Here is a 72089-nt window from a genome sequence, read left to right as displayed (position 1 = left end):
TGGAGATGGTTTTCGGGCAATTTTCGATCCTCTGGCCCTCTGAAACCTTCGGTTGGAGATGGCCTCCAAAAGGAAAGAGACCAAGAATGGATTGAACGATTTAAAGTAGTGACTTGAAACAGCAAAATTGTTTTCTTGAATTGCATAACCATTTTTTTTTCGGGTTGTACTAATGTCATAAGGTATTTTAACGTTGAACTTTGAGTTTGTTTCAATGTTGAATACTTGTATTAATGCCAATTTTTTAATGGCCCTACAAGTGAGACACAAACATAAGCTAAAACCGTTTGAAATCGAATCGAACCAAAACCGTATGGTTTGGCTTCATTTTGGTTCTTACTCCAGAATCGCACTAAACCAAATTGTACCCACCCATAAAAGAGAGGCCTCCTAATTTTATTCAGAACACTTTATGCATTTTCTAATTGAGCATATCTTTACCGTTAGAATGAAACTACTTTGTTCATTCGTAAATCAAAGTTTTACATGTGTATTTAAATTTTATTTATGTTAATTACAACGACAAGAAATCACTTGTTGCATACCAAGAACCAAACAATACTACTTGTATAAAGTTAGGAGAGCGTTTCCGTACTCCCCTCTTCATCTTTAGCACTGTTGTCCTTAATTATGTTTGTTAATTTTCCTTATTTATTCAATTAAATGACTAGAATAAAATAAAGCAGTTCAAAAATCATTCCGTAAAGTTATAAGTGTTTGAATACATGTGATATTATTTACACTAAAGGGTGAAGGAGAGTGCTCAAAATCAATGAGTTAATATTAGTTGATTATCCAACACACATTTAATTATTAATCTAGTGCTAAGCAGCCATGTGCAGTCCTCATCCAGTAGGATAATATTTAGGAGGGTTACAGTATTATTTATACAAAATTAGGACATCATGTGGGGGTGGTGGGTGGGGGAGGAGGGTTCTTGTCTCGGCGCTAAATTCTTTCAACTTTTCATGCTTGCTGGATCCACAATCTCTGTTGCATCCCAATATAGAATGAACCAAAAAAAACCATAAGAACTTTCTCTCTATCCTTTTATTTTATTTTATTGTTACTTTTTGTTAACAAACGATATATCCGCATTATGGGAGTGGGAGACTAAGCTAAGTCTCACCATGAACTAGCAATAATAAGGTTCAACTTCGTCTTTAGCAAGAATTGAATCTAAAACTTCTCACTTACAAGTAAAGAATAATACAAACTCATAAATTTTAAAAGTCAGATTTCTTTGGACTGTCGTAAAAAAATTATAATCACCTATCGTTTAATATTACCAAACTGGTAGATGAAAAAGTAAAATAACAAAAGCTGAATTATCCTCTCCCCAGATTCAAATATCTTTCTAGGGTAATATAGTATGTGTCTTTTCTTTACTTTCGTTATCTTAGTTCACAAGGGTAATAATATTAATACTCCTCCCCAGATTCAAATATCTTTCTAGGTTAATTTTGCTAACAACTCCCACATGCATGTCGGAAAAGAGCGTCCCAACAAGCTAAAAAGGCACCGTTTGCTAACATTTTTAGGGTTTTAAATTTTTATAATCCTTGACCAATCTTTTTACGTTGTTTAGGTTAAAAAAATGAAAAACCCAGTGGATGGGGAGGGACTGCATCAGCCCTGACCTAACAAATATGCTGCTACTCTGGTTTCATTAATGGTGGGGATTTGGGGAAGAGATGATTGAGGTAGAGTTTTTTTTTCGGGAAAATGATAGAGGTAGAGCTAATAAGAGAGTTTATGCTTACTTCATTATTTTGTTGTTTATTTATGTCTTGGAGTAGGTTATGTCCCTATCACTACAATATTAATATTAATTAAATTTGCTAATTTTCTTCTCTTGGTTTCCTTTTTGGGGGGGCTCAATTTCTGACCCACTGTTGGAAGAGATTGAAATATTATATGCATATATATTATTATCTCTAGGTTTTTGTTCTTTCTTAATTTGACCACTAAAATCTAGACTTCTAGTTTCCAGTCAAATTTTCTTTGGATGAATCCCAATGAATTTTTTTTTTTGTTCAAGACTGAAGTACTGCCTGCGTAGTGGAGGGGTTCGAGCCCGTAAACATCTCATAGCAAGTCCATCCCTAAGGACTTTGTGCCAGCACTTAGCGTATTTATTCACTCAAGTGAATAGTAATAGACTCCATTAAATAGTAATAAGCCAAAACATCTCCACCCCTAACAAAAAATAGCCTAGTCCATTTTATTAAAATATTATTTTTTTAATTATAAAATAATAATTTTATTTTTAATTTCTGAATTTATAAAAAAAAAATAATAATAATAATAATATCTCAAATTTATTCAAAAGTTTATGTATTTTTTAAAAGTGAATTCTTAATTTATTGTGGGAAAAAGCGTGGACCTTTGATCTGTGATCGGACGGTCCAGTTTAAAAGTGAAATTCAATTTTTTTTACCGTTGAAAATCCAACGGTCTAGAATAACTAGCCGTTGGAAATCCAACGGCTGCAAGTGGGCCACGTCGCCAAGCCCGGGTTGAGGTCTGAGTGCGCCTGCGCGCGGGCCCCGCCGCCTGATTTCTTGTCTCCTACTCGCGCCCACGCGAGCGTGAAGGCCAAGCGCCAGTGCAAAAAAACAAACAGGCCAGTCCCTTGGTCAGTCAAAAATGGGCTGGGCTAGAGACTGGCATGGGCTGGGTGCCAGTCAATTGGGTCGGCTGGAGCAAATTCACTGGGTCCTGGCCTATTTTTTCGGCTGGGTGCTGGGCAAAAAGTCCTCCAGTGGACTTGCTCTCATAGAAAATAAGTGAAACTTCTCAAAATTTTGAATGCATCATCTAAGCATCAATTGAAGGCAATAGTTCATCTACCATGGTATACGCCCGCTTGGTAGATTGTTATTCACTATACAGAAGTTGTTCCCGTTAAATTGAGTAATAATAAACAGATTTAAGCGTAATTAAGTTGGTTAAAGTTAATACTTAACAATGTGCTACATTTTTTTTTATTCAAGTTTAAATCTCACTTTTAGCTGTTTATAGTAGATTAGAATACTATTTTGTAAAAAAATAGTAATAGTGGATAAAAATTAACTTAAATCAATAAGTTTTTCTGTACTATTATCTCCAGCTCATTTGTTGATCTTGAAAGTTTAAATAGTAAAGATGCATGCGGATCCATTGTTAATCTCTCTATTATATTATAAATATAATCTTTTTTAATCTAATAAGGCATAGGTCAAGAATCTTAAATTGTGTTCTAACAAAAGGGTTATTTACTGCTCAGATCTCCTTCTATAATAATTGGCTTTAAAATGCTAGATTAATTGGAAAAGTTATAGAGGAAGGAAAAAAGAAGGGTTGTGCTATCCACACACTCATTTTTACTTCTTCCACACTCTTTGTTAATTTTTGTCCTTTGATCTTCTTCAATTCATCACATCCGAGAGCCGAAAATTAAAATAGTATGAGAGAAGTAAAAAGGGGTGTGTGGATATCACATCCCAAAAAGAATTGAAGAAAATTATAAGAAATTAGAAGGGAGAGGAACCTTTAAGCATGGAGTAGTAAGGTACGATGTTCGTGGCAATATTATTTCCTCTAGAAATCTGTATATATAAAATTTGAAGCATTCAGTAATTTTCCAGCAGATTTCGTATTTAAAAAATGGACAAGATATGAGAGGCATGTCTGGTTCATGCATTGATTATCCATTATCACACTGAGCATTCCTCAGTGTCCATGTCCCCCTCAATGCTATGATTTCTTTATTGATCAAGTTTTTTTGAATGTTAGAATAATGTTCATGAAATGGAAAAAAAATAATTCTGATAAATATCACCTTTCTTTGGGACATTGTATCGATCATCGTTGATTGGATCAATCAATCATCTTACAGCTAGCAACTGAGTTTTATATAAGTATTATCAACATGTTACAGTAAACCCTACAATATTACAATTATGCTAACCTTGTTTTTCTCTTTCTCTTTTTGGTTTTTAATGAAAGAGTGAGAGTCGAACTCTTCAAATAAAATGAGCGTGATCGAGAATAAATTATACTGTTAGAACTATAAACTTTCAGGCGCTAATATAACATTTTAAAAATCGATGCGAAATAAAACCAGTTGAAGTGCAAAGTCATCATACAATGTACTGTTACGGTTTTAAATTAGGGAGTTTTAACGAAACACTCCTGGTACTGTTCACTTTTAACGAAAAACCACATTTTTACTTTTCCCTAATACCATTCACTACACTTTTATTTGTCATTTTTCATTAACTAAAATTTTTTGAACTTTTCGTTAGTTTTCCTTTTAAATTATTGTTAAAAACTATTGAGGGTCTAACTTGAATCTTGCTTTTGAGTCCAAGCATTTTTCAAGAGCTGCCCGCATACCTGCCATATGAACCATGACCGTTAAATATATTATGTGAATCTTATAACTAAGATTTGTGATATAAAATTTGAAATATAAATAAGATTTGTATACATAAATTGTACAGCGAGCACTATTAATTCCTATGTTATCAACATGGATATAGCAATTATATTGGGAACCTCATAGTGCCACGTTTAAAGAACCCTAGCTCTTTAGTCCCCAACAGCATTTTCCAAAACAATGTACAAGCCATGTACAAATACATATACATTAATCAATAGAAGACAAAAGTTTATCTATCACAGTGGATGCCCGTAGTAGATCGAAATCCACCACGAACGTATTGTCCGTTAAGAATTTGAACGTGGTAAAAAAATGCATGTTTTCTACCATGGGCTTGTATCGTGATCAATGTTTTTAAAAGGCGAAGGTGTGGGCGAGGCGTTTGATGGATAGCCCCACCTAAGAGCAACTCCACCCATGGAGCTCTCCCCCCTGACAATCCACTATTGAATAGTAACTGCCTTTAATGAATAGTAACTGCCATTAATGAACAGTAATTGACATTTGCATCTCCACCCTTGGAGCCCTCCCCCTGGCAATAGGCAATAAAATATTAATTTTTTTGTTTGTTTAAATAATACAAAATAAAAGGGCACGATACTGATGAAAGGGCACGAGAGGCCTTTAACTTTCCTCAAATACAACAGGGACGGCGACCTCCTCTTCTCCTGCGCTAAGGACCACAACCCCACCGTCTGGTTCGCCGACAACGGCGAGCGCCTCGGGACCTACCGCGGCCACAACTGCGTCGTTTGGTGCTACGATGTATCAAGAGACTCCGCCAGCCTCATTACCGACAGCGCCGACCAGACCGCCAAGCTGTGGAACGTTTAGACCGGTCAGCAGCTTTTCACCTTCAATTTTGACTCGCCGACGAGGGCTGTCGACTTCTCCGTCGGCGATAAGCTCGCCATCATCACCACCGACCCCTTCATGGACGTTACGTCAGCGATTCACGTCAAGCGTATCACCGGAGATCCCGAAGATCGTAAGCGTCATCACCACTGACACAAAAAAAATAAAAATAAAAGGCCGGACCCAGGCCTGATGTCACTTGCCTCGGGCCACAGGCCTGTCGACTCCCCACCCCCTCGACCCTCGGGCTCCCACCCTCACTCGGGCTCTCCAAGGCTGGAGGCCTACCAACCGGCCCTCGGGCCCTTTCCTGGTGCTTGTCCCCCGAGCAATCCACAAGGGTGGACTTGCTCTAAGCAAAAGTCTTGAGGAGTGAGGCGGAGTCTCACAAGACCTAATTTTTTAAATAATATATATATATATATATATATATATATATATATATATATATAGGAATTGCTTAAGGGGAGGGATCCCCATTTTTTCAAAAAAATGGGGACACGCTCCCTACCGTTTTTAATCTCAACCACAGGATTTCATTTAATTCAAATCCAACGGTAGGGAGCGTGTCCCCATTTTTTTTGAAAAAATGGGGATCCCTCCCCTTAAGCTCCCTGTATATATATATATATATATATATATATATATATATATATATATATATATATATGTATAAATAGTCATAAACAAGTTTAACTCACATAACCAAGTTTAATCAAGTAATCAAATTAATCAATTTCAAACATCCACATAAGTGCGTGCTAATATATATACACGCACGCATACGCACGCACACACACATGAGTTGGTAATATTTGGGTGTGATAGGTAGTGTTAAAAAAGGGAATAATGATAAATATAACGACTTAAAATATATATATATATATATATAACACTAAAATAATAATACAAATAAAAAGATGTATTTTTTTCTATGGCCAATCATGAGAATAGTCAGGAAAATAATATAAACAAGGGTGCATTTTTGCTCACCCACACTAATTATAGGGTATGCTCACCACCCCTTCCAATAATTGCCACATGTAATCCACACCAACCCTAGTTAAGCATAATTTATTTCTAATTTTTATGCTTAATTAATAGGAGAGAGAGATCCCTATTTTTACCCAATCAATGCCTCAGGTGCCTAGGCATGACTCGAGAAGCCTATGTGAGTATTTTGCCGCAAAACAGAGGCGAAAATGCTACAGCCCCACCTCCATGCTCGCCTAGACGCGCCCCGAGGCAAGTCGTTTAGAACATTGATCGTGATAGAAATGAAATGCACGATGTTATGGATTCGTGGGACCACGAGTGAAGCCTGTTGTAAAATATCTTATAACCATGGGCACTATCCATTTTTAATTGCGTTTATGACCACGTGCGTTTGCCATTGTAGATATACATATACACATACATATCAAGTTGTTTTAGACCATAAATAAACATAAGTTATGCTATGGGGCCAATATATTTTTATTTACACAAAGTTGCAAGACTTCTGCTCATTAACTTCTAAGCCTAATCCAGGGTTCTATCATAGGGCTTGGACGATTAACTCACTTCACTCTACACCTGTTCGAAAGCTCAAACCCATTTTCTCCAAAGTGTGTTTGCCAAGTAAACAATCAAAACTGAGAATATCTCATCTCCTTAAATGTTGATGAGCGCATCATCCAATAGGCTAATGTCCTATAGCAATCGTGCAAAAAGCCATATGACACAGCTGAAGGCCACCAACCAAGAATCACAGTCATTGTTAGCGTCAAATGACCTGTCTACCTCTGCTCTAGCTTAGCGATAAGATCAAGGTTGCACATTCTCTACTGCTTATAAATAGGACCAAAGGCCTTCAAGTTCAATACCTTCGTCAAAATCAATGTCTATGTTTATACAAAACCCAAGTGATTCTTCAATCAACCCAACTAATTTCAGCACAACCTGAATTACTATTTAGCAAAACCTCTAGCCCTTCACCTACAATCTCAAAGCCTTCCTTCGAAGCAAACACTGGCTACGATCCTTGAGATCTAGAACTCTTACAGCTTTGCCACCTCGTGGTGTGATTTGTTTGACATGCAATTTCAAATACCTTGATCATCTCTATGAGGTAATGTTTCCTTTTTAGTCCAGTTTGATACCAGTGACCTCAGTGGACTCCTCTAGCATTATCTTGTCCTAACATGGCATGCTAGAGTATACTGCATTCTTTACATTTTCAAGTCTATTTACTTTTCAAGCCATGTAGACTGGCTTATTAGCCTAGAATCACTTTTGTAAATGTTTATAATCTGGATTCCATCCAGTTTCTTGCCTTTACTTTCATTTTTACTTTCATTTTAGGTATTACTTAGGCGTACTCTTATTTTTCACTGGATTTCAAGTCCTCGTTCACTTGAGGCATAAAAAAGAACTTAACCGAACTAGCATCGCATGCAATGCACAATCACTTGGTTAAGAAGTCAGGTCTACTTGCAAACACAACACAACTATACCCTTATTATTGTATGTTGGCAACCTTTAATAGTGGCACACCTATTCTCTCTTTCTCTTGAACCATCTTGTCGCATTGAAACCGAAAACAACACTTGAAGCAAATACGTGTTTATTCTAATCAAGAGCCGCCCGAGTTTTGACACTAACATAATTGTTGTTTGACTCCAAATGCATCAAACCATGATGTAACTTTGGATCTTCTTCTTCTAAAGGGACATTTCTATAATGGAGTTGCCAGCCAAGTGCTTTTTGGTTCCACAATTGGTTTAAATTGCTCTCAGTCACAACTCTCAATTATAATGGAGAAAATTTCCATGGAATGCAAATGCTTTCTTCAACTACAAAAGTATATAATGTTTACAAGGAATTGAATTTTGGCTTTGCACAAAAGATGGAAGTGATCACTTTACGAATCTGTTTCGTGATGAGCTTTATTTGTCCATTTTAAGCACTTTGATTTTGAGCACCACTGAGAAAAAAAAGTCCTTTTTTCTGTTGTTAAATTTCATTTTCCATTTCCAAATTAATCTTGAATGGCAGCTGATGATCTTAAAGCATTGGGAACTTGGGATCATGTGGTGCAAAAAGAAATATGCCATTCCGATAAGAAAAACACAAATTAATTTCATAAATGGGAAACTCTAGTTAGCTTTCGGCTTGTTTTGTAACTTTGTTGCCAAATTAATCGAAAGGTTTAATTGTTGCTTTTTTACAAAAGCTTCTACCATTACCCTTCTTTAAATTAGTGGTGCTCACTGTCTTTTTTATCTTTCATAGGGGACTTCCTAATATGCTTCGGGCATGTTATACACCGAGATGTTTAGTCGGTAGATTCTTAATTAAAAATCTAATGATGTAACAATCTAAAACAGTAATCTATATGATACATTGGAGTATAATACAATGTTTGTGTATTTTTCTTTTACTCCATTGACCAAATATTGAATTACACTATTACGTAGGTGACCTGAATTTTCGACAATAATTTCGTTCTTAACCAAGCAAAAGTACACTTGTCCTTACGCACCAAAATAGAGGAAAAAATATAAAAATAATATCGAAACAGTCAAACAAAGTTGGGATGAACTTATCAAACCATGACCTAGTTCGTGATCATCGGACCAAAAATTAAAAGAAGAAGAAAAAGACCTAGTTTCTGGTATTTAGGAGATCTTCGATCGGGTCTCCTGACCGTTGGTTTCAAAACTTGCTAGCGGTCCCCTGCAAACAGCTGAAGACAAATGACTTTATCTCACTTATGATTTTAAAAAAAATTATATAAAAAAAAAAAAGGAAGTTGTCAAATGTGACGGTATGAACTGCACTTGTTCCTTGGCAATTAGGGAAGTAGTTGTGAGAGGTTTAGTCACCTAATTCCTGTCCTCTTTATTGACTTAGTGCCTAGGTTATTGTTTTTCTTTATTCGGATTCGGATCTTAGTTTTTAAGTCCCTTTTGACTTGGGTCATTATCAAACGCAAAAGGTCCAGGTCAAAAAATCACAACGTTGAGTAGATTATAAACGTACACGCTAATAAGATACGACACACACACAAATTAATTTATAGAATGCAATAATTAGTTCTATATAATCTTATAACAATTTAGTTCTACAGAATATGGTAAAATTTTGTTAAAAGACAAAGTCTATAAGTTAAATTTTACAAAGTAGACTAATAATAATAATAATTTGAACCAGTATAGTTAGCAATCTAATATGGCGTTAACCACGTCTAGTCTAGTACAATATTTTTCATTAATATGAACCATGTTATGCATATTATCTAAATGTGATTGTGTAAATCCTAGATAGTTTTGGTTTCCCAATTATCTATTATTCTAGTGATTCTTTTCCTAAAGTGTTGTACTTACTTGGAGGACAAGTTAATCATATTCTCTTGGTTTACTAAAAATACAGGCACTGACATAATAAAATAAACACAATCCCTAAGCATTTTACAATTTCTCCTTTCTCTCTTTGTTGCCACACCCTCTATTTCCTTCAGGCAAAATAAACCACAACACGCTCTTACATTGTGCTACGGAATCTGAAGGGGAATTTATGTTACAAACGAGTCACCAATATCACCACATAATTCAGGTTCTTCTAAAACATGATCTTAATTGTTGATATTTTTTCATCCTTGATTGCATAAACCTTCACCATAATGGATGTACTCGACTTTACGCTTTTGGAATTATATTTTCTACATAAAATGTTTTTGCAGTCTATTTGAATTTTTTTTATATATTTTGTGATTCGATATTGTGAAGAAGAAAAAAAAAGAAAAAAAATTAGGGTTTAATACAAAAAAAAAACAAAAAACCCAGCAAGTAGCGACTTCGAGCTGCGTCGCCAAGCAACCCGAGTTGAGTTGACCTATGGAGCTTTGCTGCTCCCCAGAACCCAAAACACGACACCATTTTGGTGTCGTCCCTGTACCTATCCTTATATCTAAAACTTCACTTTGAAATGATTGTTTGGGGCATCATGGACGTCATGTGATGTGCCGCATCCTCAAGTTACACATCGGCATCCCCTAACCGAAAGATTAGGCTACATCCCCCATGATTTCTTATGCAAAGCTTGTTAATTGGGTAAGTTCAACGGATTCTCCAACCTTTCTTCAAAGGATTGAAGGGGACATTTGTGGATCGATTCAACCTCATTGTGGACCATTTAGATACTTATGGTATTGGTTGATGCTTCTACATGTTGGTCACACGTGTGTCTCCTATCCACAAGAAACGCTACATTCTCTAAACTCCTAACTTCAATTATTAAGCTAAGGGCTCACCTCTATGATCATCCAATCCAGTCAATTTCGACTGGATAATACTCGATAATTCACATTGAAAACCTTCGATGATTATTGCATGTCGATTAGGATTGAAGTTGAACATCACATACCTCATGCTCATACCAAGAAAGGCCAAACATAATCGTTCATTAAGCGCCTCCAATTGATCGCTCGGACTTTAGTCATGTGTACCAAACTTCCAATTTCTGTCTGGGGCCATGCAATACTTCAGCAATGCTGGTCCACCTGAAGCCTGTCACCACCCAACCTTATTCTACTATTTAGTTGGTAACTGGATACAAGCTCGACATCTCGCATCCAAGCGTTTTTTGTTGTGTCGTCGATATGCCAATTACACCGCCCTTACGTATGAAAATGTGTCCTCATAGAAGGATGAGAATCTATGTTGGATATGATTCTTGTTCAATCATTTGTCACTTATAACTTTTGAAAGATGATCTCTTTACCGCACACTCGTTTTGCCGATCGTCACTTTTTTTAGACAAACTTCTCGTCGTTAAGAGAAAATAAGAACGTCACCATTCCAGAAGAACAATGTGAATTATCGTGGACGACTTCCATTACATCTCATTAGGATCTAGCACTGCACATTCTAAAACTGAAGTGTGAAGAATCTTAGATCTTCAGAGCATTGGTCAAAACATGCCGGATGCATTTACCGATTTAAAAAAGGTGACGAGATCACATATACCAGCTACAAACGTTTCTGCAAAGATTGACGTACCGTACGAACGTCGAACCTATATCCCAAAAAGATGGGATGCCATAAACGTATTAAGCAGATTGCCCTACCTCGGTGGACATGCCCAACACTCTGCAGCTAGTCAATCATATGCTTTCATCCAAAAGTGTGGCAGACCAGTTGGTTGAAAGGATTCACAACTTCTAAAGACAAAATCCACGGCATAGGCTAGTGAAACTAGCGTGAATCCGACCATATAAAAGATGAATCCACCTCACGAAAATCAAGCGATTTGGGTCCACTATGCTAGCTTGGATGATATTTGGGTAATGAATGAGATAATCAACGATGCATTCACATATGCATTAGCTATTGAAATCATGCAGAGCGATGATATTGAACACCATTTTGTTGACGAATGTCGACGTTGAATAGATTAGGCCCGTAGTTAATGCATCGCCACATGTGAAGTTCATTGGATGCAGGTGGGATTTTGTAAGAAAGCGTAATGAAAAGAATCATATTGTAAGGCTTTCCTTGTCGCTTAAGGGTTTTCTCAACACCCTAAAATTGACTATGAAAAAACTTATACACCAATCATGGATGTGATAACGTTTCCATACATTGTCAGTTTGGTAGGTTTCAAAAGAACTGAACATGCAGTTATAGACGTGGTAATTGCATATCTTTATGAGGATCTTGATACGGAAATCTATATGAAAGTTTCAGAAGGATTTTCATTAATTGGATCAAAAAGTTCTAGACCACGAAACACCTTTTCAATTAAATTAAGGCTTTCCTCTAAGGATTGAAGCAATGCGGACAAATGTGGTATAATTGTTTAAATGAGTATTTGACTAGTCAAAGATATGTAAACAACAAACTATGCCCTTGCGTGTCCATTAAGAAATCACATTTTGGATTTGCAATTTTTGCAGTTTATGTCGATGACATGAACCTCATCAGGACTCCAAAAGAGCTTGAGAGAACCACTACGTACTTGAAGTTAGAATTTGAGATTAATGATGTAGGGAAAACTTCATATTGTCTTTGGCTGGAGATCAAACATCGTTCAAATGGCATTCTTTTACATTAATCGAACTACACCCAAAAGGTGTTACGTCATTTTAATGAGGATAAAGTGAATCCTTTGAGTACTCATATGGTCGTCCGAACGCTAGATGGAAAACGAGATCCTTTCCGTCATAAAGACAATGATGAAAAGATCTTGGAACTAGAAGTTCCTTACCTTAATGCAATTGGCTTATTATTGTACTTATCTTAGTGAACTAGACCTGACATCTCCTTTGTTATGAATCGTATAATGAGATACATCAATGAACTTACACACGAACACTGGTAGGTGTTAAAAACATCTTCTGCTACCTCAAGGTACGACAAATTTGGGTTTATTCTATCCCTACGCATCCTCGAATGGAGTCGCCACCCCATCGGTTCTCGAGTTGATTCATGCCTTGTTGGTTATATTGATGCATGGTACTTGTTTGACCTGTATAAGGCACGTTCTCAAACGGACTAATTCTTTACCATTAGAAACACTGAAATATCTTAAAGGTCGACCTTTTCACTAAGTTACTGTCGAAGTCTACTTTTTAGAAACTTGTCCAAGGAATTGGTATGCGTAAACTTTCTGAGTTGTAACATTGTTAGTTCTCTTTGGAAGTATGTCAAACTCAGAGGGAGTATCCCGAAATACATTCATTTAACCTTAATATAATATTTTCCCTATGATTAGGAGCATTGTCCCCTTTGGATTTTTGCTACTTGAATAGGTTTTAATGAGGCACCTATCATGGGTTGGTCATACCCTTGTATACATTCCAAATGCGTTTAAATTGGCTTTGCATCCTGTTTGTACCATACTTAAGGCCTCCGTATTTAAATCTCGTATAAATACTCAGATGACTCAAATGTAATTATATAATAAATGAAAGGGCAAATATGTAATAAGTGAGGAGCCCTTAGTCTGTAAAAAGACTCTTCATCCTCCTCATTTGGAGAGGCCAATTCTTGGGCCTGACTCCCACCCTCAGAAGCCTCACTCTCCTATTTAGAGGCTCTTTCTCCCTCTCAGAGAAATACTATATCAGTGTGGATGTAGCCCAAACCTTGGGGTGAACCACGATACATCTTGTGTTCTTTACATTTCTTGCAGATTCACAGTCGGATTCACGTTGTTCCAAGACCTCCGGTTTTGTGCATCAACATTTGGCGCCGTCTGTGGGAAACGACACGAAAGTTATGTCGGTTCTCTTTCATTTTTTCACCTCTACCATGAATCTGCAAAATCTGCAAAAACCTAACAACCCAAAGCTTTCCCAGAAAACCCACGGAGCCACCTCCTCTCTCACTCAGTTTCTCTCTGCAACTACAAGACAAAATCCCACAACCTATTTCTCTCTAAAACCCAAATCTTTCTCTCTCTAAAATCACTTATTAAATAACCCATCAGCTCACTAAACCCACTAGCTCTTCAAAAGCTCATACACTCGCTACTCTTTCTCTCAGTTGGTATCTCAAGTTTTGGTTTTGGATTCGGAGTCGGGTCGAATGATTTCGGGTTGTTGAGAAAATGGATCCTCCACTAATCAATGAGTCTTCCTCCTCAGTAGCTAACCCAGCTCCTCACAGTACAGAATCGTTAATTTTGTTGGCATACGTAGGATCTTAGCAAAGCACCAAGCAAGGATTCCAATCCACGTTCCCGATAAAATCCTTTACCCACCGCAGCTTCAGACCATCCGATTTCTGCAATCATGAGGTGTCGCTCGATTCCCAGAATGATTGCGTATTCTCTCCCCCTCATATTACTCCTCCACATTGCCTTTTCTGCACAGCGCCTAGTATCCATCGTTTACGGCTAGGACTACTGGGGTATCTAATCCCATTTGCTCCCCTAGCTTTCGTCTCTCAGTGTCAGTGTCGGCCCAGCAGAGTGCTTTCGCCGTTGGTGTTCTTTCCGATCTCTACGCATTTCACCGCTCCACCGGAAATTCCCTCTGCCCCTACCGTACTCCAGCTTGGTGCAGAAGTCTGGGGTTGAAGCTGAGAGGGGTGACTCCAGGGGATTCAAAGATCTGAGCCGTCGGAGCAAGGTCAGCACGCGAAATAGGGGTTTCGGGGCCGGCCTCATCCGGCGCCACTGAGCGAGTCGAGGCTATTAGGTCTGATAGCAAAGAGGTGGTAGCGAGTCAGAGGGCGAACAGAGTGAATCACACTGGCGATTTCCTGGCGATCGAGCGACGGAAGCCTTTCCCGGTGAAACAGGACGGCCAACCTTCCGACGTTCATTTGTTGGGGAATGGTTATTACTCTTGCTCAACCTATTATGCTTACTGAACCTGGTCCTCGCAGTGTCAAATTCTTGACTCTTACTAATCCCCAGTGTCAGTTTTCTCTTGCTTGCATATCGAACACTGGAAACAGGACGCGGGTCAGGCGGTACGAGCTGGGTCGGACTCTCGGGGAGGGCAATTTCACCAAGACCCAACACGAAGGCGATGGTGTTGTTGCCAAGAGAGCCATTGGAAGCCGTGAGTTGAGGAACCTGGATCCTTTTATGATGCTAGATCACTTTTCAGTATCCCTTCCTGCTGGATTTCCTGACCACCCATACAGACTGTCACATACATGTTACAAAGAGGCTTTGTTTTTAAAGACCCCGAGAGTCACGAGGATGCTAAAGTTGGCGAATCCAATGCCACTTTAGAAAAAGAAGCCACACACTTAGAATACAAGGAGACCTGGTGATGCCAACACCGAAAGTGAAGAAATTATTCAGATTCCATCACATGGGTAGACTGTTCACTTTAGCTTTAATCATGTAAGCTACAGTGAGCATGTAACTAGGGTTAGGTTTGTAAACCTAAGTGGTTAATCATCTATATGCAAAGGGAGGCTTTCCTCTGTGAGAGCACGTGGGGGACATTGCAAAAGCAAAAGAAGATAAAAAGAAGCAAACATAATTACGGTGGTGATGTCATGCAGAAGAGGGAATTATGGGCGTGACCCATTGAGCAGAGGGTCAGATTTATTTTTAAATGATGTAATTTATTTTTCTTATATTTCGGAGACATCTGTATAACCCTATCAAAGGGTAGTAAAAAAAACGGCAAGCCTAAAGTAATGAGCCGTAATGTTATATGAAGGGCGAAGGTCCATATGCCCAAAAGAGCCAGGCCCTCTATTATCACCAACCAGGTGATCAAAAGTACGTCCAGTGCTACAAAAAATTATTCGGCAGCCTGCTGCTATTACCACCAACCAGGTGATCAAAAGTACGCCCAGTACTTCAAAATTATTCGGCAGCCTGTTGCTATTATCACCAACCAGGTGATCAAAAGTACGTCTAGTACTTTAAAATTATACATGAGCATTACTCATGTCAATCATACATAAACATTCATGAACATCACTCATGTCAGTCATACATAAACATTCATGAGCATCATTCATGTTAACATTCATGAGCATCACTCATGTCAACATCTATGAGCATCACTCATGTCAATCAACATAAACATTCATGAGCATCACTCATATCAATCAGCTTCGAAAGCTTCATTTACAGAGCTCCAACTTCAAAAGCTGCATTTACAAAGCTCCAGCTTCAAAAGCTTCACTTGCAAAGCTTCACCTACAAAGCTTCAGTGCAGGGTATACAAATACCGACTTCGAACAACCGCCACTTCGGCCCATACATGGATTCAATTTGAAGTCTCTAACCAACAGACTATATTGACCGAAGACTTGGGGGACTACACTATGTACCATATATTGGGCTTCATGAAAAATACTTGGGGGACTTAACCCATTATTTATGTATTGAGGAGTGAGCCCTTATTCTATAAAATGGACTCCTTCACTTTCATTAGAGAGCACCCATCAGTTATGTATTGAGGAACGAGCCCTTATTTTATAAAAGAGACTCCCTTACCATCATTAGAGAGCATCACCGCCTGCTAAGCAACCGCATCGCCGCGAGCATCACTCTTAGCCCATCACTTATGTATTGAGGAACAAGCCCTTATTCTATAAAAGAGACTCCCTCACCATTATTAGAGAGCATCGTCGCCTGCTGAGCAACCGCCTCGCCGCGAGCATCACTCTTAGCCCATCACTTATGTATTGAGGAGCGAGCCCTTATTCTATAAAAGGGACTCCCTCACCATCATTAGAGAGCATCGCCGCCTGCTAAGCAACTGCCTCGTCGCGAGCATCAACTCTAGCCCATCATTTATGTATTGAGGAGCGAGCCCTTATTCTATAAAAGGGACTCCCTCACCTTCAATACCACATGCCGAGCCAACCAAGGCAACATAAGCCACAAACCGAGCAGCCTCGCAACATGTGCTACTTCTAATTGAGCATCATTTCAGATTGAGCACCGCTTCATATCGAGTATCAATTTTAGACAACATCTAGTTACTTCGGCCCACACATGGACTGAATTTTAAGTCTTCAGCCAAAAGACTTTCTTGACTGAAGACTTATGGGACTATTGTTTGTACCATACTTAAGGCATCCGTATTTAAATCTCATATAAATACTTGGAAGACTCAAATGTAATTATGTAATAAATGAAGGGGCAAATATGTAATAAGTGAGGAGCCCTTAGTCTATAAAAGGACTCTTCACCCTCCTCATTTAGAGAGGCCAATTCTTAGGCCTGACTCCCACCCTTAGAAGCCTCACTCTGCTATTCAGAGGCTCTCTCTCCCTCTCAGAGAAATACTATATCAGTGTGGACGTAACCCAAACCTTGGGGTGAACCACGATACATCTTGTGTTCTTTACATTTCTTGCATATTCACAATCGGATTTACGTTGTTCCAAGACCTCCGGTTTTGTGCATCAACACATCCAACTCGCCTTTTTCCTTGGACTATGGGTTTTTGTCCCATATTGGGTTTACTATAGCTGGGTTTTGTGAGACTTATTTGCATATGCAAGTTCTGTTTGTTTGAGACTAATGTATTCCTAGTTCAGTGCTAACAAGTCGACTTCCTCACCTTTACCAAACCTGATTTTGCATCTACTTGAGTATTTACACACTTAAGGGGGAGTTTTATGAATATTATCTAAATGTGATTGTGTAAATCCTAGACAAATTTGGTTTCTAGATTATCCATTATTCTAGTGATTCTTTACTTATAAGATTGTACGTACTTGGAGGACAAGTTAATCCTCTCCTCTTTTACTATAAATAAAGATACTAGCATAAGGAGAATCACACAATCCCTAAGCAAAGTACAATTTCTCCTTTCTCTCTCTGCTGATGCACCCTCTCAGTCCCTCATATAAAATAGGCCACAACAAATCAATTATTTTTGAAGTTATTATTGAAAAATCATGCATGAAAAAAATTCATTGAAATGGAAGTCTCTTGATTATGATATATTAAGCGAACATAGTTTGTCAAAAAATAATGAAATGTTGCATAATAATAATTAAAGGGCTAAACGATTTTTCAATTTGTGTGAACTAGAATGGTAAATGTAGGGGTGGTTCAGTATGGGATACCAAACCGAAACCTTAGTCCTAATTCCCAAACCAAAATTTTTGGGATTCCCAATTTCAAGACCGATCCCAAACCAAAATTTCGGGAATCCCAATTTTCGGGACAATCGGGAATCCCGAAATATTTTTAGGCTTTTGGGCCTTTGGGCTATAATAACTTGGTTGTGGCTGTGTAGTGTGCAGATTTTGCAAATCATGTAAATATATTGGGCTGTGTAGTGATCAAAATTTGGTTGTGGCTATGGCTGTGCAGTGCAAAATCATGTATATATTGCAAATCTGCACTGCATATCTTGGCTGTGCAATGGAAAATCATGTATATATATTGCAAATCTGCACTACACATCAGGAAAGACAGCAACCTTGTTAATCTATGTTTCAAGCATCATTAAGAACATTCAATTTTGATAATTAAGGGGAAGAATGCCCTTTCAATTTCATTATGCGATATCATTAAAGTGTTAAATTCATTGGTTCAACCCAATCAATTGTGCTTAAGCTACTAAAATGATGTTAAGTGGAAAACGTTTAGAAATAGAGAAGAGGAAAGTATGCTCAACATACTCATGCATTATCTAATGTTTTCATGTTCAGCATAAATTGGCATGCATTCATCGCTTCTCAATGGAACAAAGTTCCAAGAATCTGAAGGAATCAATAGAAATTCCATGTTTGATTTATATTCAACGGTTGAGATTAAATCTCAACATAATCCGACGACTATTAAAATTCTAAATATATATTTAAAAATTAAATTATATATATATATATATTTCGGTTCAGTCCGGGATTACCGAAATCCCGAAAATTTGAGACAGATTCCCATACCAAAATTTCGGGATCGGTTCGGTATTGGGTACCAAAATTTTCGGGATTTTCGGTTTGAGATTTTTTTGGTTCGGTTTCGGGAATTTTTCGGTTCGGTTTGGGATTTTTTGTATTTTTTTCCAGCCCTAGGTAAATGTATGATAAACAAAAAAAAATTAGTAGTTCGGATTATAAGATTACTTGTGGAACGGACTCATATGAGAGTGATTGTCATGTTAAATTAATATGTAATTAGCGCTTGGGCTCTCCAATTATATGTAATGAAAAAAATTATATTGTTCTCTATCATCATCTTATATATTACTTACCTTTAATTAATTACATATTGAAATTATCATGCATGGGTACTACCGTAAAGGGAGTTTTACGTACGCCATTACATCACTTAGAGAGAGAGAGAGAGAGAGAGAGAGAGAGAGAGAGAGAGAGAGAGAGAGATATATATATATATATATATATATATATATATATATATATCAACATGATTTTTATTTAATATTTGAATTTTGAAGCATCAAAGTTCATTTTCGACTTAATTTCTTCAGCTACATGATTGACTGAAAGGGTACCCTAGTTGGTTGGTTGCTGGTGATGGTACTTGCCGTCACACTTTAATAAAATTATGGTGAAAAATTCTGCGCTTAAATTCAAAATATACCGAGAGTTATTGTACCAAAAATATGTACATAATTAATGAAACACACAGAGAAAATTGATTTAAAATGTTTGATGACCATGAACTTTTCTTTTGTCAAAGATTAGGTTTGCATTATTCAAATGCATTTTTAATATGTTTCTTTTGGTATTTCCTTGGGAAACAAGATACAGAGCCAGCTACATATATTAAATGGTCACGCACAAACATGTGTATGATGAATATAAGTTCTTTTCTTTTTCGATCAGCACCAAAAACAAAAAAGTATATCTAAATTATTGTCGACCACTCCTCAACATTTTCATTTTTTTCTTTCTTTATGAAAATGGAGGGGTGGCAAGTCACAATTACCTATCATTCGGGTCCGGAGAGACCATGAAGAATTTCATCATGCCTATATATTTTCATTGAAACAATTAAACAAGTAGAGGAAATAAATATTAGTGTAGTAAATTGGAATTCTATCTCCCTATTTCATAAGCGAAAAGTTTAAAATTCCACTTCAGTGAATGACAAATTTGAGATATCAAATTATTATAACTAGTATGTTATAAGACTTAGTTTTAATTTTTACCTCTTAAATGCAAATATACTGTTGTATAAAAAAATAAAAATAAAAATTAAACCAAGGGCAATGATAGGTGCACAAGATCATGAGTTAATTAGTTATTTAAAAGAAAGTAAAGGTTTGAAGAGTGAGTCAGTCATGACGGTGCAACTTTATAATCTGACCTCAAATCACTAATTATAACATTGTTTTCTTCATTTGAAATCTTCCTTGGTTTCATAATTGTAGTCACTTTTATCTCGTGGATGTGATCAATGACTTGTAATTGTTAATTTTCCACCGAATAATGTGATCATTAAACAAATTTTGGTCGATAGGGCTGAGTTATCATTTTATATCTCATTTTTGGGCTGGTTATTCAAACAATCTGCCCGCATGGCTCATTTTTGGGTTCAGGTGGCGTTAGGCCATCTATAACCAAAAGGTCCAGAGGGCCAGAGGGCCGAAAATAGCCCTAAAACCGTCTCCAACCAAGGGCTAGGCCAGAGGGCTCTGGAATCTGGGAGGGCCCCACGGGATCGGAGAGGGCTGGAGGGCTGGTTGCTTTCGGCCAGCCAGCCAGCCCCGGGCTAGCTATTTTTTTTTTAATGTTTTCCTATTGCTATCGGTTATAACCGACAGCATTAAAGAGATTCTTTTTTTTTAATAGTTTTACTATTAGTGTCGGTTATAACCGACACTAATAGTTTGAATTTTTTTTTAATATAACGGCTAGCTGAGTCAGCTAGCCGTTGCAGCTAGCCGTTGGGTTTTTTTTTTAATTTTTTTTATTTTAAACATTTCTTTTCTTCTATAAATATGGTGAAGTTCTTTCAATTCTTCACTTCATTTGCAATATTTCCTACTTCAATATTTTTCAATATTTCCTTCAATATATTTCTCAATATTTCCTTCAATATTTCCTTCAATATATTTTCCAATATTTCCTTCATCTATAATATTTGTTTCAATTTTTCAATATTTCCTTCATCCATAATATTTCTTCACTTCATTTGCAATATTTCCTTCTATATTTCCTTCATTTTTTTTGAAAAAAAATGGCCTCATCTGCAATGAAAGGTAGGGCTTGGACCCGAAAAGAAGATGAAGCTCTTTGCAAGGCTTATAGATGGATCTCAGAAGATAGTGTGAGGGGGATTTCTCAAACAAGTGAAGGTGTTTGGACTCGTGTGTCCAAAAAATACTTAGAGTTCTACGAAGGCACTATTCCACCGAATACCCGAAACCACGAAAGTTGTTCTTCAAGATGGAAGAAACATCTTCATCCAAGTTTGAATAAATGGCATCAAGCACTATTAGCAGCAGCAAGTAGACATGAAAGCGGCGCCAATTACTATGACGAAGTTAGTGTTTTTACAGTTTATTTTAAATGTTTAATTATATTACATTTAATTTTTGTAATTATATGTCATTATATTACATTTAATTTTTGTAATTATATGTCATTATATTACATTTAATTTCGTGAATTAATTTCCTAAATTTTTTTTAATTATATTTTCTAGGTACGCCAAGCGGAGGAATTGTATATGGAGAGCAGCTCAAAACCCTTTCAGTTTCACGGTTGTTGGGAAATTTGTAAAGGGTGGGTGTTATTTGAAGATCTACCTCAACATAGAGTGGATCCTTTGGAAGCTGCATCCCCATCTGTAGATATGAATGAAGATGGATCTCCTACCATTCAACAAACAAGGGTAGAAAATCCGACTCCGTCCGAAAGTTCTTTACCTAGGGCTATGGGACGAAACAAGGCCCGAAGGTTGAGGGAAAAGGGCAAGGCAAATGCTGATTACGCCGCTCAACATGAAGTGGCGGCCTCATTTCGATTACTGGCGGAGCAAAATGCCCTTGAGGCGGAAGAAATGAAGTGTAGACATGAAGAACGAGTCAAACAAATACAAGAAGAGATGGATGATAAGAATATGGAAAGGAACACTTCGAATTACACTCCAATGAGTAAGGCCTATTTTGATAGGAAAAAAAAAGAAATTATGTCTCGGCGGCAATTGTTTACCTCTGACTATACTCCTACAATGGCGGATGATGAAGATGATATTGATTATGGATATTAAATTTAAGTCGTTGTAATTTTTAAATTTAAGTTAATGTTGTTTTTAAATTTAATTTGTAGTTTTTAAATTTAATTTGTAGTGTTTAAATATAAGTTGTTGTTTTTAAATTTAAGTTGTTGTAGTTTTTAAATTTAAATAATAAATTATGTTTGGCCCTATGGCCCTCGGTTGGAGACGGTTTTTTGTGACAGGGCTAAAACGAGCTCTTTGGCCCTCTGGCCCTCGGTTGGAGACGGAGGCAAATATGGCCATGTACTGTTCATTAAAATATTAATATCTTGGGGAATCTTGGAGGGCCAGAGGGCTCAAACGAGCCCTTTGGCCAGCCCTCGGTTAGAGATGGCCTTAGGTGAGGAGGGGTTTATGGGTTGGGAGAGATCCTTGGTCGTGGGTCTGTTTGTCTATGGTGGTAGGTTTGGAAAAGAAGTTGATTTCTCACTGTTGAAGAAGTCGATTTCTCATTGCTGAAGAAATCACTGGCTTGTGGTTTTGGTGGTGAAGGGAGAGGGAAGGACAAAGGGGGAAAAGGAGGGTGAGGATGAACGGCGGAGAGCTCGGGGACGCAGATGAAGTTCTGCTTTTCCTTTTTTTTTTCTTTTTTCTTAAGTTTTAAAATAAAATTACCTATTCACCAAAAAAAAAAACCCATAACAGCAGTTTTTTAAATGAGATTTGTTTTTATTATTATCTACGTGGAAGATATATTGTGGGACCTGTGATGTACATGTGTGCAGATAACAGAATTTGTAACAGACGTATTATATTGAAATGAAATACTAATTAACCTATGAAATTGAAATGTTTTAAAGATGTATGCGGTTGCAATGCCATTCAAATTTGAGAGAGAAAATTGTAATTTATCCTATTTTTTAAAATAAAAAAGTTAATAATATTTTAAATGGGCAAACGCATTTTGTAGGGGTGAAAATCGTTTATGCCAACGCATTTTGTAGGGGTGGAGATTATTTATGCCAGCGCATTTTTTAGGGGTGGAGATGCATTTGGCCAATTACTGTTCATTGGGTCTATCACTGTTTTGTCACATCCCGACCCGGGGTGGACCACTTCCCGCACTCGCTCCACCACCGTAGCACGATATTGTCCACTTTGGGCTTACCATTCCTTCACGGTTTTGTTTTTGAGAACTCACGAGCAGCTTCCCAGTGGGTTACCCATCCTGAGAGTGCTCTGGCCTCCTTCTCGCTTAACTTCGGAGTTCGTACGGAACCCGAAGCCAGTGAGATCCCAAAAAGCCTCGTGTTATGTAGGGATGGGAATATACATTTAAAGATCACTCCCCTAGGCGATGTGAGATGTTATAATCCACCCCCCTTAGGGGCCCGACGTCCTCGTCGGCACACTTCCGGCCAGGGATTGGCTCTAATACCATTTGTCATATCTGGGCCCCCTCCACCACCATAGCACAATATTGTACGCTTTGGGCTTACCATTCCCTCACGGTTTTGTTTTTGGGAACTCACGAGCAACTTCCAAGTGGATCACCCATCTTGGGAATGCTCTGACCTCCTTCTCACTTAACTTCAGAGTTCCTACAGAACCCGAAGCCAGTGAGCTTTCAAAAGGTCTCGTGCTAGATAGGGATGAGAATATATATTTAAGGATCACTCTCCTGGGCGATGTGAGATGTTATAGTTCACTGAGTGAATTAAATGGGTTGGGTGCTGACACATTTTTTTTAGGGGTGAAGTTGCTCTAAGGCATTGATCTCTACGAGTGGGTTAGTACGTATATAAAATTAGAGAGTTACTAGACTCACCCCATTGTCTTATTTTCCCATCCACATTATAATCTCATCCACCTTAAAAAGTTAAAAAATTAAAATGCTATTTTCTCACCCACTATTATTCCCAAAATAACCTTTAATATATATGTACATATGAAATTATAAAATTGTCTCTTAAAAACTATAACAAATAATATGTAAATGAAAACCATTAAGGTTTATAAATTCAAATGGAAACAACAGAGGTATCCAAATTCAAAAGAATTCGACGACGACAAATTTAAAAATATGATGGACAAATTCAAATAACCTACACACAAATTATTCTTCTACCTTTTCAATGGAAACATAATATTCTACCTCTTCTGTAGAAGCGTCATTTTCTACCTGTTCAATTAAAAAGTCATCTTCTAAGTCCATTGCTATTTTTTTTACTTTCTCTAAATAAAAGGAGATGAAAATATGAGTTAGGGTTTAAGGTAGACAAATTATCTCCCATGCCCAACCTGTTTTTTTTTTTTTTTAATTAAGCAAAACAAGATAATTAATGTCCTTATCGGTCTTTTTGTAAATGGACAAATTTGTAATTAAAAAATTCATTAAAAAATGGGTAGGAAGATAAGACATTAACGTGAGAATAACATTACTCTAAAATTTTCACAATGGACTTTAGTGATTTTTAAGGAAAATTATTATTTGATTGAGTAATGCTACAATTAATTGTATTTACTTTTTTAGTTCTCTTCAGTAAAACACAATTATCAATAAAATAAAAAAATTATAGAATGCTAGCAGCCGCAACGACGCAACTTATCAACCTAACCAACCACCATCCACACCGCTTGTTCCGCCATCGGCATCACCGGCGACTCCCAAGAACATCAACCTTCTCCTCCCTGCCGCAACACTCTACTCTCTCGACAAATCATCAACCTCTAAACCCTGGTTTTATTCTTTCCATCGTAACTCAATCATCTTTTCCATCAAAAAATTTCCCAAACGTTAAAAAACCCAATTTCAATTCATCAAAACCTTTTACTTCTACAATGGTAACTTTTTTTCCTGAGAAACTCAGAGCCCAACAGTCTAATTTCTATGTACTCTGAGATAAAGAAAGATAGAAAGAAAGAGAATTGAAAAAAGGGAAACAAAAAGAGGCGAGAAAATTATGTGAAGGCCTTAATAATTAATACAAGAAAACTGGGTGTTCAAAGAAAATGAAAAATGGGTGTTCAGAGAAAATTATGTGAGACCATATTTTTATCTTTCCTAGATATTATTCACTACATTTTCATTTGTCATTTTTCATTAAAACTAAAGTTTTTTTTTATATACCTTTCGTTAATTTTCCTTAAAAAACAATAGTGTTCTAAGGACTAAAATTGGATGTACACAAAACCTCCCTAAAATAAACATAAAACATAAAACAATAGGCCCAAACAATAAAAATTCCATGTTCCCTTCAAATTTACAGATTGACTACAATACTACGGAAAAAAAAAAGATAAATTAAAGTCACTACTTGAAGGAAAAAATTTGTCCTAGCTAAGAACAAGTAAGAACATTTGAATACATATGCAAACTATTAACACTTTAAAGTAGGCATGCATTAAAAAACAATTCATAAAACTCATGACTTTCAAAGCCTAGTATATGGTGAACCAATAAACTCTTTAACAACATTAAAGAGAAGTAAAGATTTAGAGTTTCTTTACCCTTCAAGCTCATCCTTGTTTACACAAGGGATTCACCCAAGTGGAGGGCCTTCAAGTCACCTCCAAGCTCCTTGGATATTCCTTGTGATTTTCCTCCTTTTAGTGCTCCTTTGCTTCTTTGAGGATTTGAGGATTTGTTCTCCAAAACACCAAAAGTTTGATGTCTCTAAGTCTCTTCACCAAGGATGTATCTTGTGAAGATGATATGGATGACTTAGGGAAGAAGAGATTGCTAGATGTCCCTCCCCTAAGTGGCCGGCCTCTTTAGAGAAAAAGGAGAGAAAATGTTTCACCCAATTTCTTCAAGAAAACCCTAAATGAAAATAAAGCTATAAAGTTGCTTTTATACTTCATTACAAGTGAGTGGCAAACTTGTAATTAATCCAAGTTTGCATCATCCACCCTAATGGCCGGCCATATTAATGTTATTGGGCTATTTGCCCATTTTGTTTTAGTTGTCATACAACTTAAACATAATGGGCCTTGTGGACCAAAACGCTTTTGGGCCCCGAAACCCAAAACCAACATATAAGCCCAATACGAACATTTCGTATAATTAATTAACTAATTAATTAACCTTGACCATTCTTCAATTAAACCATTTAATTGCTTATCCATTTCATTTAATTTCTTCACATACATCCTTACTCGGTGTACGATCTATTAGGTTCCAATTAGCGAGGTAGTGGGCGATTGTTACTCTTAACGATCGATTGTGAATTGAAACCACATTTCAATTCTCCCTTAAAATTAGTGTTTGCCGATCATTAGGGCTTCCACAAACCATGAGTGACACCTAGCAGTATGTCATGGTTACCCAAGCTAAGTAGAAGTGGTTGGAGAACCTATCCAGTTACAATTACAATGCAATACGGTCCTTCTCTAATACAATACTCTTAATCACATTGTTTGAATGATAGTTTGTTTCATGTCTACTATCCAATGTGATACCTCTCTATATGATTCAATTGAATATGATTTGGAACAAACTTCCAAAGTTATATTCATATGCTTTGGCCAAAGACTCTCGAATCATATCTTAGAGTATTCTCCTTCCACCATGGAAGGTTAGAGATCCCTTGTTGTACATTCATATGCCTACATGACTAGATAGCTTGACCCCAATAATGCCGTGGACACTCCAATGGAATGCCTTTGACATGATCAAAGATCAAGGACCTAACCATTAGACATCTATGATGCCTCAGGTCAAAGGACTACTTTGCATATTGCAACTATCGAGTTCTTACATGACATGTATGTTCGAACTCTCTTTTGATCGTTGTTCAGTGTACTCGATTACTCTTTCAAGCACCAATGTGTTTGTCTTAGTGTCCAACACTAAATGACTTGAGACTAGTCATACTCACGCTTGAGTCAACATAACACATACTAACCTTAGCGGATTGTCAATGCCCAATTGGCAATCCTATGGCCAGGAACGTTTTAGGAATGAACATAAGAGAAAGGTCTCGATAATCTAACTCACTTAGATCACTTATCTCTTAGATCAAATACATTCCTTGGATTCCCTTATTGCTTAAACACATGATACAATAAATAGTGATTAACAATAAGCTTTGCCCTTCATTAAACATATAAACATTTAATACAATAAGTATTCCAAAAGCTATTACATCAAATGAGTGGCTTTATGGGCATATTTTCTTAATCATTATCTTCTAAGAATCATTTATGTAATCAATCAAACCAAAAATTGTTTACTTATTTATATGTATCGAACAAATCAAAAGTTCGAAAGTTTTAGTATCAATGAACAACTTTATGATAAGTTGTCTATTTATTTGATACATATAATTGACTTAACAATATCAAATTTAATGGATTTCTTACATAGATGATATTTGAACAATGATTAACAAAAAAAAAACTGTCCTAATTATAAAATATGTAAAAAAATGACGAGTTTTAATGAAAAATGCTTCTCTAATTTTTTTTCTTAACCAAAAGCACTTCAATAACTTTATTTAATAAAAAATTCACAAGTTTCATACATCAACCCAAAACCCTAATATTGTTATCATCACCTTAATTTCATTCCATATAATCCTCCTAATTGCACTTATATTCGTACGTACAGTTAGTGCCCTTGAATAATAATTATCATAACAAAAATTATGAGTATAATATATGTATGTATAGGTGTTTGGGCCCAAAATGATAATTTGGGCCGAGCTTAGAGTCGCTCTAGGCCCAGTGACCTTCATCTGGAATTTTGTTATGGGCCTTTGTTAGTCGTCATGGGCCATCTAGTTAGGATTGGCCAAATTATATTCCGAGGAGGGTTAATTCGGATAAAGATGAAATAATCGAAACCTAGTACAACGAGGAGTCTTGAGGCTAATGACGCTAAGAGTTAGGGATGAATCTGGTTTGATAAAAGAGCTTGGTTCAAGGTCCTAGTGGGATTATTGGCCGAGACCGAGTCAAATTAGGATGAGGAGTTCTAATCCGAGTACGATTATAGCTCGGCTGTGAAGGAATTTGCTACTATAAATAGAGAAGGGAGTGCATCATTCAAGCCCCTCCAATTCAACACACAAACTACCCTGCGCAAACCCTCGCTCTATGCGAAACCTCTCAAAAACCTTGAGATTTTTATTTTCTTTTTCCCACCACACATCTTCGGTTTGGATAAACATCACTGTGAAGGCAACCAGTGACATCTTCAGTTTGGATAAACAACACTGTTGCCTTAGAGTCAGCCGATCGTGGAGTACATTCAATTTGGATAAACAACATTGCTTCGAAGTCGACTGATTACCTATCCAAGTCTCGATCAACAAGGATTTTCGAGTCCTTGTTTGTACAGGCTATCTCATTAGCCTTCTCGGTGAAGTAAGGTATTACCAGGTTACTGCATTCGGCGCATTGAAAGTCGAATCTGATATTGAATTTCGCAAAACTAGCAGCCTTGTCTTCAGGCTCTAGAACCTGAAGGCCAAGACGTGTTCCTTCCTCGGTCGCAGTCACAAGATCAAGAAGTGAGCAGCGTGCTCTACGCAACATCAACACATTTTACTCCCTGGCCAAGCTCGGACGTTGAGTTGGCACGGCCCACATATAACCGAATGACGTAGTTAACTTATTAGTTACTATGCATGCGCGCCACGTAGGCTTAATAGTTTTTTAAGGTCAACAATAGGTCTTATAAATGTATTATATTATATATATTAGGTACAAAGTTTTTATGTTGGATTTTGTCCCAAGCAGTAATTAAACAAAGTTACTAAAATGTTTTTGGTTAAGATTCAAAGTTTTGAATCCTTTTTCATTAGTTTTCTTAAATATACGTTAACCGCAAACGAATGAACAAGGTAGCGCAGCCATAGGGTGGATGCAATGTTTCTCCATCAAGAATATACTCTCGGACTACGAAACCTCATATGTTTCATTGCATGCATGCATGTTACCCAATAGCTCACTCATCCCTTTCTTTGTCAAAACGAAATGGTGTGAAACCCTACAAACCCACAAAGGAAACTTTAGATACAAACCAGAATGCAGAAATAGAAAGAAAGAGGATTGCTTTGTGTACCCCAAAAGCCATTCTTTGTTTTCTCTTCCATCATTTCTCCATCATTGTAATAAAACCCTAAACATGGATCGGAATCGTCAATATTTTTCAAGCTCCCAAAACTAAACATGTCATCGAGTCCAACTCGTTCGAGAGACATTAACATTGACGATGGCACCACATCACCGTACCAGCTCTACTGGTGCTACCACTGCAATCGGACGGTGCGGATTGCCTCCAACAGCCCATCAGAGATAGTCTGCCCTCGTTGTTTCGGGCAGTTTCTCTCCGAGTTTGACATGTCGATTAGGCCTAGACTGCTCGTAGACTACACCAGTTTCGATCCATCCCCAGAAGCTCGTCTGCTCGAAGCACTTTCCCTCATGTTCGACCCGTTCACGAGACCTTTTAACCGTGAATTATTTGACCCAGAGGCTGATCCCGGAGGACGACGCCACCATGAGCATGAGGGCGGGGGAACAGGTATAGGTACGTGCTCTTGAATTTTGAGAGTTAATTTATAGTTGTTCTTACATTATGGATATATATATTTCTATCGATGTTTTGAATACCGACCAAATATAGCCAGCGCCAACAAATTCAATGGTAATCATTAACTATGAAAATCTTGCTCCATCAATAATTTTTTTGACGGCTTAAACCCAACGAGTCATTCCTTCTTGCTGGCAAATTAAATTTTGACACATATGTGTAAAGTTCTTTTGTTTTATTGTTTGAATGAAATATTTTGGTATGTGCAATTAATAATGATGTTTCGGCTCCTACCGTTTAAGAAGCTAAACAGTCCATATGAATTTGCAATACGTTTCTCTGATATTTGATACATTGCTTTGGAACAGAACCTGAAGTTCGAGATTTGTGGACAAACAGGAGACGGCGGCGGCGGCGCAACCGTAGCTTTGATGGTGGAGAAAACTGGGAACTGGAACCCGAACCCCGTACGCGAAACCGTCCCAGGACTTGGATTGTTGTCCGACCCGTCGATGATCCTTATAATCCGGTGGGACCCACTTCCCAAACGCCTGAAAACCCAATACTCCCTGTTCCACGTGGAGTCGATCTAGGAAACTACTTTTTCGGGCCGGGCCTTCAAGGACTGATCGAGGAATTAACTCAAAACGACAGGCCCGGCCCGCCTCCACTACCCGAATCCGCAATCAACGCCATACCCACTGTGGAAATAAGCGAGGCCCATTTGATCAACGACTCTTGCTGCCCAATTTGCATGGAGGAGTTTAAGGTTGGTGGAGCGGCAAGGGAGTTGCCATGCAATCACATATACCACAGCGATTGTATTATTCCGTGGCTGAGGCTTCACAACTCTTGCCCGGTCTGCAGGGTCGAGATTCCGGTATCTGGTGGTGTATTGGACGAGTCGGAGGGCTCGAATAGTGGCGGAGAGAGGCGTGGAAGGCGGAGTCGGTTGGGATCATTGTGGCCATCTCGAGCAGGGTATCGTCGAATGGAGCCACAAGGTGGTAATGCTACTTCTACCTCTGGAGCTGGTTAGTGTTAAATTATTACTTGTCTTATTTTATAAATTAAAAAAGGATTATGAAGTTATGAATTTTATACATAATTGTGATAACAGTGATTGATTTGTATTCCATATATTTTTACTATTGCAACTTCAATTTCTTCGAGTTAATAACCATTTCGTTTAGTGACATTCATCTCGTACTCTGTTAACTATTTCGTTTAGTAATAACTTTGTATTTTGATGCAGGTGATCCATGGTGGTGTTCTTGCACTATTCTTTAGCCCTTAATATGGCTGTTAATTACGCCAGACGCCATTACGCTGGCTATTATTCCTCTGCATCCCTCTATCATACGCTCATTTCTATCTCTAAGGTAAGCAGGAAATTATAACACAGAAAGCTTGATCAAAATTTGATTCAAAGCTGTTCGTGTTTTAACCGTAATGACATTCTGCAGCAGCAATCTGGTCCTTCAGATCACAATCAGCACTCAACGCCGCAGCAAAACCTTAAACCTTCCACCAAAATACTGTTTCTAATGTTCCGATACTATTTGTCGGATACTGTTAATGTCTTATGCTTATGTAAATAATTGTATGTACATAAACACTTAATCATAAATTCATGTCATAACCTACAGATAAGCCGTTCTGTAATCGGAAGACAACATACCGATGAACCTGAGTAATAAGTCCAATGCACTAGCCAGAATTTGTTGCCAGCATTCATTAATCGTAAACACGAAAAGAGGCATAAACGAAAACATTAATTTTAGAAAGGAAGCATCTCATAATGTTTAAATGGTCACGTACCTGTTCTATCAAATGCAGAAAAGTGTTCAAAATATAGCAGAGCATAAAATTGATACAAACTTGGAACAACTTGATTCTGCACTCTCTTGCGATGGAGAAGGGGAGAAAGAACTCAAACACTCGTCAATTCTTACGGTGTGGATGATGGTGCTTGCCAGCAGAGAACCCTTCGGTATATGCGGTGGATTTAAATATCATCTGCAATAAGAATGATCTCGTGATTACGGATTTGAACAATTGTTTCAAAATCTTCTGAGAAGATGTACACTAATGAGTAATGACGGTAATGAACATACACACTAATAGCTCTTTAATAACTAAATAATAAATGCTTCATGATCAAACATTCAACCAGAAGTGTAAAACACTTACAAGGGTTCTCTCGAAATCTTCTCGAAGTCGGCTTCTGATACTATCTGATACCTTAGTTCCCAATTGTCCTTCATGTTTCTTAATAGTCTCCTCAGTGATCTGTATGATTCAACTTCATGAGACGACTAAACTAATGTTAAAGTTGAAACTGGAGAGAAGCGTTTATTGTACTAACCTCTGAAAGCAATAGAGAAGATGTTCTATCGAGTAAATCTTCAACCAAACTTCCAACATCTGCTACGGTCTTCGACACGTTCACACCATTGACCTGTTTGTCCTTAGCACTTTTTGCACTACTGGATGGCTTAGAAGAGACTGCATCATGAAAGAATATTTTCTTGGTTAACGACAATAAAAAACAGGAAGGCCCCACATCGACAATCCCCAAACAAGAAAAATCCTAATCTCTCTCTGAAAAATTAACCATAAACGAGCTAGTTAATTGTAGAAAGTACCATAACATCATTGCAACTTATGAGGACGAAAATTACTTATCACAGAACTATATTAGGAAAATTTATCGTGGAATCAACTCTCATTCTATTTTTATTTATATTTATCTGCACTGAGTTCACTTTCACATAATAGTACCTGTACTTGCTGTTGATTTGTTAGAGACAGAAATTGGAATTTCTGCATGACCTTTAGAGGAAGCTGCTGGTTGTGGAGGGTCTGGCAACACAGTGGAACCAGACGGAACAAAGCATGCAAGATCAGGTGGTTGATCCTTTCCAACCGATGGGTTAGCCTGCATGAGACAAATAAGGTTTGACAAAATGGTCTAGTGTTCCTTGAACTTTGGTTGACAAACTTAATTTTGATTACCTCCAAGTCAACATATGAGGGGTCTCTCCCAATTGATTTTAGAAACTTGTCAAGATCATGGGTACTAAGTGCTGGAAACAGAAAATATTGACAAGGTTCACGGGTGAACTCATTGAGAACAATAACATACAAAAATACGTATAGCGATTGCAGTACACAGTTTTTAACTAAGATGCAGAGGGACATGATTATAAACCAGTCAATAAAAGATACACGAAAATTGAAAAATCTTGACAAACAACACAGCTTTTTTTGACTAAGAAACTCAAATCTTGACACAACATATAATGATAGCAATGTAAATTCTTTTTGAGGATGAAAATCATAAATCAAGTACGAATTTATTCAGTTGCAGAATAGACAAGATAACTCCGCCGTGTAAGTTTATCTTACATTGCCGGTCCCAAGCCCGGATAAAAGAGGAGGGGGAGGGCGTCAGGTAGTCGACAGCCAGCACTCCATGATTACGTCGAATCCTTATGAAAATGAATCCAGAATGAAATCGCGGTAAAGCTAGGGCGTCACCCATAAGTGGCGCGCTGTGTGGCCCGAGCACAGTGATAAGTGAGCAAGGGTCGCTGTATCTCCATCCGCACCCGGATGTAGTGTTAAATGAGCAAGGGGGCTATAGAAACTTCTTTTCGAACGACTCCACTCAAAGTTGTTTGGGAGCATATGCTCCTATCAACTTTACACGGGACACACAAAATAAGTACTTTGATCCTATTAGACGGGGAAGGGTGAAGAAGCTAGGACAGAAGGGTAGAGTTCAAGAGAGCAAAATGCATTTAGGAACGTGGAATATAGGAACCTTGACGGGAAAATCTATGGAAGTAGTAGAAGTTATGGTGAGGAGAAGGATAAATATTATGTGCCTACAAGAAACTAAGTGGGTTGGTCGTAAGGCAAAGGATCTAGAAAGCTCAGGGTTTAAACTATGGTATTCGGGCACAAATAGAACGAGAAACGGTGTTGGCATCATCGTGGACAAGACCTTGACACAAGATGTTGTAGATGTCAAGAGGGTAGGAGATAGAATCATGGCAATCAAGATTGTAATAGGACAAGAACTTATCAATGTGATTAGTGCGTACGCACCTCAAGTAGGGTTGGATACGAGTTCGAAGGAGAAATTTTGGGAAGACCTTGGAGACTTGGTGCAAGGAATTGCTCAGACGGAGAAGTTATTTATAGGAGGAGATTTAAATGGACACGTGGGCAGGGAGACAGGCAACTATGGAGGTTTTCATGGTGGCCATGGTTTTGGGGAGAGAAACGAGGATGGGGAAGCTATCTTGGATTTTGCAATGGCATATGATCTCTTCTTAGCCAACACCTTCTTTAAGAAGAGAGAAGAACATGTGATCACCTACAAGAGTGGGTCGTCAAAAACACAAATAGATTTTCTTCTAATGAGGAAAGGGGATCGTATAACTTGTAAGGATTGCAAAGTTATACCAGGAGAGAGCGTGGCTACTCAACATCGCTTGTTGGTGATGGATGTACATATCAAAAGAGAGAAAAAAGAACAAGACTTGGAAGTGCCCAAGGACTAGATGGTGGAATCTAAAAGAAGAAAAACAAGTCATTTTCAAAGAGAAAGTAATCACCCAGTGTGTGTGGGATAGAGAGGGGGAAGCTAACCAAATGTGGGATTCCATGGCTAGTTGTATCCGAAAAGTAGCAAAAGAGGTATTAGGAGAGTCCAAGGGCTTTGCCCCACACCAAAAGGAATCTTGGTGGTGGAATGAGGAGGTACAAACAAAGGTGAAGGTTAAGAAGGAATGTTGTAAAGCCTTATACAAGGATAGGACCGATGAAAATGGTGAAAGGTATAGAAAAGCGAAGCAAGAGGCGAAGAAAGCTGTGAGAGAAGCTAAGTTAGCGGCTTATGACGATATGTATAAGCGACTAGATACCAAAGAAGGAGAGTTGGATATCTATAAACTAGCTAGAGCAAGGGAAAAGAAGACAAGGGACCTAAACCAAGTGAGGTGCATCAAGGATGAGGATGGAAAGGTTCTTGCTACAGAGAACGCGGTTAAAGACAGATGGAAATGTTATTTTCATAATCTTTTCAATAAAGGACATGAAAGGAGTGCTTCTTTAGGGGAGTTTAGTAACTCAGAAGAGTATAGAAACTACTCTTTTTATCGTAGAATCCGGAAGGAAGAAGTGGTTGTAGCTTTGAAGAAGATGAAGCATAGAAAAGCAGTAGGCCCAGACGATATACCAATCGAAGTGTGGAAAGTTTTGGGAGAGACAGGTATAACATGGCTCACTGACCTTTTCAATAGGATTTTGAAAACGAAGAAGATGCCAAATGAGTGGCGAACGTGCACTTTGGTGCCTATCTACAAGAATAAGGGTGATGTACAAAATTGTATGAACTATAGGGGTATTAAGCTAATGAGTCATACAATGAAGCTCTGGGAGAGTCATTGAGCATAGATTGAGGCAAGAGACACGGGTTTCGGACAACTAATTCGGGTTCATGCCAGGGCGCTCAACCATAGAGGCAATCTATCTCTTACGAAGATTGATGGAAAGATATAGAGATGGGAAAAAGGATTTACACATGGTCTTTATAGATTTGGAAAAAGCGTATGATAGGGTCCCAAGAGACATTCTTTGGAGGATTTTAGAGAAGAAAGGAGTACGAGTAGCATATATCCAAGCTATACAGGATATGTATGAAGGAGCAAAGACTGCCGTAAGAACTCATGAAGGACAAACCGAAAGCTTTCCCATAACTGTAGGATTACATCAAGGTTCATCCTTAAGTCCTTACCTTTTTGCGTTGGTAATGGATGAGTTAACAGGACATATTCAAGATGATATTCCTTGGTGTATGCTTTTCACAGACGATATAGTGTTGATAGATGAAACTCAGGAAGGGGTAAATGCAAAGCTTAACCTTTGGAGAGAAGTGTTGGAATCTAAAGGTCTTCGCCTAAGCCGATCAAAGACAGAAGATATGGAGTGCAAGTTCAGTGCAAATGGAGGCCAAAACGAGTTAGGGGTGAGGATCGGAGATCAAGAAATACCAAAGAGCGACCGTTTTCGTTACCTATGATCTATCTTGCAAAAGAACGGAGAATTAGATAGAGATCTCAACCATAGAATACAAGCTGGATGGATGAAGTGGAAGAGTGCATCCGGCGTGTTGTGTGACCGCCGTATGCCACTGAAGCTCAAGGGAAAATTTTATAGGACGGCAATAAGGCCGGCGATGCTGTATGGCACAGAATGTTGGGCGGTGAAGCATCAACACGTACACAAAATGGGTGTAGCGGAGATGAGGATGCTTCGTTGGATGTGTGGGCACACGAGAAAGGATAAGATTATGAATGAGGATATCCGGGGTAAAGTAGGAGTAGCCAAAATTGAAGGAAAGATGAGAGAAAATCGGTTACGGTGGTTTGGACATGTGCAAAGAAGGCCTACTGACGCTCCGATTAGAAGATGCGAATATGGGACAGAGGTTCAAGGCCGAAGGGGTAGAGGAAGACCTAGGAAAACTTTGGAAGAGACCCTAAGAAAAGACTTAGAGTACTTGGATCTAACGGAGAACATGACACAGGACAGAACACAGTGGCGTTCTAAGATTCATATAGCCGATCCCACTCAGTGACTTGGATTTTCCAAGTCTCCAACCGAGAAGTTTTCCTCACTCGGGAAATTAAAGGAACACTACCTCAACCTACATGCTCCACTCACAAAGCTTCAACATACAAGCTTCAACAAAAGAAAATTCAAAGAACTTAGTGAAGAAGGCTTTGGTGTATTTAACACAATACGTTGAAATGAAGGAAAGCTTATTTATTGATATCCCCGATAAGTTACAAATATGTACATATACTTGAGTCAAAATAAACAAACAAGAGAGAGCCTTCACAAAGGTTGCTTAGGAGAAGTCTCAGCAGTCGGTAGAGCCCCAGAAAGAGAAGGCACCGGAAGGGGATCATTCGGAGCCTCAGTACTGGACAGAACCCTAGAAGGAGGAGGCATCAGAGGTTGATCATTTGGAACTTCATTACGCAGTACCGCCCCAGAAGACGAAGGCAATAAATGCATTTGGAACAAACCCACAAATCTCTGATGATCAAGTAAAACCTGACCATCAGATTCCTTCATCTGGTCAAGCTTCATCTTCATGTTTGTAGCATAGTCATGTGCGAGCCGGTGCAACTGTTTATTCTCATACTTGAGCCCTCTAATCTCCTGTTTGAGACTCATCACTTCAGCCGCCAATGATTCAACTTGGCGGGTTCGAGCAAATAGGCGTTGGGCCATATTAGACACAGAACCTGCACACTGAACACTGAGAGCCAGAGAATCCTTAACAGCCAACTCATCAGACCGTTTGGAAAGTAGTCTGTTATCTTTGGGAGTGATAAGGTTCCTGGCCACTACCGCAGCGGTCATATCATTCTTCATCACAGAATCCCCAACGGTAAGAGGACCAGTAGGGGAGACGAAGGATGGGCGCCATATGTTGTCTGGAGAAGGCGGGGCTGCCTCTTCAACAAGGTTCAAGTCAAAACGACGGTCGGAGGGGCTAGACATTTTCAAAGGTGTTGAAGAGAGAAGAGGTCGGACAAATCAAGATCTTAGAAGTGCAAGAATGGAGCTTCTACTGGTGGATATTCAAGTGTGCTTTGGAACTTAATGTCAGCCCCTATAAAAATCTGCACTCGATGAAGCTTCAGAAATCGAAGAGGCGCCTACTCAGAAATCGAAGAGGCGTTTGCTTTCTCAAAAGCTGGGTTGCTCAGAGACCACGAGGGTCGATCTCAGAAATCGAAGAGGCGTTTGCTTTCTCAAAAGCTGGGCTGCTCAAAGACCACGAAGGTCGATCTCAAAAATCGAAGAGGCTTGCTTTCTCAAAAGCTGGGCTGCTCAGAGACCACGAGGGCCGATCTCAGAAATCGAAGAGGCAACTACTTTTCCAGCCTTGTCAGCACCTGTCACACGCACACTCAGCTTTGCGGAAATTATGGGCATTCTGTCGAAGATTTATGGCGAAGTAGAAAGCACATGAATCGTACTGTTCAATCACCCACTTCCCACACGCAACAGTAGCTCATGGGTACCACAGATAACTTTGCCAAAGTTCTCTGACAAAGTTGAGACACGTGAAGCTTGCAGCTCCTACTACATCGCTCTGACCAAGAAGGGTAAAAGAATAGCAAAGAAACAACACTAACAAAGTTTAGACACATAAATTTTGAAGGTCTAGCTACCATATTATTACCCACAAGGGTAAATGAACAGTACCACTGCTAGATAATTGGAAAGTCCCGGTGTGTCAACCTCTGTGCTTCGTGGCAAGGTAGACTAGCAAACATGCCCAACCTTTACTCACATTCGAGAAAACACTTCCAACAAGATTGCTTGCTCCAAAATCGAAGAGGCACCGCCCTCCGAATCTCGAGAGCCAGACTCCCAACATGATTACTTTCTCAAAAATCGAAGAGAGGGTAAAGGAACAGTACCATTGCTGGATAATTGGAAAGTCCCGGTGTGTCAACCTCTGTGCTTCGTGGCAAGGTAGACTAGCAAACATGCCCAACCTTTACATTCGAGAAAACACTCCCAACAAGATTGCTTGCTCCAAAATCGAAGAGGCACCGCCCTCCGAATCTCGAGAGCCAGACTCCCAACATGATTACTTTCTCAAAAATCGAAGAGAGGGTAAAGGAACAGTACCACTGCTGGATAATTGGAAAGTCCCTGTGTGTCAACCTCTGTGCTTCGTGGCAAGGTAGACTAGCAAACATGCCCAACCTTTACTCACATTCGAGAAAACACTCCCAACAAAATTGCTTGCTCCAAAATCGAAGAGGCACCGCCTCCGAATCTCGAGAGCCACTCCCAACATGATTACTTTCTCAAAAATCGAAGAAACACCGCTCTCCGAATCTCGAGAGCCAGACCCCCAGCAAGATTGCTTTATCAAAAATCGAAGAGGCATCGTTCTCCGAATCTCGAGAGCCAGATCCTCGACAGGATTGCTTGTTCAAAAACCGAAGAGGCACCACTTTCCCAACTTTAAGAGCTGGATCTCCTTGGATAAAGCTTGTCTGTAATCTTCACACGCAACATCAGCTTTCCAGATACCACAGACCACTTTTTCAAAGTGCTCTGACAGAGTTAAAACATGTGAAGCTGGCAGCTCCCACTACCGTGCTATGACCAAGCAGGGTAAAGGAATAGCATTATTACTTGATGTTAGGGAGACTCCTATATATGTCGACCTCCATCCCCAACGGACAGGCAGACCTGCAAAAATGCTCAACTCTTCCTCTTATCTGAGAGGGCACTCCCAACGAAGCCTTTCGAAATATTCAGCTTTCTTTCCCCCCGATAACACCTCTGTAAACAAGCTATACTAGAGCAAGAATATCTCATATCATCAGGGTTAAAAGCAAGAGTATCCCATATCATGCTTTTTCCCTGTCTTTTCCTTTGGCCTTGTTCTTACCTGCAAGACAAGGAGAAAGAGAGCAATCAGTCAGCACTTGGAATCAAGCTTCCAGCCAGGAACTGACTGCCTGGAACCACTTACCTGATTACTTACCTGGCATTGCTCTCGAGTACTCATCTTCAACATCTTATGCTTCCAGGGAAGATACCGTATCTGTCTGAGGAACAGATAGGGCAAGTGAGAAGGATACAAGGAAGCATGTGGAGACAAGCGTAACAGCACACGTGTCGATACATCCACTACTCTGTCAAAAGCAAAAGTATCCCATATCAGCAGGGTCGAACGTACTCTAGATTTGATGGACTTGTTTTGACCCTCAAATTCTTCAGTCGGCCTTATACACTGGAGGAAACCAGAAAACCCTCCAGCCCAGTTCAAGAATAAGCCTGTGGAAAGTTACTTCTTCAAAAGCAAAAGTATCCCATATCATCTCTTCTCATTTTTCTTCTCTTTATCCTTCATGCTGCCTGCAAGATAGGGAGAATGTGAACAATCAGCCGGAGCTCTGATTGCTTACCTTGTCTGTCACCTCTTTCAGCAGATCCCCTAGCTCGGCGACTTGGGGGACTCCTACTACATGGTTTGTATCGCGCTTGACCAAGCCTGAAACTACAAGTAAGCTTCAAGTAAAATTGATACATTACCTTGTGCATCTCCACTAGTTACAGATACCACCCCTGGATGGAGGAAGAGTACTTCCAGAGAAGATGACACATCTACCTATGAGACAGATAAGGCAAGTCAAGACGATACCACACTCCGGTACTTAGAAGTTTCGTGGTTACGAGATCATTCTCCCACAATATTTCCTAATGTCATTTGTACTAAATCATTCACTTGTACTCACTAAAGGAGAGCTTGAACCTATGTACTTGTGTAAACCCTTCACAATTAATGAGAACTCCTCTATTCCGTGGACGTAGCCAATCTGGGTGAACCACGTACATCTTGTGTTTGCTTTCCTATCTCTATCAATTTATATACTTATCCACACTAATGACCGGAGCAATCTAGCGAAGATCACAAAAAGTGACCGTTTTCGCTACCTAGGATCTATCTTGCAAGAGAACGGGGACTTAGATGGAGATCTCAACCATAGAATACAAGCTGGATGGATGAAGTGTAAGAGTGCATCCGGTGTGTTGTGTGACCGTCGTATGCCACTGAAGCTCAAGAGAAAATTTTATAGGACGGCAATAAGGCCGCGATGTTGTATGGCACAGAATGTTGGGCGGTGAAGCATCAACACGTACACAAAATGGGTGTAGCGGAGATGAGGATGCTTCGTGGGATGTATGGGCACACGAGAAAGGATAAGATTGGGAATGAGGATATCCAAGGTAAAGTAGGAGTAGCCAAAATTGAAGGAAATATGAGAGAAAATCGGCTCCGGTGGTTTGGACATGTGCAAAGAAGGCCTACTGACGCTCCGGTTCGAAAATGTGACTACGGGACAGAGGTTCAGGGCCGAAGGGGTAGAGGAAGACCTAGGAAAACTTTGGAAGAGACCCTAGGAAAAGACTTGAGTACTTGGATCTAACGGAGGACATGACACAAAACCGAGCGCAATGGCGTTCTAGGATTCATATAGCCGACCCCACTTAGTGGGAAAAGGCTTTGTTGTTGTTGTTGTTGCAGAATAGACAAGATATTACAAACAAAACAAATCCATTACAGAGAATCTAAAGGCTCATGTCTGGCAGGCACAAACACAAAATCCATTATTGAAATATAAAATGTTAGTTCACATATTTTAAGGGATGTGATATCCACACACCCCATTTTACTTCTCACACACCTTTTTAATTTTCGGCCGTCGGATCGGATGAATTGAAGAAGATCAACGAACATAAATTATCAAGGGGTGTGAGAAGTAAAATGAGGTGTGTGGATAGCACACCCCTATTTTAAGAGTTTTAGAAAATTGAAATTCTCTAGATGAGAAAGCGAGGGATAATATTCTTCTATCTTATTCTTCTCAAAAAAAAAAATATTCTTCTATCTTGATTATTTTAAATCATTCGCAACATTTTCCAACATTTTCCAATTCCTTACACTAAAGCTGCCAAAATATCAATGCATGTCCAACTCAAGAGCCTTATCATTCGCGGTGCTTTCTTACTAACATTGTTCAATAACTTAGTAACAAGATGTCTGGTCTTATTATTCCAGAAACTCTCAACAATTGATGCCTGATTAAACACACTAATTCACAGAAACACAAGCGTGCATGCATACAATCAGATGTCACCTGTATAGTCTTCGTTGACAATATATCACTAAACTTATAGCGTAACACTGATTCTGTATACCGTTCCAAAGACATTATTGTTCAACCAAGTAAAGTAATATGATAAGAAAAGCAGAGACTTTACAATTGAAAGTGGTGATTCATTGCCTATAATATTCCAAACATATCCCAAATGACAACAATTTCTCAAGGTAATTGTGAGCAATTAACTTGTAACATTATGCTCATGCTATACCCACGAGAACACACATTCTATATAAGACTATACAGATAACAGTCATGTTTGAGGTTTATAAAAATGACGAATCCACAGCTAAACTATTAAGCAACATAAAACCTCAGGAGAATTTTAAGTACACACAGAATTTTCAACAGAAGAGACAAATATATCATTTCCTATCATTGAAACACTTATCACTTACAGATTGACATGTCATTCGACAAAGGGTGGAAGAAGCACCGCTCCTGACTTCTAAATTTTTTATCCAACAACAGAGAGACATGGCTTCATGAAAAGAAAAGGCAGAATAAGCGTAAGAGAATTCACAGAAGAAAAATACATATGAAAGGAAAAGGATTACAGTATCAAAATGTACAGGCTAAACAACATGAATTCTGGTGAAAATATAATTGTTTCCACCACCTAAAAAGGATGCTGACAATTTATTTTTCCGTAACATCAAAATGGTCAGAACTATTCAGTTGGTTGTTGATCAAATGTGAAAAACATAGGGTAAAGAGCATCAATCAAATGATAAGGAGTAACTGATTTAAATCATTTCAAAAGATAAGTAAAGTAATTAAGTTCGAGGGAATGAGTAACTACTTATAACGCATGATTAGAAAATTAAGAAAACCAATTATTTATTTGAATATCTTAACTAAATAAAAGAGAAATGTATACCGTGCAGATTCATTCACCAGAGAAAATGGAGTAACACATCCCAGAGGCACCTTGCAACAAGAAACAGAATCAGAATCAGAAAGGTCACATATACAACATTTTTTAAAATGGAATAATCTCTTTTGTATTTTTTTAAAACATATGAAATATAGTCCATCAGTATACAGAGTAGTAGCATATGCCAACCTGAAGTATTTCTCCAAGTGCTTCTTCAGGAGCCATTCTCAAGCCACCTTTTCCCAAACCAAGCCTCACAGATAGAACTGCTCAGCTTTCAAGTTGTGGATAAAACTCATAAGTATTCATACAAACTCCAAAATTCCAAACAATACATAAAGCAAGAACCATTTACATGACAGCTCAAAACCCACTCATTTGTGACGTTTCAAAACGCTAATACATAACAGAGTGACCAGAATTAGGAGTGCATGCATACCTTTCAGATCTACTTTAGTATCTGCCAAAGCGGAGACAATGTAGAACCTACTTTTCTTGTCCTGCATTGATAAAAGAAAAAGCAGCTACATGGTGAAAAATGGGAAAATTAAAAAATTAAAAAAAACTGCAGAATTTAGTATTATGCAATGTGAATGCTGTTTCCGAAACTGCCAGAATACGATACCTTCAGGAATAAATTTTTACTTAGTCCACCTCCCAGATGTCCAACATATTTGGCCTGATGAAAAAAAACATATTCTTGCTTCAGGACATCCATCTAATCAACAAAAAAAGATAGAACATAACTTATTCCCATATTCTTCTATCTTCTTTTACCTGAGCTTCAACTGTCAGAACAACAGGATGTTCATGGTGGGAAAAATCGACTTGTAGCTCCTAATAAAGCCAACAGAATAGGTTAGTTTCAGGAAATTAAAGAGATGCATCAGTAAAATACATACAAGGGGAAAAACACATACAAGTTTTATACAAAAACACATACAAGGGGAAAAAAATACCCTATGCTATCCATTTGTCGTGTTCTAATTGATTCTTAGTTTAGAATTCCTTAGGTGCCCTTCTCCCATAAATCATTAGAATACTTCTCTAAGGCATTGGGTTTGAAGTGTTTTTCGCTTAAGTGTAATGTCATCGGGGGTTTATATGCGAAATGCGGTAAAATAACTTTTTAGTTCACAAGCTAAAGCACATGCAAATCAATATATAAGCCCCAGAATAGTTGCTGCACCAAGAATTACGAAAGACCTTCAATCAACAACAAGTATATATAGATACCACTCCAAGCTATAGATTTGTTATGATAGTTAAAGAAAGGCATGAATTGTCATAACAACTTTCAATACTCTTCACAAACAAAGAATACCCAGATCACATAAAACATAAAGAATCGAAATTTCCCTAGAATTTTGAATTCTGACACAAAACAAAGAAAACCCAGATCAAATTTAATAGCAAGCAACTGTTCTTTGGAGAGAGAGAGAGAAGGTGACACCTTTAAGCGGGCAAGCAACTGTTCCTTGGAGAGACCCATGAGTGCTTCGGTACTTGTTTTGCAGAGGCAGAGGCAGAGGCAATACTGGAAGAGTGGGGGCAGATAGAAGACGGCGAGGAGACGCAGAACCGGATTGTGTGCTTCAATTTGGAGGCTTGCTTCTCTCTTTCGGAACCCGAGAAAGTAATTTGGTGCTCTTCTACTCGGGCGTCCAGATTTTCTAATCAAATGGGTTCTAGAGTTGGATCAGATTTTAGGCCTCATAAATAAGTGATGGGCGTTTCTCTAACAGAAATGATATCATATATTTGGAAAACAAAGCCCACAGAGGCTGAGTCAAACTCGGCCCATTGGTGATTGGGAGTGACTGAGTTTCATAGAAAAATGATTTTCGCATACTCGTTGTTTTTTTGTATACCTTTGTTTTTTTAGGTACATTTCTTCTTTTTTGACGTATTCAATTTAAAGGATAAAAATTAAACCTAGCAAACAAGTACCCAATGACGGTATGTACCCATTTATTTTAATACTGCTATAGTAAGCTGAATTACACAATACCAATATCAATACTATTTAACTAGGAGTGTGCATATACCATCACGTTTACCACCATTATATACAACACATTAGAAACCCATCAAAAACCCAATGGGTTTAAGTTTTACTTCCTAACAAAATCATGTCACTATTCTTATATTGTCATTGGATGGAATATTATGTTGGTAAAATTTATATTTTGAAGCTCATGTATTTTGTAATACAGTTGATCAATCAAAACACAAAATATATGATTACACATTTGAATGTCAAAATGTAAGTGGTAACATGTCTACAATTCTTTCCTTTTAGTCCTTCCAACTTTGTAGTAACATACTAACATGTGTATTGATCTCTTTTGTGATAAAATTGGAGAGGAAAAAAGTCTTGCTACTAAAGGTGGAGTAAGTTCTAGTGTAGATCACCTACTCCACCTCCGGTGACGAGTCCTTCTTCACCAACTCTGCTTATCCTCGAATTACAAGTAATGACTTTCTATAAACTTAGGGATAGGAAATGGCGCATTAGGTGTCTTCTTTGGGTTGTGTATATGGTTTCAATTGTCTAAAACCCTCGAAACATTGTCTTCTACATCGGGCAACATCCTCTTTTGGTCTACTTGTGGGCACTTTCTTGCTTAAAACTCAGTTTACATGTTGATATTTTTTAAGGGACGATCAAAGTGTTCAATATATAAATTGTCTTGAGGCAGCTAAAGTAGGTAGATGGTGGTGTTATATGCTCCCACCCAAAAAATTCATGAATTCGCAATTAGGTTAAGCTCGAAAAGCTACTTACTCAACTTTGATTCACGAATACGAATATTTACTCGGATTATAAATTTGTTAGAGTGCTAAGAATACCTCTCAATGTTTTGACGCATGTCTCTAATAATTTTGTGTCGCAAATACTAAGTATGTAACATGATTCAAATGGTAAGCATACGAGATCAGTGGCCAACTTCAGTTTAAACACGACTCAAATGGTAATAAAATCAAGACTTAAACAAAACCCCCGGGATTGATTCTCGAAATCTAAATAATAGACACATAAAATAAAATAAAATAATAGATAGAGAGACAAACCCTGGAATTAATCAATTATCAATCTTTCTTGATTTGTCCTCTCACGAGGCCAATCTGAAATCATTGATGACACATCCCGACCTAAATCGAGGCATGCTGGCCTTCACGTGAGGATGACGTAGCTATGTGCGCAGTTCGGAAAGACATTGATAAAACGAAATGCAAATAAGATTTAAGTGTGAATACACACAATCAGAGCATAAATAGCCTAAGTGCAGTCCAGCATGACGAATATTAATTATACAACACCCAAAGGTGATCCTACATTGCTGATAATCTGTCAGAGCTGCTGTGAGTTCCTCGTAAGCCACCAACAAGCACTTCTACCTAAAACCTAGAGGGGCGCAAAACAAAAAGTGTGAGTGGGCAAAAACAAAGCTTTTCAAAACCATTTCACTTATCAAAAATATTAACCCCTCACCGTAAAACCTGTATAATTCCCAGCAAATAGCATACATGTAAATATATCCCAAAACCCTGTTTAAGATAGCAAATCCATAATCATGCTATGTCAAATATCTCAGCAAGGAAATAAGTAAGTCAGGTGAAATAAATCAATATGAGATGGTATGCCAGCCGGAGTCACCTAACATCACCTGTGCGGTTGATCTATAACTCATCAACTAGTTCTCTGCACACAAGTCGGAACCACATAAAGTGGTCTGTACGACAAGCTGGGTGTAAATAATACGCTCAAGTGCTACGGTTATGTGAAGGCTGTGCGAAGTATTGCAAGTCACCTACGAGTCGGAACCACCTAATGTGGTATGTGCGACAAGCTGGCACCTGTCTTGGATCCAAGGTGAGCGTGTGATGCGGGAGGTGAACGATCACGTGAAGGCTAGGCCCTGTCCTCAAGCGAAGCACTAACACCGGGGTGCAGGATAGCCATCTCTAAATGCATCTTAACACAATTACTCACAACCATCACTACCATTAATATACTCACCTGAAACTTACCTGGGCATCTGGCCACCTCTGTAACTCGCCAAAACTCAGCCTCCCGACGTCCAAAACCTTTCAAAATCCTTCCCTAAGCTTCGTGAAGCAGTCCTAAGGCTCACTAGAACCTTAAAATTCAACGAAACGTCCACGATCACGAATGAGTCACTATGCACTACATCAGGGCTTCTTGATTCACGAGGTCACGACGTCCTCACGTCCAAACAAGAGTATGGATGAGTTCCTAAGCTCGCAAGGAGTACGAAAGTCACCTTCACAGCCTCGATCTGTGATTGAAAGGGTTGGTTTGGAAGTTGTCCGTACAATTGTATGGAAAATGGATGAAATCCGAGAGGGAAGAGAAAGAAAGGGTCAACGGGAGTATGTGGATGTGTGTGTGGTCCAGATTTGGGCAACCAAACAAAACAACCAAAAAGCTTAAGTTCCAATTGGGTCCAAAAAGTTAGGGAGAAAATGAATTGGTCCACATGCTGAGCCCATTTACACACACACAACTCAACGCTCAAGGGCAAAATGGTCATTTCACACCATCGAAAATATATTTCGGGATGGGCTGTCACAATTGAAGTCAAGCTTAAGCGCACAAAAATAAAATAAATAAAAAATCATTGAAGTCATGCCCATGTTGGATCTGATCTGACCCCCATGAGGCCACACATTGAGCATCATAATCATTTTAATAAAGAAAAAAATTAGCATAATCATTTTAATTACGAAAACACAAAGAATACTATGTTATTTCAATTGAGAAAAACTTCAGCAGGAGCTAACTTGTATCTAAATCGTACTGAGTGGAGACATATATAACCATTGGAAACTTGACGAGTGTTCAACTTTTATTATGCGAAAATTTTCGGAGCTGATTAACAATCAACCTAAAAACAATCAACCTAAAACATCTCAAGCAAAGAAAAACGGGAGTAATACAAGTTGAACCAATATATATAAACAAACACAAGAATCTCTCATGCAATGTTCATAATATCAAATGCCACTTTAACTATTCAATACCTATTTCTTTCTTTCGTCTTTACACTAAATGATAGTACCAATTTTTATTTGTTATAAAAGAAAGAAGACAATTTTTCTTTGGATTATAATGAACCAATATGGCATATATATACACATTTCCAAAGAGTAGATCTTTCAGAAAATGCTATAAAAAATTTGCTGCATTATGCCAAACAACGAACCTCGTAATATCAACAAAATTAGGTAAACAATAATATAGTAGGAACATGGAAATTTGGGATTAATATTTGAAGCTTTGTAATGAGAAATCACATGTTGTGTCGTGGAATGTAGTTTCAGAAACTTGTCATTTAGTTTTATAAATAGATTTTTAAAGGGTGGGTACAAATATAATCCAGTGTACTTGCTTAAGTTCTGAGGGCCAAATATCCAAAGGCAAAAGGGGTCCTCAATCAATCTCATGAAGTGATGAGTCACTCCTCCTAACTTATGAAGTCACATATTTCGAAATCGGTATGGCCCATACCCCATAGAGAAAATTGTCAGGAGACCAAATACATTGTAAAGGAAAAAGGGAGAATCAGACCCATGCTCTCACCCACTGCCCTTTGAGGACACATCATGCGAGTCTTTTGCTCAAAACACTTGACCACATTCAAACTTTTATCAAATTGTTTCAAATTTGTCGATTCAATCTGTATAGAATCTGGTTTGACACTTCCTTCTTAAGGTATATCATCTTTTTTAAGGTAAAAGTGACTTATGCGATTGTTTCTTTCTGCTATGTTACAATGGTAAAATAGTTCAATTAAAAGATGACATGTGTTTAAATTTGATGAAATTTTATGCATGTTTTCAATGTGTTTTATCGTTTGGTTGGACTATTTCACACTCGGAATAATCACAGCCTTGCAAAGTTTATATTGTTGTAGTGTTAATCCAACTATAATTTCTAACCAAAAGTCATTATATCAATAGTTGTTTGATAATATTAGAATGTCTGATAAGAAAACTGCAATTAGTACATTTTTTCACACCGTCTGATTTGATCATGTGGCTATAAAACTATTTTATTTTCAAATAATGAAAATCTATCTCCTCCATCGAATAACCCGTGCATAACTACCTCCATGTTCACGTCCGTCCACCATCGTCCTCTACGACGCGGACCTCCGAGGCCAGACCTTATGCAATGTTTGTAGATATTGATTTGGTGCAGAAGAAAGAAATAAACAGAAGGGGGAGAGAGAGATTTTGACGAAGGTGGGAAGAAAGGTTGCCACCGCGGGTTGGCTGATGGGGGTTTGGGGCGGTGGCGAGCCTAAGTGGTTTCTTTTTCTTTTTAAATATTTTTTAATTTTATTTTTTGAAGTTTATAGTAGATCGACACGTGGGACAGTCCATCCACGCGTTGGAAAGATTTTTCATTATGGTTAGAACACGTCCTGATAATAATACAATTAGTGAAAATTTTGAAAACAAAAATTCAAATCAATTACATTTTTATACTTAGCGTACAGATGTTTCTGGCATATTAAAAAAATTTCTTCACACTTTTGGCTCAAGTCAAGAAGGGAAAGTGACAGTTGGCAAAAAATAATGACTGGTAACCTAAACTCCCTTTTATTTCAGAATTATATTAAATGCAATAAAAAATGATAATTTGAACGAATGTTTAGCTTCAAGTGTAAAACACTACTGTTTATCATGCGACTAGATGCTTTTAAGGCCAGGGGACATTGGGTCTAATACAAGTCTTTGTGTTCTCTAATCACAGTGATTTCCCCTAGGAAGAAAATTTAAATGTTCTTTTGTTTTAAATAAGAGTACAAAATTGTTGCTTGACATGAAAACAAATTCAGATGGTTTCAAGTTTCGACAACCCACTCCTGCTCTTGTTCTTTAATTTGTTCCAACCGAGATAGGCATCTCTGACTGCATAGCACAATAAGACAAGAGGCATAACATGTGACATAGCTGAAATTGGAAATTAAAATTTCTCACTCCTTATTCAACTAAAATGTATGTAAGACCATTGGCAAGAATTTCATTAATAATAATAACAATAATAGTATTACACACTTAATTTTGATTAACAAATGCATACTAAATACAAATATATATAATATATTAGAAAGCCATGTGAGATAGAGTCCAAAAAAATGTCTCACATCTGATCTCCCCTTTGGAATTTCTAATTCACCTATCTCACTCACTCATAGAACGTATATGATTTGTGTCACTGTCAGTAAAATCTTCAAGCAATGGCTTGGAAGATCATGAATGAATATATGAATGATTGAGATTATAAAGAATATAATAATTTTCATCATCGTCGATCAGCAGAAGCTCCACAAGCGAATGTCACTCTCCTCATATAAGTCATACATCATATGTGGATGTGGATTCAAGGCGCCATCGAACATTTGGTCGAAGTTGTTCCATGAGTCCATGCTAAACATTGGTAATTGATCGTTTGATTGATCATAGTAAGTGGGAGTGTAGGACCCCCCAAATGAACCCATCAGCGATGACATGTCGTCGTCGATGAAGTTACTGGACGGCGAGGACGACATCGAGGGAGACGAGACCAAAGATGAGGAAGAAGTAGATTGAGGAGGGGCCGATGGTGGTAAGGCAATGTTTGCGGTGGTGGTAGCGGCATTATTATCAAGAACAAAACTATTGGCAGCGGCTGCAGCCACTCTTTGGATGGATTTGGGGGACATGACTGTCATTTCTTGGGGGATAAAATGTGAGGAGGCAGTGGTGGGGAAGTTGAGGTTGGCTGAGGAGCCCTTGAGGCACAGTAGGGCAGCATCATAGGCTCTCGCTGCAGCCTCAGCAGTAGAATATGAGCCTAACCATATTCTTGTTTTTTGGTTTGGAGCCCTAATCTCTGAAACCCAAGAGCCCCAGCTCCTCATCCTCACTCCCTTAAACTTCTTCTTGCATGCTGAGGAAGAAGAAGAAGAAGAAGATGTCGATGTTGTTTTCGATGATGTCACCTCTGAAGGCAGCTGAAGAATCCTCTGCTCCGTCTTCACCATTGTTACGATGGAATACAGTGCTTTGATTTGTTGATGGAAGATGAAGTTGAAGGTGATTGGTTGTGTCTGTGTTTCTCTTCTCTCAAAGGTAGCTAGCTGCTTCGTTAGTTTCTTGTGCAAAGTGAATGAATGAATGCGATGGAATAGAACTCAAGGTTATGGAGAAATGGTTGCTGCCATTTATAGATGTCGAGCAAGAGGATCTCCCTCTCTCCCTCTAGTCAAAAAAGGAAAACAGTATGGCTCTAAAGTTAATTAATATTATTGAAAATGGATGACAGATATTTTCAAGTTAATATTGTATCCATGAAGTTACTTTCCTATCCCTTTACGGTCAAAGTAGGGTTTGGAGCTTCATATGGCCAAAAATTCACAAATTTAATAAAAAAATACTAGTTTTCCAACTTTCCATGAATGTTGCAAAATTTGATAATGAGTACTCAAAAGATCAAAGTTTACGACATTTTAAATAGATCAACAGACATAAAGCAAGTTTGTTAGGGTTTCAATTTACATTAGGAAATTAATCACTTCTACATTTTATTTTTCTTCTCCCATACACATTTGTGTTTATTTCTAATGTATAATAAATAAACAGACATAAATAAATAAGAATTTGCAAAAAATAAAACAAAACAAAAACAAAAAGTGTGTCCAAATCATTTTCTAGAAAATTAAGGTTCATCATAAAACTAATTGATAATATAAAAAATAATCTAATTACTTATAAGCTTCTGTAAGGTCTCTCCTTCAATAAATGTGCGATTCATTATCAACACGCCTTTTTACGTGTGGTAAATTTTTTGAGGCCAACACATGAACAACCAAACGGAGCGACATGAAACATGTGTGGCCATTTAGCTTCACTAAAAATCAATAGATAATATGAAGAATAACTCAATTATTTATAAGCACACATTGATTCTTTTTGCATCAATGTGAGATTCATTCTTAATTTTTTTCTTAAGGTCAGTCGATGTAAATTTTATAATGATATACTTTTGGTTAAAATTGAAAAATAAAGAAAGATACATTTACAGTTTAAAAGATGCTGGCAGTTGCATAAAAGTAGAAGCAAGAGCAATCTACTTAAGTGTAAAAGTCTTCTTTTCCTTGTCAACGAATATTGCAAACTTGGGATCCATATGCTCAAATCAGAAACCAGCATGGAAAGTTTTATTAATTAGAAAAGTAAAATCACTGTTTCTAGGTTTACCAAAAAATACAAATTAAAAAAATCACTGTTTCTAGAGAGTTTTGACTTGGACAAGAAGTCACTGCTCCTTTCCCTAGTTGACACCCAGCAAATAAGGCTTAATTAACAAAAAATTACTCAGAAAATGAAACGAAGGCAAGGGGTTATTTGACATCCATGTTAATTACCTAGCATATTATGTTAATCTCCAATATCTAAATCATATATATTATCTAAATCATCATATCTTTATTCGAAAATACTATATTTACCATATTTCTTATACCAAATTTGTACTATCTTTATAATAAAGATGAAACTTACGTGTGTTAGTGGACTCTATCTTTATTAAAAATGTAGTACAAATATGGTAAAAATGTGGTAAGTGTTTGTTACTCATCTTTATTAGAGAGGTAAATAAAATGTAGGTGATGCAATAATGTATGAGTAGAGATCAGAGAGAGACTCTTTAGAGGCAATTTCCAGGATATATATGTGTGTGTGTGTGTGTGTAATTTGGGATGTGAAACACAAAATATAAAAAAATATATATATACTTTTTTAATGTTTGAGACCAAAGAAAAAGGAAAGAATCAGAAATTGTGCATATAAATACATATTATATATGTTGTTTGAAAAATAAGTTAACACAACACTCAAAAACGTACGCGCAGTCTGTAAGCCATTGCGTTTGCATAGGTAATATACACAGCTGTATATTGCTGTCTCGCAGAGTCCTAGCTAAAACCGCGTCTCATCGTCCTTTCTCCTTCTCATGCAAAAATATGAAATTCTACTCTCCCTCTCCCTCTCCCTCTCCATCTCCTCTTTCTCTCACTAGAAATAAGTGCAAAGTGGAATGTTTTTTAATAGTTTAAGGACTCAACTGTTTGATGGGAAATTTGGTTGCTTACGCCTGCATGTCTTGACTTGCTCTGTCCGTTTTGTTCGATGCCCTAAATTTTGAGTTATTCGATCGATGTGGGAGGAGAGATGGATTCTCTAGGGTACGGCCGCAGACCAAAACATATATAGAATCAACTGCTATACTTTTTTACTTTGGGCGGATTAAAAGAAGCCAGCATGCAAACACATGAACGGAGTAGTAGCGGGGATGTGGTAGCCAACACACGTTATTTTGTGAGAAATTTTTTATTGTGTTCAGAATAAAAATAGTACATCAAGCGTTATTATATAAATAGTGAAAAATTTTACCTTTTAAATTGTTAAATTTTTAATATAACTATCTCACTACTTATGTAACAATACGTGATATATTATTTCGTATTCTAGACATATTAAAAAAAACTCTTTTATTTTGGAGACAATATTGGAGTTGGATTGGATGGCCTCAGTTTTCACTTTCAACTTTTTAAAGCTGCATGCTTTGAAAGGGCCAAGACCTAGAAGGAAAGGGGTATTTGCCCCTTTGACAAGTCAGTACATGCTACACGCAGTGACTTTTTTATTTAAATTTCCGAACCGGGATTCTCTCCCTTCTCTTTCTATCCATTTCCATCTCTTCTTCTCACACTTTATATTTTATCTTTTATTTTTATTATAAAAAATTAATATAAAATATTGACGTGGCTTAACTTCCCAACAAAAATTGCTGCCATTGTAAGGTCATGACCACCAATGCCTTCTAAATTTGAAACGTTGTTTTACTGAGGTATGATTATGTTATGTTTGTTGGACTTTTGATAGAGAAATTTTTGGGTGATAAACGATATGTGACATGCCGGAGTGATGTCATAGAAACTTAAATCTTGAATGGTAATTTTTGAAGCTTTTTGTATGCGTGATGGATATTTTGTGTGAACTTGTACCATAATTTGCATGTCGATGTGATATGGTCAAAACTCTAAATCTAATTGGTAAATCTTCAAGACACATGTGTTATAGTTTGTCTAGACTTGAAACATGACGTGACATGCTGAAAAATTTAAATAATAAACATTTTAGTACACATGCTATAGTTTAATTATGTGATATGTAACATCATGTGGTACCACACATGTTCACGTAGCATGGTTGAAACCCTAAATTTGAATGGTAAATGTTTCAATACACATGTTACAATTTGTGTGAATTTGTAGAATCGTATCGTACATGTTGGGCGGGGCATCATTGAATCCCTAAATTTGTAACAACACGTAATACATACTGGTGTGGAATATGTGTGAATTTATAACAACACGTGATATATATTGGCGTGGCATGGCTGAATCGTGTAACATCATGTGATACATGTTGGACATCATCATGTGATACATGTTGGAGTGGCATAGATGAATCCGTAAATATGAATGGTAAATCTTTCAGTACATGCGCTATAATTTGTGTGGATTTGTCAAATCATGTGATAAACTTTAATGAAAAGCTATTGGTACTGTTTACTTTAATGAAAAATCATATTTTTACACTAAAAAGTCAATCATGGTACTATTAACTTTACCCTTTATTTTGTCCTTATCGTTAAAACTCAAAGTTTTCAAACCATTTTCATTAGTTTTCCTAAATATCTATTGATGGTTGAAACCCCAAGTCTGAATGGTAAATATTTCAACATGCGTTTATAGTAGGTGTAAATATGTAAATCGCGTGGTACATGTTCGAGTCGCAAGAGGTTGAATCCCCAAATCTGCATGGAAATCTTTCATTACAATGCTATAATTTGTGTAGATTTGTATCACCATGTCGTAAATGCCTACGTGAAATGGTTGAAACTCCAAGTCAAAATCGTAAACATTTCAACACACATGCTATAGTTTGTGTGAATTTGTAAAATCAAGTGGTACATGTTGACGTGTAATGGATGAAACCTTAAATCTAAATAGTAAATCTTTCGGTGCATGTGCTATAGTTTGTATGAATCTATAACACCACACGATACATATTGACATGACATTACTAAAATTTCTAAATCTAAATAATAAATCTTTCGATACATGTACAATTTGTGTGGACTCATAACACCACATGGCACAATCACGCATATAATAACGTTTTTAAACTGTGATCACACATTGAAATAAGAATATGGACATTCCAGAACGTTTCCGCCATGTACAAAATAATGAAGGTCAAAACATAGTATTGTAATGGAAAAATCTGCAGTCTAAATCAGGCTGCAACTAGTATAATTAGATGAGGGTGCTATCAACTGGCCATGTAACCATTAACGATATGTATAGTTGGTTACGAGACTATTGTGAACAGGGTTTTTTGAACTTTTCAAATAACCACCCTGCCCATGTGATCTGCTTGAACAACGCGTATATATATATATACACACACATATATACATATATACACTTATCTTCTCATTTGCGGAAAGCAGAAAGTTATTGATTGCCAATTTATTCTTCTTAAACTATTTTAATCCGGATTCCCTTCATATTAATCAGAGCTAGGGCTTTGTTGAGCAGAGAATTGGTTTCTCCAACGATAATGCATGTGTGTGAAAAGAATACTGTCGTCAATACGTACGAGAGTCATCTCCCTCCTCCCTCCTCCCTCCTGCCTTCCTTCCTACCTTCCTTCAACTTTTGAGTCCTACACACACTTAACATTAAAGGCATCTCCTTTTCTTAAACGGAGTAGCATTTTATTCATCGGTTTTTTATAATATATATATATATATATATATATATTTATTTATTTATATATTATTTGGATCATATGCTATCAGGTGTGACCGACAGTATGATTCTCCATGAATAATGTGACAATATTTAATGACCACTATCACATGCCAATCCTACATTTGCTATCTCATTTTTCTTTATTTTCTATTAATTTGTCAGAAATCCTGGAAAAACGAAACAAGACTTGTTCTTTCTTGGAAATTATGAAGGCATTTTCGTTTTTATAATAATTGGTTAATTTGGATGAATTATACTCCACATTGTTTACCTAATTCTTAAGTAAATGTCAAAGGTAATTTTATATTTTACATGTGTTATGAGTGCTTTGAGTTGGCAAGAACATAATATCAAAAACGAGCTTTCACATTAATTATTTTTACTTGTATATGGGTTTCGAACTCTGATTCTGTAGCCTATTTCTTACTCATGACCTTACCTACCTACCCCGAGGCCCGAGCACTGAACTAACCCCTCTGTTAGGTTACTTAAAAATGAAAAGTATTTTTTCAGGGTGTTTTACTTTTGGAACAACGGAACTGGTAACAAGAGCTAAAAGGGTCTCTTGCTAAGAAGCTGCCTATATAGATTGGAAAACAGGACCAATATCAATTTTGTTGGTCTGGATGTGAGTTGTATTCAAGATTCATCATCATAGGACGATGTGATGACTTCAAAATAAGCATGCAGATAATAAAATAGATGACTTCATTGTTTAATTTGGTTGTAAGTAAAAAGTATTTTGGTTTGACTATTGACAATGAATTCACTATACCAAACCATCCACTTCTTACTGTAGACTAATAGAAGAAATACGCTGAATATTTCGTTACTTTATTAGTCCCTTAGGGTTTACAATAGATGACCATATATATGCCTTATTCTACAAGGAATATAATTACAAGGATACAGAAACTAGATACAAGAGAATACAATCAATTACAAATCTTAATCCTACCTAAAACAGGACTCCTAGAATATTTACAAATTAAGACTCAAATCAAAACTCCCCATAAAGTTGGTGCATAGATATCATACATGACCAACTTAATAATTGAGTCTTGAAAAACCTTACTAGATACTCCATGAGTAAAAACATCAGTTAGCTACTCCTCCTAATTCATAAACGGTTTAGATACAATCTTCCTTTCAAGACTTTCCTTGACAAAATGTCGATCAACTTCCACATGCTTTGTTCAATCATGTTGTATCAGATTATCTGTTATCTTCCTTGCAGATCCTGTCACAATATAGCCTCCTTTGGTCCAAAACTAAGACATCTCAAAAGTTTACGTAACCAAAGGAGTTCACATAATTTGTGTGCTATACCTCTAAATTCAGCTTCAACAAATGATCTTGACACCACTTTTTGCTTCTTACTATGCCACGTAGCTAAATTACCACCAACAAATGTAAAATACCAAGATGTAGACCATCTGTCAGTAACATTGCTAGCCTAACCTACATTTGTAAACCCCTCAACCTTTAGATGCCCATGTTTCCATAAAGTATTCCCTTAATATGTGCAAACTTCAAATATGACAAAATTCTCATTACCACCTCAATGTGATCTTCACTGGATGAATGCATAAATTGACTTACAACACTCACAACATATAAAATATAAGGAGGAGTATGAGATAAATAAATTAATCTCTCTACAAGTCTTTGATATCTAACCCTATCAATAAGAACCTGATTTGGGTAAATACCCAAATGATGTTTTTCTACCATAGGAGTATCCACTGGTTTATACCTTAACATACCAGTCTCTTTCAACAATTCAACACATACTTTCATTGTAATAAGAAAATACCTTTAGGTGTAAGGGCGACCTTAACCCCTAGGAAGTACTTCAACTCTCCCAAATCTTTCATCTCAAATTCAGATGCAAGATTTACCTTAAACTTCTAGATTTTGTTTGAATCATCCCCTGTTATAATCATATCATCCACATAAATAATTAAGGCAGTCAATTTGCCAAGCCTATGGTTAAAGTGTGGTCTGAATGACTCTGGCAATACCTTTATTTCTTCATTGTTTGAGTAAACTGTCAAACCAAGCACAGGGTGATTTCTTAAGTCTATTGAGACTTACACAATATGTACACTCTTGTATTACCACTCGTACCATAACATGGTAGAAAGATCATATACATTTCCTCTTCTAAGTTCCCAGGAAGGAACATATTCTTTATATCAAATTGTTTAAGAGGTCAATCTATATTTGCAAGTAAGGAAATCAAAACACGTAACGTATTTATCTTTGCTACCGGAGAAAAGGTTTTTTGGTAATCTACACCATACATTTGAGTGTACCCTTAGCTACTAACCTTACTTTGTACCTATCCACTAATCCATCAGCCTTGTACTTGATTGTAAATACCGAATGATAACCAACATGTTTCGTCCCTTTTGGTAATTGCATTATCTCTCGATCCACTTAGGGTCTCGTAGGGTTTCTTTTATTTGAGTTGAAATTTTGATTGATTCTATATGATTTACCATTGCCTTCCACTATTGTTCACCAGATACATAATTAACAATTGGATTCTTGACCTTCCATTCCAGAGAAAACCTATACAGTGGCACAACACCATTTTGTCTTACTAACAATTTATAAGTACTCACACCAATATCAGGATTAGTTGTTATATCATTTAAGATACTTGCCTCTTGGATATTTAGATGAGATGGAACGGGCACTACATGATTAGGAAGAGAAATAAGGCGCTATAGACATACTGGGCAATTCAACACATTCCTACTGAATTGGGCAATACGGTTCGGTGAACCCCTATCGAACAAGGTTGGATTGTTCGATGGGAGCTTGGTGAACTAGGCTGGATTATTCAGTGGGTGCTTGCTGAATTAGGCAGTTTTGTTTGGTGGACTTCTACAGAACGGGTTTGGATTGTTCAGTGGGTGTCTGCTGAACTAGGCAATTTTTTTTATGGATTCTTGCTAAACTAAGCTACTGGGTTGAGTAAGATCTTGTTGAACCACTAGGCAACTGTTGTAGATTTCCATAACTTCCATTTCTCCCCCTAAAATATATTCCAACTAACTTAGATCACCAACATCACTGATCTCCCATGGTGATTTGAATTGGATACAGTCCATACAGTCCATATGTTTTGCCCTTTCTTTAAGTTAAGTTAAATGTCTTCATGCACCTTCATAAGTAGATGAAGTATAAAAATATTCAGACTCCGAGAAAAATCACATCCATGGTTACAAACATGTGTTGGCTAGCAAGATGATAATATTTGAATCCCTTCTAATGTGTGGAGAAATCTATGAAAGACACAACAAAGTGCACATGGATTAAGCTTATTGTGATGAACCTTCTAGATGTGACCATATACCACACACTGCCATAGATACGAGGTTACAAAGAATTTTTAGAAACCACTGGAACATGTTGAGTAAACTCTTGAAGTGGGTTCGATAATTCAAGACCCGAGAAGGCATACAGTTTATAACATAAACTGCATATACAACTACTTCAAGCCATAAGCTTTAAGAACATATGCACCAATTGTGGATGCAAATTTTTTCCTCCTTGTTCTTGGACAAAATCGCACCTACAAGGTCAAGGCCAAGAGCCTCGCGTGCCCACGATGAATTGGGGGGGGGGGAGGGGTTTTGGCCGAAGAACCTCTGATGCCAGAGCTAGAATTTTGAGGGAAATGTGTTTGGAGAATTTAGAGAATTTAGCAAGAGTGTAGAACATAGGTTTTGGAAAAAATGAGGGTGTATATATAGGGGTGTGGCCGACCCCTTTGGGAGGAGGAGGACCTGCCACTTGGATGGTTTTTGGGTGAGATTCATGATTTGTTAGCTAATTAATAAATTAATTAGGTAATAAATCAATTAATTAGCTAATTAATATAATTAGAAACGAATAATTTAGGAGTTACCTTGTGGAGAAGATTTGATGAGGATGAATGAAATAGGTTTTGAATAAATACCTATTTTGGGCACTTTTGACTTGATTGAGGAATGATTGCCCACTGCTGGCGTGTAGAAATCCTGGTGTGCCTTGAGGGTAATCTTGTCTTTTTTACAGAAAAAATCTACGTGTCGCCTCCGTATTTTTCTTGATTATTTTTGGCTCCACAAATACCCCCACACCTATTAGGCTACCTGCAGGAAAGAGCAGCAGGTGTAGAGATCTTCTTGCTTTGGAAAATATAGGATTGTTTCCTATTTTGATGTAGATTCCCTCTTTAATAGGAAATTAGATCATTCTAGGAAAGGGAAATAAATTTTTCTCAAAGCCTATTTAAGTCCACCTTAAGTGGATTATTAAATCAACTTTGGAGAGCAATTTATTCTACCCTACAAGATAGAGAGAGCTTAGAGGATATTTGTTCCCCTTCCTCTAGCAATCTTTTACATATTTCCTATGCAAATGATTGTTTTTCATTGCTTGCTTCATCTTCTCTGTGCCCCATCGAGGTAAGAAAATTTTAATTTTCCTTATCTTCTTCTTGGATAGTGTTGTCGCGGGGCAGTCGTCAGGGTGGTGCGGCAAGTCAGTTGGTAGGAGCCAAGAGTCGGCTCGGCATAGGCCGATGACGTGTTGTGGCAAGGACCACTGCTTGGGATGCTCAGCTTGGCTAGAGCCAAGGGCAACTTGTGCGGTGAAGGCTGCGGATTGAGACGCTGGGGCACAGTGCTAGGCGAGCCACATGACTCATATCCTTTGGGCTCTTGGACTTGACGCGGGCCAGCCGGCGATTGAGAGAAATGAGGAGGTCGTAGGCCTCATGGGTTGCTAGAATGCTGGGCATACAGGCCTCCTGCCTGCTGTCCAAGAGAAAAAAAAATTTAGGGAAAATCAAGTATGGGTTGAGCTTCCCTGCTGAGTACCGTGAATGACGTTGGCTGCTTAGTCTTATTCAACAGGAGAAAGGTAGGCTACTCCTGAGAAATGAGGTAAAGAGGATCAAGGTGGATGCATTGGCTTGTCTGATCGTTATCGTGGAACTTACTATGAATGAAGGTAGAAAGAAAAGATCTTCTCTACCTACTCAAGAGATTCCGGTTGGGAAAAAACTGAAAAATTCCTCCGCTGCTCGTGAAGGTCCGCTTGCTACCGAGAGGCCTGTGATTGACATGACTTCATCCAATGGGAAGAAAAATGAAGCTGCTAGATTTGAGCATGTGGCGCCTGCCATGTCGAGAATGGCTAGTACAATTACTGATAAGATTCCTCAGTGTAGAGGTCCTGTCATGTCGCCAGTGCCAAAGTCTGTACTAAGACATCTATTGGGAGCTAAGTCCGGTTCACATTTGGAAAGGCTTGCTATTATGAAGAGCGATAAGGTGGACTATGCTACTAAAGTGGCACCAAGGCCCACTCCCTCCTGCTGTTGAGACTGATTCGCCTACTAGGAAGGAGGAGACTGCTTGCGTGGGCAGTTGTAAGAAATCCACTAAGCTTGCTTCTGGGGAGGCTGTTGAGATATGTATGCTTTTGAAACTAAATCTACTTGAAGAAATGGACACTTGTGCCAAGTTTGTCAATGGCATTAGAGAGGTTGTTTGCCCAAGTTCCTTTACGAAGTATGTGACTGAGTATAGGAAGACTGCCCTATTTGCCATGATGTAGAAAACGGCTATTCTGGCAATCGAGCCTATGTTCATTGACCAAAAGGATACCAGGGTTGCCAAGGAAGTGGCAAAGACTGTGGCAGTCAAAGCTTATTCTTTAAAATAGAAGATCAAGAAGTTTGAATTTGAGATCATCACTTTGAAGGGGTCTAATATCTCTGCCCCCACTTCTTTGTAGCTTGAGACCACTCACCAAGAGATCTTTGACTTGAAGACTAGGCTTGACACAATCCTAGTTAAGTATGAAAGTGCAGAGAAAGAGATCGGATGTTACATACCTCAGATTCAAGATCTTGAGTGTGCCGTTTCTGAGCTTCGTTCTGCTGTTTACGCAAAGAATGAAGAGTTGATTGTTGCTTATAACCAAGTGATCCACTTCAAGAAGTTTGTTGATAGACTTGAACCCCAAGTGTTGGAGAAGATCAACGAAAATTTGAAGAAATAAGTTGATGAGCTGCAGCGCGTCCGTGTTGGTCTGCTCGAGGAGAACGAGCAGCTGAAAGGTGAGAAGGCTAGGCTCGAGGCTTCGCTTGTTTAGAGTCATGCCAATTTCTGCAAGCTGGGTTATGTAGATCATCTCTTTGGTAGGCCTTCTGACTTCGAGTTTGTTGGGAAAGACTTTGAAACCTTTTCTATTTCTCTGGAAGACTTGTTGCCTTTACTTTTGAGGCTTCCATTGGTGAAGTAGTCGAAGAAGTTGGTGCCTAGGTTGAGGTAGCCGAGGATGAAGCGTTGGATAGTGTCGCGGTTGCTGAAGGTGTGGCGACCGAGTAGTCGTGGAACATCCAAGCTGCTGATGAGTAGTCTTCTATATAATCTTTAGGATTTTCTTTGTTTTCCTTGTTGCTTTTGCTTTGCTTGAACTCCTTCGATCTTTGCTCGTAATTTATCAATTTTGCTAGAAAATTTAATAAACTTGCTTTCTTCGCTTTTCTCCATCTTCGCTTCTTTTGTTCATGCTCTAACCTTTAGACTTTATATATCAGTGACCGACGTGCTACTTTTCTATAAGCAGACAGGTTGCGTAGCCTATGCAGTTGTAGGTGTTGGTGTAGAACTTTGCAAAGTTGTTAGCCATAGGGTCAGCAACTAGATGCCTTACTTATAGAAGCAGACAAGTATGTGTGACCACTAGGCAATTAACCTTGGCTTTCTCCAATTCCGTAGGTTGTGTAGCAAGTATCACAACATTATGTCGTTCCGTGCTTGGAAGAGGTGAAGATTATCGACTATGTAGCATGTCGGCAGTGGATAAAGCTTCGTATATGCACGCTAGCTTGTTTAACCTTTCACAAGAATGTGCAGTTATATAAGTTTAGCCTGGCTTTACTGCTCGAAGGGCAAGTCGTAGGCAATCTTCCGAAAATTGTAGGCTACCTTAGTGCACTCGGTAGCAGCTTTAGGGTTCCAAAGTAGTTGTCCATAGGGCATATTGCGTAATGTGCCTTCTCCGTCTATAAGACCCGGTTCCCTACGGATTAGGCCAAGAAACCCAAAATCCTTCAGTCAATTAAGCCTTGAAAAAGACCATTGTGGCTACTTTTAGGAATCCTGGCGCAAGCCATCGTGCACCTAGTTATACCAGGGAAGCCCAGCTCATCCACGTCTGGATATTTGGAGTGTAAGTTTATCCTCCCGCCTTGGAGAGCAGACCCATGTGGGTGTCGGGGAATTGGTTTACCCTATCGTATTAGAGAACAATTAGTTTATCCTCTCGCACTGGAAAGCGGACCCAGATAAGTGTTGGGGAATTGGTTTACCCTTTAGTACTAGAGAGCATGGTTAGTCCATCGGGGGGCGCAATTCTTGCGATAAGTCTTTAAGAAAGGCACGGTCTTTTTGAAATGCAAGAATGATCAGTTGTTGTAAGCATGTAGCCGAGCCAAGTTGTAGATTACTTTTGAATTCCTCATTGAAAAACGAGTGAAACGAACGAGAACTTAGTTATAAGGTAAGAACTGCACAACAACTAGATAGTCATCGGCTTGGGAGGTGGTGCCTGTCGAGCTACTTGAGTCTTCAAGCTTTGATGTAGAGAGAGGTCACACATGGTACTTTCTCATATTGTAGGTGTTCCACTGCTTTTTGATCTCTTTGTCGTTCATGTTGGCGAGGGTGTAACTACTCTTGCCACCTACTTTGTTGATCTTGTACAGACCTTCCTAGATGGGATCCATCTTTTTTTAGCCTTCTCTGTGGGTAGTAATGAAGGTTTTTCTTAGGGCTAGATCTTCGGGTTGGAACTGCTGGATCTTGGCCCTTTTGTTGTAGCTAGAGAGAAGCTGTTGCTGATAGGCTGCGATGTGGGTGATGGTTTGCTCGCACTTCTCCTATGTCAGATATAAGCTTATGACCATCTCCTTACTGTTCTGCTCAATACTTGGCAGTATAGTGCTGATACTTGGCACAATGACATTTAGGAGGAATGATTGCTTCTAAATCAAATGCCAAAGAGAAATGAATATCACCGGTAGTTCGTCATTTGGTCGTGCGATATGCCCATAGACATCTGAGGAGTTCGTTTGGCCACTTTCCTTTCTTGTCGGAGAGGGATTTCTTGAGGCAGTTGAGAATCGTCTTGTTGGATGCTTTGGCCTGCCCATTACCTTGAGGATATCTCAGTGTGGACATGAGCTGATTGATACCATACTTTTGGAAGAACTTCACCAAATCTTTGCCCACGAATTATGGGCCATTCTTGATGACGATGGATTGGGGATGCTAAATCGGCAAATAATGTTCCTCCATATAAAGCGCTATATGTCCGCCAAAGTCGTGGTTGTCATGGGCTCTGCTTCTACCCATTTGGTGAAGTAATCGGTTGCCACGATCATCATGTCTTTGCCCCCAGTAGCGGGCGACATTGGCCCTACCAAGTCGATTGCCTACTGCATGAACTGTCAATGACTTGTATGTGGGTGTAGCTTGCTGGCAGGCAGTGCTGGTACCAACTTGTAGCATTGGTAGTAGTCGCACTTTTGCACTAACTCCTTAGCGTCTTGATGCATGGTAGGCCAATAGTAGCCTGCGTTAAGAACCCTTTGCTCTAAGGATCGGCATCAGGAGTGATTTCCACAAATACCTTCGTGGACTGAGCTTAAAACCTTTAGGTAGTCGGGAGGCATTAGGCAGCAGAGATGTGGTCCAGTGTAGGATCTTCGAACGAGAATGTTGTTCCACATGTAGTAGCGTGTTGCCTTTATTTGAAGCTTTTTAGACTCTAACCTTTCAGTGGGGAGTGTGCCATTAACCAAGTAGTCTATAATATAACTTTGCCAGTTTGGCATTGTACTAACTTGTGACACTTCGGCTGCCGGCTCCGCTTCTATGCTTGGCTTGTCTATATATTGCACCGGGATAGAGCATTTGAGTTAGTGGTCGAAGGCGGAGCCTAGGTCGGCTAGCACTTCCGCGTGGGCGTTGTCTGCCCATGGAATTTGAGTGAGGGTGTAAGTCTGAAATGCCTCAAGTTGCTTGCGTACTTTAAGTATTGCGCCATGCTTGGATGTTTTGCCGTGTACTCCCCAGTAGTCTAGATGATGATTAACTGGGAATCAGAATGAATTACAAGCTTTTTCACCGCTAAGTCTTTTGCCATTCGAGGGCTTGCTAGTAGGGCTTCATACTCTACTTCATTGTTGGATGCCTTGAAGCCTAGAGTAATCACATGCTCGATCATCGAACCGTCTAGGATGACAAAGACCATGCTTGCTTCCGAGCCTTTTTAGTTGGATGCGTCGTCGACGTGCAAATGTTAGAAGTCTCCATCGGGCAAAACAGGCGTGGCTAAGGTGTGCTTGGCTGCCTTTGGAACGTCGTTGAGTGGCATTGTTGCGTCGCCTAGGCTAAGCGTGAAGACGAGATAGGGGGTTGTGGAGCTGGGGCCATGTTACACATAGCAGGAGATGCTCAACTGCCGGTATGGGGCCTTTTTAAAGCTAAATTATAGAGCAAGGGTCGGCTGGGGCCGTGTGACGCGCGCAAGAGGTGGTGCTCAACTTACCGGTACATGTTGCTCATATGTAGAATCTTGTGTGACGACGAGGATAAAACTTGCTTCCGAGTGTACTCAATGTGCCTTTTCAACTGAGTTGTTGCATTCGTAAAAAAAACTTTGCACCGCTAGTGTTTGCGCCTTTATCGTCGCGTATCTGGATTGGGCAGAATAGTGCGTCATGAGGATGACTGCGTGCGTCTGAAAGTATAACTTGAGCTTCCGGGTTGCAATAACTATAACCAGAGTTAGTTTTTGAATTTCTGATAGTTAGTTTTCGGATCAAGTAGAGTTTTTGAACTGTGGAATACAGGTAGTTAGGCCCCTAGCTCTTCTTGTATGAGGGTAGAGCTTATTGCTACGTCAGATGCGGTTGCTCGTCTAGTCCGACCTTGAATCTCTTTCAGAGTAGTAGGGGACTTCATATTCAAGATTGCTCAGATTTGCCTTGAATGTGCATCGGCAAACTCCATCCCAAAGTGCATGTTTCTCTGCCAGAGTGAAAAAGTCTACCAGAGTTAGATCTTCTTTCATGATCAATTCTCCAAACAATGGATGATCTGCTGGGAGTCATTTTTGAAAGGCTGCTTTAGCTATCAAGTCGTTGCATCCGACTATCTTTGCCATCTCTGCTTTAAACCTCTTCACATAGTCGCGAAGCAGCTCTTTTGAGTTCTTCTTGATGTTGAACAAGTGGTAGGACTTTTTCTTGATCAAGCGATAGGATGAATATTCTTTGTTGAAAACCAAAGAAAATTCATCAAAACTTTGGATAGATTGTGGTGGCAAGGTGTAAAACCAATCTTGCGCCTCGCTTTGTAAAATGGTGGCTAATATCTTGCACATGAGATCGTCGTTGTTCCGATAGAGGATCATTGCACTTCGGTAGTGCTTTAGGTGTTTTTCCATGTTTCTATACCTTGAAGGATGTGAAATGTGGCATGTTAAACTTGCATGGAAGCGTTGCCTACTCGATCTCGTCTGTGAAAGATGACCTGCTTATGTTGGTCATGTCCCATTGTAGTGCCTCGTTAGTGACCTTGTTGAGTTAGAAATCACACAATCGCTCGGTCATGAGCCTTTGTACTTTTTCCTGAATTTGCCTTTGTTGAGGGTTACAGAGCTATCTGCTGCCCCCAGTTGTGACCTATTGGTCTAGGCTGCTCTTCTACGTGCTCAGCTCGTCTATGTCGTGCTTGCGGTGTATGTGGTTTGTTCCTAGCAGGCAAGGGAATTCTTCGCAAGTTGCTGGTTGAGCTTAAGCCGGGCCGAGCTGAGTGACTGCTTTTCTCAGTCCTTCGTGCTACCTACTTCAATGTGAGGTGGAGGATCCTCTTTGTGGGCCCAACCGCGAATAAAAAATTCGCCTAGAATGTTGCTTCTGTTGACTAACGGAGTGTGGCCCTAACTGTGAGTGTATGCTCGTCTATGTGCCTAGTCGAGAGTGCACGCTTCTCCACGCGCTAAGATAGGAGTATACGCTATCTCAGGGGCCCAATCAGGAGTGTACACTGGTCGAAAACTCGGTTCATGGCTGGTCGAGTGGCAGCTTGCTGAGACGTTGCTGGAGACGTTCTTCGTCTACCCTTGTTTTACTTCGGGACACCTCGTCTGAGGCACATTGCATCTCGGTGTGTTGCAAGAGTTTATTCACTAAGGTCGTCTACTGTGCGACGGCGTTCGTTAATTCTATGACTTGTCGAGACAAGTGTTGTTCTCCATTTGGGTTGGAAGAGCTTAGAATGAATGTGTCTCCTTGAGCAGTGGAAGTATGGTAGACTCCAGGCACGAGATTTGAGTTGGGAAATGTCAAATCTGCATAGAAATGTGGTGAAAATGCCCCTGGTTTAATCGTAAGCCTAGAAATTTAAAACCGGGACAGTTGAACTAATCTTGGACCAATTTGGGTTGCTTGGAAGGCCATGGGAGTAGGATAGGCCATGGGAGCTTGCTGGGCCACGGGAGTGGGCTACTCGGCATGTGGCTCACGTGGGTGCGACGCTAGGACTCGGCTTGGCAACGTGTTGGGTTCGCATCGAGCTTGAGTGGCTTGGGCCATCTCGCCTTGGCCTTGGGCCCGTGTAGGCTTGAATGGCACAGCTTGGGTCGTGGTTGTGGCGTCATGGGCCTTGCCAAGAGTGGTTGCCATGGGGGTTGCCACGGTGATGCCCCGTGAGGATGGTGCCGCTCCATTCATTGTTTTGTTGAGCCTCGTAGATCACCGTGGTCCTAATCGTTGAATGTTGGAATTTCTGTTTGTCGAGGTTTCCCAATCTCTTGCCATTGTACTTTTCTTTTACTTTTTATCGAAGAATTTCTAAAATAAAAATTCCAAGAATAAGAACATACGAACAATCTACAAGTGAACAAGAAAACGAAAAACCTTGAATGCGAGAGTCTTTTACTAGCTTTTGATCAAGACTCTTAATGAAAGCACCAATTTGTGGATGCAAATTTCTTCCTCCTTGTTCTTGGACAAAATTGCACCTACAAAACAAACAATACCTTAGATCAAGGCCAAGAGCCTCACGCGCCTACGATGAATGGGGGGGCTTTGGCCGAAGAACCTCTGATGCCAAAGTTAGAATTTTGAGGGAAAAGTGCTTGGAGAATTTAGAGAATTTACCAAGAGTGTAAAACTTAGGTTTTGGAGAAAATTAGGGTGTTTATATAGGGGTGTGGCCGGCCCCTTTAGGAGGAGGAGGACCGGCCACTTGGATGGTTTTTTAGGTGAGATTCATGATTTGTTAGCTAATTAATATAATTAGAAAGGAATGATTTGGGGTTACCTTGTGGAGAAGATTTGATGAGGATGGATGAAATAAGTTTTGAATAAATACCTATTTTGGGCACTTTTGACTTGATTGAGGGATGATTGTCCACTGCTTGTGCGTAGAAATCCCGGTGTGCCTTGAGGGTAATCTTGTCTTTTTAACTCAAAAATCCACGTGTCGCCTCCACATTTTTCTTGATTATTTTTTGCTCCACACAAATAATCAAAGCACGAGCTATCTCTAGGATATGACAATTCTTCCTTCCTGCCACCCCATTTTGTTGTGCGGTATGCAAACAAGTAGTTTTATGAACAATCCCACGATCTTGTAGAAATCGGGATAACTCAAAATTTATATACTCTTCACCATTGTCAGAACTCAAAACTTTAATATTAGAGGAATATTGAGTTCTAACCATTTGATGGAACACATCACAAACCTTACTGTTATTTTTCAACACATACAACCATGTCATATGGATGCTATCATCCACGAAAATAACAAAACGCTTAATTCCTAAAGTAGTACTAACAAGGGAAAGCCCCCATATATCAGAATGTACTAGCTCAAATGGAAAAGACTTTCTATTCATACTTGAAGAGAATGAAGTACGATGACTTTTGGATAAATTACACGCTTCACACTTCAATTTGAAGTTATTAATATCACTGAACAAACTAGGTAACATATGCTCCTAATAACCCAAACGATGCATACCTCAAACGATAATGTGATAACAACACCTAATGTAGATTACTATTACGCGACACATGTACAAATTAGCTATTCCAGGAATCACATATTCCATATAATATAGCCCCTATCTCTTAGCGCGACGCCAAATAATATCATTTGTCTGAATATCCTGAAGCAAGCAAAATAAAGGATAATTTTGTACAACATAATCCAATTGTTTAGTGACTTGTGGTACAAACAATGAGTGATGAGATCAATGACAAAATCAATAGACAGTCAAGGGAAGAGAGGGTGTAAAACACACTGTTCTCACTCCATCAATAGGAGCAGTAATACCATTAGCAGTTGTCACACACTTTTATGAGAACGTGTAATATATTGAAATAAGGTTTTATCATATTTCATATGATATGTTGCATCAGAATTCAAAATCTAACATGTATTCTCCATTGTAATAACACAAGAGACAGTAATACACGACAATCACACTAATACACGGTAACTGCAGCAAGCTTCACAACAGAACTTGTAGATACTGTAGCAAAACCAATACAATAACACAACAAACAACCATAAAGAACAAAGCAATATGAAGCAATTTCCAGGTAGCAATAAGAAAAAAACACACGAGAACAGCAAGAAAAACCCATACAACACAGCTCTTACACGAGCAAATTACAACAACTACAAACCACAATTATTAGCGGCAACTGATACAGAAACGCACAATAAGAAGAGACAACACACATAACTAAAAACAACCCCACAATTGCAAAAGCACATCAATTGTAGAAGCCACATAGATACCCACTCATAGCAGCAAGACTGTTCTGGTCTTGATTACAGCCGCATGAGCATGGTTTGGTGTTTAGGCTTTTGAACTAAACCTAGGTCTGATAACAAGAAGAAATACGATGAACATTTCATTACTTTATTACTCCTACTCGCATTGGACCTAGTGCCCAGGTGGTTTGACCAATAGTGGGTCAAGAAATATTGAATGGTGATGTAGGCTAGGGTTTCCGAGGAATACAAATAATCTCTGGGTTTTTTTTTAGATTTGGCGAGCATCTAGAATAACTAGTGAATTTAATTTTTTATGTGTAAGAAGTCATTCATACTGCCACTTAGTACTACGATCTAGTGATATTTCTCTTTACTTGTAAGTGAGAGGTCTTAGGTTCGATTCTAGCCAAAAGCGAGTTTGAACCACATTATTGCTAGCTCATTGTGAGGTTAAGCTCACATCCTCATCTTAATGTAGATAATATTGTTTGTTCAAAAAAAAAAAAGTCATTCATACTTGTTTATAAATAACATGGACACTTAAAACAGTAATAACTCAATTAAATCATAAAATGAAAAGTTTATAAACGCTAATTGCAAATAAAGATACATGGATCCTTTCAAGTAAGGAAACACGTACGTAGTTTCTTTTTGTAGTGTAAATGATTCAACTACCAACCACAATATATGAACGAAGATTCATTGCTCCATCTTCTCTTATCTCTCTCTATAAACAATATATTTTTAAATCATTATAAGTAGTATCTGAAGAACTCAAATCCTCACTCTCTCTTAACTGGCATACACCGTACTCTTTCCGTACCTTTCATATCAGTGAAAGGGACATATCTAATAATGAAATCCGCGTTAAAAGATGTGGGTCAAGCTCTGTGGCGGCAGGGACCACTTTGGTTGATGCCAAAGTGTCATATGACCAAAATAGTTAAAGATCCCAATGTGTTGGTTTTGATATATTGACGTTGCCAGAGATTTGATTGATCAATGCGAGCTTTGGTTGTAAATGGTTGGGCTCTTTAGCCGGGGAGGAGCTTTGCTATAGCAAACCCTTCTATTGCGAATAAGATTGACAAACTTTTTGTTTTTTTTTGTTTTTGGATCACACGTTGGTTTAGAGAACGAGATACAACTATCTAATTTATTGATTATGTTATATGTTATTTGTTATTTGTGTGTCGTTTTAATATATGATCTCGCTTTACAATTTGATTCTTGACAACATAAGTTGAAGAAGATAATAATAAACTATAATAACATATAAAAAGAGAAGGGGATAGGGTGAGGAAGAGGGATGAGCATATACGAAAGTGTAGTGAAGGTTTTCAAAGATGAGAGTGTGTTGGATAACGAAGAGGCCAGATCCAAGTGATGTGTACTTAAAATCTAAATATATGAAGAATCAAATCCCCTGTTTTGGTATCTACTTGAAAGTTCGAGGAAAAGGTACATGGCATCAAGATTCAATAAAAAACCATACCATCCACATCCCCCCTCCCCGAGCTTCTCTCTATTGATAATACTCAAGTGATTAAATTTGAAGAAAAAAATATGCAAACTAAATAAAATGTCATCAATAAAAATGAATATGTTTATCAACGTTTAAGTAATAAACCAATCATCATTTTCTATATCATCTAATTTCTAAAATTTTATATATAAATTTAATCTTGTAGCATTATCTTTTATATATATATATATATATATATATCTTTGGATTACGTAAAATGCATAAAAGTTTGGTGGCTGTGTTTTGTGGGCACCAAAATTAATTATAGTCCTCTGAGTGACAAAACATGTTGACATATAATCATATTACAGCTGGCAGCTATAACCTTGATGAGCTATGCATAATAATGCATGCACAGCTTCAAGTAGTGACTTTTAGCATGTCAGATTCGACCAAAAAAGCATGTCATATACCTACTGTATCTATCTATAATCTATCCCAATCTCTATAGATGTAGACATGAGAGGCTTTTTAAACCTAAAGTATTACATGTACCTGCCATTCCTGTTTCAACCCCAATGGTCCATATAACGCGTCATTCGCATTTGGATCCCACACTCATCGAACGGTTTATATAGCGTGATACGTTCACGAGCGCATGTAGATCCTATGCTCATTCAATTGCAAAGCCATTAAGACCTAAGACCATCTCTAACCGTAGGATTTAAAGGGTCAGAGGGTTGAAAATTGTTTGAAAATCATCTCCAACCGAGGGTTGGGTCAAAGGGCTCGTCGGCTCCACGGAATCTAAAAGGGCCAAAGGGCTGGCTACAAGCAACCAGCCAGCCAGCCCAGGCTAGCCAGAAATTCATAGCAATCCTGTCGATTATAACCGACAGGATTGCTTAAAGAAAATTTGAATCCAACGGCTAGCTAACGTCAGCTAGCCGTTAGTTATCGTTGGATTCAAATTTTTTTTTTGGGTTTTTTTGGGCCAATTTTTTTTTTAATTCTAAAAAATTCTAATTTTTTTTCCTATAAATACCCAAACCATTCATTCATCATTCCTCACAAAATTTTCACCATTTCAATTCTCATATTTTCTTTCCTCTTTCAAAAATCTATCCTTCAATTTTTTCAATAATTTTCAAATGACCTCGTTTACAATGAAAAGTAGGGCTTGGAGCCGAAAATAAGATGAAGCTCTTTGCAAGGCTTATAGATGGGTGTCAGAAGATAGTGTGAGGGGGAATTGTCAAACAAATAATGGTGTTTGGACTGTGTGTCCAAAAAATACTTAGAATTCTGTATAGGCACCACTCCGCTGAATATCTGAAACCACGAAAGTTGTTCTTCAAGATGGAAGAAACATCTTCAGCCAAGTTTGAACAAATGGCATCAAGCATTGTTAGCAGCCGCAAGTAGACATGAAAGCGGCGCCAATTACTACGACGAAGTAAGTATTTTCACAATTTATTTTAAATATTTAATTATATTACATTTAATTTCATAAATTAATTTCCTTTAATTTTTTTCTAGGTATGCCAAGCAGATGAATTGTATATGGAGAGCAGCTCAAAACCCTTGCAGTTTCACAGTTGTTGGGAAATTTGTAAAGGGTGGGTGTTATTTGAAGATCCACCACATAAACCTCCTAAGCCGGTGTTCGGAACTGCATCCTCAGTTGCAGATATGGATGAAGATGGATGTCCTACCATTCAACAAACAAGGGTAGAAAATCTGTCTTCGGGTGAATGTT

The 72089-nt window shown here is 38.4% G+C and overlaps 3 protein-coding genes across 6 annotated transcripts; 1 reads left to right on the top strand and 2 right to left on the bottom strand.

Moving 5' to 3' along the window:
* Positions 1-28946: 28946 nt before the first annotated feature.
* Positions 28947-31132, top strand: LOC114821591 (E3 ubiquitin-protein ligase RZF1-like). 4 transcript variants are annotated; one of them, XR_003769175.2, is made up of 4 exons: positions 28951-29429; positions 29801-30466; positions 30688-30814; positions 30902-31132. XR_003769175.2 is itself a non-coding variant. In XM_070813322.1 (3 exons), the coding sequence occupies exons 1-3, from the start codon at positions 29069-29071 to the stop codon at positions 30720-30722; spliced, it is 1032 nt and encodes a 343-aa protein (XP_070669423.1). In that variant the 5' UTR covers positions 28947-29068; the 3' UTR covers positions 30723-31132. The 4 variants fall into 4 exon arrangements, 2 of the variants coding, with proteins under 2 accessions (XP_070669423.1, XP_028950261.2); XR_003769174.2 differs by having other exon boundaries at positions 30899-31132; XM_070813322.1 differs by having other exon boundaries at positions 28947-29429; positions 29801-30436; positions 30688-31132.
* A 78-nt stretch (positions 31133-31210) lies between these two features.
* On the bottom strand, positions 31211-43805 carry LOC114821592 (uncharacterized). Its single transcript, XM_029094430.2, has 12 exons — positions 43546-43805; positions 42870-42929; positions 42718-42771; positions 42532-42592; positions 42282-42358; positions 42096-42145; positions 41614-41696; positions 32451-32521; positions 32217-32373; positions 31801-31940; positions 31626-31724; positions 31211-31451 (listed from the first exon to the last, which is right to left on the bottom strand). Exons 1-12 carry the CDS (start codon positions 43582-43584, stop codon positions 31377-31379), a joined length of 966 nt encoding a protein of 321 aa, XP_028950263.2. The 5' UTR covers positions 43585-43805; the 3' UTR covers positions 31211-31376.
* A 5318-nt stretch (positions 43806-49123) lies between these two features.
* Positions 49124-50320, bottom strand: LOC103450655 (ethylene-responsive transcription factor ERF014). The gene has a single exon (XM_008390021.4). It carries the CDS (start codon positions 50150-50152, stop codon positions 49442-49444), a length of 711 nt encoding a protein of 236 aa, XP_008388243.3. The 5' UTR covers positions 50153-50320; the 3' UTR covers positions 49124-49441.
* Positions 50321-72089: the final 21769 nt, after the last annotated feature.

This window comes from Malus domestica, chromosome 15 (genome assembly GCF_042453785.1).
Source record: "Malus domestica chromosome 15, GDT2T_hap1".
NCBI lineage: Eukaryota > Viridiplantae > Streptophyta > Magnoliopsida > Rosales > Rosaceae > Malus > Malus domestica.
The sequence above is the reverse complement of the archived record's forward strand: the minus strand, read 5'-3'. Positions and strand labels throughout refer to the sequence as shown.

Bases quoted from the DNA above. Each gene is read 5' to 3' on its own strand.
- LOC103450655 (XM_008390021.4), bottom strand. From the start codon at position 50,152: ATGGTGAAGACGGAGCAGAGGATTCTTCAGCTGCCTTCAGAGGTGACA.
- LOC114821592 (XM_029094430.2), bottom strand. From the start codon at position 43,584: ATGGGTCTCTCCAAGGAACAGTTGCTTGCCCGCTTAAAG. The intron at 42,930-43,545 runs GTGTCACCTTCT...TGGCTTTATTAG, and splicing joins AGTTGCTTGCCCGCTTAAAG to GAGCTACAAGTCGATTTTTC. The intron at 32,374-32,450 runs GTAATCAAAATT...TGTCTCATGCAG, and splicing joins CCTCATATGTTGACTTGGAG to GCTAACCCATCGGTTGGAAA.
- LOC114821591 (XM_029094428.2), top strand. From the start codon at position 29,069: ATGTCATCGAGTCCAACTCGTTCGAGAGACATTAACATTGACGATGGC. The intron at 29,430-29,800 runs GTACGTGCTCTT...GCTTTGGAACAG, and splicing joins GGGCGGGGGAACAGGTATAG to AACCTGAAGTTCGAGATTTG. The intron at 30,467-30,687 runs GTTAGTGTTAAA...ATTTTGATGCAG, and splicing joins TACTTCTACCTCTGGAGCTG to GTGATCCATGGTGGTGTTCT.